The sequence below is a fragment of the Barbus barbus genome, assembly GCF_936440315.1.
Source record: "Barbus barbus genome assembly, chromosome: 40".
In the NCBI taxonomy this organism is placed as follows: Eukaryota; Metazoa; Chordata; class Actinopteri; order Cypriniformes; family Cyprinidae; genus Barbus; species Barbus barbus.
This window is the reverse complement of record NC_136718.1, coordinates 18,787,400-18,847,837: the sequence shown is the minus strand read 5'-3', so window position 1 is coordinate 18,847,837 and position 60,438 is coordinate 18,787,400. Positions and strand designations below refer to the sequence as shown.

The window sequence follows — 60,438 nt, the reverse complement described above, 5'->3', positions numbered from 1 at the left end:
TTTGGAGAAAGTGACAATTGTAAATATTAGCACAATTTTAATACTTGGATGAAAATCCTTTGCAGTCAATGGACATCACAATTCTGAGTTTCCTCCCTGGAGTTGCTTTGCCAGGTCTTGATTGCTACCACCTCGAATTGCTGATTGTTTGTGGGTCTTTCTGCCTTCATTAATTGAAAAGCATGCTCTATTGGATTGAGATCAGGCGACTGTCTTGGCCATTCAAGAATATTCAATTTCTTTGCCTTCAAAAAGTCTTGAGTGAACCCGTTCCATTGGCAGCCACGCGTGCCCATGTTTGACAGTTGATGTGGTGTGCTTTGGATCGTAAACTGGTCCTTTCTTTCACCATACTTTTCTCTTCCCATCAGTTTGGTACAAGTTAATCTTGGTTCCATCAGTCCAAAGAATCTTATTCCAGAACATGGGAGGCTTTTTAGATGTTTTCTGGCAAAGTCTAATCTTGCTTTCCTGTTCTTGAATGTTACCAGTGGTTTGCACCTTGTTGTAAACCCTCTGTATTTACATTCATGAAGATGTCTCTTGATTGTAGATTTTCACAATGATGTGCCTCCTCCACAGTATTCCTGATTTCTGTTGATGTTATGAAGGGGTTTTTTTCACCAAGGAAAGGATTCTGCAATCATCCACTTTAATTGTCTTCCAGGCCTTTTGATGTTGTTAAGCTCACCCATGCTTTCTATCTTCTTAAGAATGTTAAGGTTACCTTAATGTTAAGGTTCTATCTTCTTAAGGTTTTTGCTTTCTCTCTTATAGATTTATGTTGGGGTTTTTTCAGCTTTATGATGGCCTCCTTCACATTCATCAATCGCTCCTTGGACTTTATATTGGTAGCACCATTCAAACAGCTTCAATGCCAATTTGATACCTCACATCAACTCTGAATGTTTTATCAGCTTAATTTGTCTTGAAGTAACGAGGGAATGGACAGCACCTGGGGTGCGTTCCCCAAAAGCATTGTTAGCTAACTATGGTTGTTAGTTCCATTAAACTCTATTGGTAACAATGGAGTTTCTTTTTGAGAAACCCTGGTCAATTAACCTCTTCTCTGAAAATGGAGGTACTTTGCTTAAAATGGCTGTAACTCCTAAATGGTAAATATCATATTTTTGTGGAACCTCGTAAAATAAAGCTAAAAGTCTGCACTTCAATTTCATCTTGATTGTTTTATTTCAAATCCATTGTAGTGGTGTATAAAACCAAAAGCACTAAATCTCAGTCAGTGTCCGAATACTTCCAGATCTGTCTGTCTGTCCGTCCGTCCATTTATCCATCCATCCATCTATCTAGTTAGGATTTCATTCTGATAAAACCAGTTAAACAGTTTTATTTCATGTCTCCCTAATAAAGGAAATGGTCCTTAATCCCTTTCAAAAAGTAAGGATTTGATTGGAGCTTTTACAATCTGGTACCACAAATTCCTGTATTAGTTAATCAGGCATTTGGCAATCAAATATATTGCAGTTTGATTATGTGACAACTGTTAAAGCAATTGCGCAATCTAAGCACAGATACAATCACTCAGAAGCCAAACATCATACTGAAAATGATGGCATTTGATGATGACACTTAATAGTTTAAATGTCACACCACCATGTTGATTGTCCAACTATAAATGTAATAAGTGCATATAAGTGAGCAAGGCACCGAACCCCCAATTGCTCCCCGGGCGCCGCAGCATGGCTGCCCACTGCTCCGTGTGTGTGTGTGTGTGTGTGTGTGTGTGTGTGTGTGTGTGTGTGTGCGCGCGCGTGCGCATTTGTTCACTACTCACTGCTGTGTGTGTGCACTTGGATGGGTTAAACGCAGAGCACCAATTTCGAGTATGGGTCACCATACTTGACAATACGTCACGACTTTACTTTATATACTACATCTATCTATCTGTCTGTCTGTCTATCTATCTATCTATCTATCTATCACTAGAGTTAGTGTGTTCAATGAGAAGCAGTTCACACACACACACACACACACAGAGAGCATCTGATCAAAGTGCATCGCTCAGCTCAGACACGAGTTCGGGCGGTGCTGTGACTCTATGGGAGTGTCACTCACAGTTAGGCGTGTTCACTTCACTGTCAGTTCTCCACCGGATAAACACAGCTGAACGCTTTCTCACAGGCGAAGCTGGTTTTGCCTCCGTCGCCACTTATTTATTAATATTTTAAGCGCTGAAGCAGTTTTCGAAGTGCATCTGATACTGGCGATTTTGCTCTTGGCGTCTGTTTTAAAGATAAGACAGAATCACTAACCGGGTGCTGCAGACCTCGAGATATTAAGGTAACGCCAACGCTTATTTATTTTTGTGGTAAAATGAGTGAATTTTACAGAAGTGACGACCGTTTAAATAGTAATAGTGATTTTGTACTGTGTCGCATGTAGTTTTTATGCATGGCTTATGGTAGAGACTCACAAGGTTGTGTCTCAAAACCTCTGACTTTCCTAAAAGCGTGTTCGAGCGTTTGTATCGATGCCCAGAATGCTATATAGTTAATGATGGGAATCGTTTGGAATTTAATGATTCTAAGTTCGATTAATCTTGACCAGTTCGGTTCCATAACGTTTCCATTTAGAATTCCTTTCTTTTATGTATTTTTAAAGACCCTCATTAGAGATTAGAGTTACTGCCCTCAATAGTTGTTAGGAAATTATAAGATAGTTCCAGGTTTCTGTGCATTTTTAAAATATATTTAATGAAAATTAATTGCGAAAGGTATTGTTTACATATGGCTTTTCACAGACTTTTACTGAGGCAGCAGTCCGATAACTGGTTCTAAATATTAAATACAAATACTAACCCAACAAAATGTGATAACAAATTTAAATTAATTCTTATTTTTTATAAAATAAATTCAATATGCATCTAATATGCATCTCAAATTCAGTTGTCATAACAGTCAATAACTCGTGGTGGTAGCATAACATGATGATGAAAATATTAAGTTGCGGTTCAGTAAATGAGTAATACAGTTGCTCCCGATTGGTAAGTGTTTTTGATTTACAAAAAGAATCGGTTCATAAGATTCATTCTTTTGGCAGGCAGTCTGCATTTGTCGCGCTGTATGTTTATGATTCATTAAAAGAACCTGCTCATATGAGTCATTTGTTAGGGAATCGGACTACTGTTTGATTACGGACTGTAAATTCAGTAGTAGTATTGCGGTGAATAGTAGTGTCAGAATTGTATATTACAAATACATGCTTGTTAACTCATCCGAACGTAATGATTCGCTGAGCTAAAGATAGACAGCTCACTAGATTTTGAGACACAGTCTAGCTGTGCGATTCTCAGACTTGTTTTGTAATGCACAGCCCAGTCTATTTTTAATTGCACCGGTTAACTGCATTTTGGTGGTTTTCCTTTTTGCTTCGAAGTTGTCGATTCGGGTTGTTGTCTGATGTTTTGTTATGCTCGTTCACTGAACTATTTGCATAGACTGTGGATCTTAAGACATGCTGTTAAGTGCTTGGGAACTTAAAATGCGCTTAAAAAGAAGGTGGTTTTGGACGTTTTTAATGTTTAAAAATACAAAGGCTTGGTTCCCCAATGTACTTCACAGAATAGCCTGCCATGCTGAAAAAAAACAGCTTAAGGTGTTTTGCTGGTCTCAGGTGATTTAGGATGGTCTCCCAGTTTGAGGAGTCTAATCTGGGTTAAGGTGGTCTCCCAGTCTGACCAGCCAAAAAAGTTCCCCATACTCCTTCATAATCGTCAAATCAGCCTGGTTTAAGATTATTTATTCAGCAGTGTTCCATGACACTAAATTTTATATTTCTGCTTCTTATGTATCAATGTGTTATTTGACACATTTAGCTCATCTGATTAAATACTTGTTGCATTCTCTGGATTTTTCCCTTGAATTGTTTACTTTACCGTTATCTCTTCACAAGACTGCTGACATATCTAAATGTCTAGACTGTTTTAGTAATACAGAGTTTACGTAAATATTAATTTCAATGTCCTTTCATATAATGTGAACTGATTGTGTAATTTAAGATCATCCTGTTTCATCACCATAAGAGATTTCAACTCTTCCAGTTCGACAGGCATCATATTTATAAGGCTGGAAGCTCTTTGTCTCATCGTTCGGGTCATGACATGAGTCACGACAGTTGAAGCAAAGGGTTTTGAAGCGTTCTTTCAGTTCCCCTGCTTTTACACCTTTTTGCCAAATTACTTTCAAAGTCAGTCATTCTTGTTTTTCCACTCTTGTTTCTGCTGTCGTGACCAAAACATATCTGTCTCACATGCTCATATTTTAATTTGCGGGTTTGTATCTCTGACTCATTTGAAAGCCTATACTAAATTTGTGGATATCCCTAAAGAAATTAAAAGTCCTAATTTAGTCGCACATTCTCTCTGGAGCTCTTGGCTTGGCTTACCTGATAATGGTAACTCATTCTCTGAGGAATCTATAGTCTTATGGGCTTGGCTAGAAAATCACAGGGTTGGTTTACTGTCTTCCCAGTAATCTCGTGCTTTTATAACTTATGAGCCAAGCAGTGAAAACTGGACTCAGGAATAGCCCATCTTTCCTAAAGCTCAATCATGATCTAACCCTGTTTATGCAATAGAAATAGACGAAGGTCTAGCTTTGTGAATGGAATGTGAGTCAATATTCACTTCACCACAAATTTCCTCGCTTTTAACAGACCAAATGGTTAGTACTCATTAGTCTCTTATAAGTCAGGGAACAAAAACTGGATATTGCTGATCCAATCCGCTTGTGTATTCTCATCTTTCCATTCAGTGGTCAGTAAAACACCACCATGTTCTTTGGCTTTTATAGAATAGTTGTAAATCAGAATGGTACAGATTTATAAGAATATCAGGGCTGCAGACAAAAAAAGGATGAGGACATGAAGCAGCCAAATCAAATGGAGTCTCACAAATGTACTAATAAAACAAGCACATCACAGTATTGGTTCCTAGTTCTTAATGAAGAATCCCTTTTCTTTTACAATACCAAAAAGTGATTCATTGTTCAGTCAAGGAGTCAATTAATGAATTAACAACTCAGAATGATTCACTAAGTCAGTGAGTCTGACTCATTTGTGAGTTGCTGTTTCACAAATCTTTCGACTGACATTGTCACTGTTTGTTGTGAAATGTTAGTATCGTTATTTTTCAAATGGACTTTAAAGGGGCCATATGATGTGAGTTTTCCTTTGTCTTTGGAGTGTTACAAGCTGGTCATGCATATATAAGATCTGTAAAGTTACAAAGACTAAAGTCTCAAACCTAAAGAGATATTCTTTATAAAAGTTAAGACTCATCCACACCTTCTTAAAACACCTCATTTTTTCAACATGCCCCCACATATTTACGTCACTGTGTGGGAAGATTTGCGTAACACCGCCCAAATGTTTACGCAAAGAAAGATGTGAGGTGTAACTTTTATTCTCACTGTAGTATTGTTGCCGCCGCTGCCATGTCGTGGAGACGCTGTATGTTTCCAAATTTGGTAAGCTGTGTAACATTTTCATAACAGCCGTAGTTCACTGACAAGCTAGGCAATATCGCATTCATAATTGAAGGCGATTCGTCTGCGATTATGAACACGATATTGCGTAGCTTGTCAGTGAACTATGGCTCTGTGTAGTAAATGCCACTCCATCTGAAAGCAGGTGATGGCGATTTACTACTAATCATGAAACCGGATTTACTGACGAGATGCGCATGATAGTCAAATTCGATTAATTTCACAGCCCTAGTAATATTATATTAGTAATATTACGCTCTAAAAATTGCTGTGTTAAAAACAACCCAACTTGGGTTATTTGGCAACCCATCGCTGGGTAAATATTGGACAGAACACATTCTGGGTTATTTTGACCCAGCTGGTTAGGTTAATGTTTTTACCCAACATGCTGGGTTGTTTTATTTAAGGCAACTATTGTTTAAAAATTATTATATTGCTGCCTTAAAATGGCCTGGAAATTAAAAATCACACAGAATTAATCAAATGGTGATATTTTTCATTAAGCAAGAACACATGGACAAACTACAAGACAAATGTAATTTATTTGGGTGAATACAGCATAGTTTACAATATTACATAGGCCTACATTTAAACTCGTTCAACAAGCATTTTAGAAATAAAAAATGTAACATTTAAAAGTATTCATTTAAAATACTTGTAACATTTAAAAGTATAAGTGTAATCACTTTTTACCAAAATAGTGCTAATTCGCGTGCCGGTGTGTCGCCAAAATCTGAGCCGGTGAAGGGCTGCTGTTCGCAGGGAACTGTGAACTTCAGACCACAAACAGTACTGAGATTAGAGAACATATTTTAGCATCAAATTAAATTCAACTGAGTATTATGGTGAATAAAATCCATTTATTATGCAAGGCAAAAGCTGTTTCCATTGTGTGAAATGCCCGCTGCTGAGACAGCTGATTGACACCTCGTGTTTATGTTGCGTTGCATAAAATAATATAGGCCTAATTTACGGCACAGTAAAGACTTCATAAATTAAATACAATATATACAAACTTTTATTTCGCTAACGAAGTGCACCAAATCCAGTGGTTGGGTAGAAAAAATAACCCAGCATTAAAAATGACCCAGCAACTTGGTTACAGAAAAACTACTTGACACTGGGGTAAAAATTTTCAATATAACCCAATAAAATTACCCAACAAGCTGAACCCAGCATTTGGGTTAAAAAAAAATAACCCAGCATTTTTTAGTGTTTTTATTTTGAATAATTGTTTAATATATTATTTAATAATATTAAAAAATATTATTTTTATTATTTGTTATATTGTTAGGTTTTTATTTAAAGGTTCACCCAAAAATGAAAATTCTGTCGTCATTTACTCACCCTCAAGTAGTTCCAAACCTGTATGAATGTCTTTGTTCTGCTGAACACAAAGGAAGATATTCTGAAGAATGTGGGAAACAGAGCAGTTCTGGGGCACCACTAACTTCCATAGTATTTTTTTTCCTACTATGGAAGTCAATGGTGCCCCAAAACAACCTGGTTACAAACTTTCTTCAAAATATCTTCCTTTGTGTTTGGCAGAAAAAAGAAATTCATACAAGTTTGGAACTACTTGAGGGTGAGTAAATGATGACAGAATTTTCATTTTTGGGTGAACTATCCCTTTAATGCATTTAAAATTGCAATTTTTATCAGGAAAAATCTCTGAATGTGTTCATTGTGCGATGAAACCTTCTAGTGGTTGTTTTTATTGTGAAGTGTTTCGGTGTAGTTTAGGCTGCATAAATGTAGTAATTATATGCATAAATTATATAATTACATGTCCTCAAATTTTTCAGTTGAGTCCGTTTCAGCTGCAGACTCTCTATGATTTCTCATGGCCTCTGATGTACACGGTAATGAAATCTAATTGGCTTCACCAGTGGCTTCGACTCTTGTTATTGCTCTGTGTAGGAAGGAGACAAGCGCAACAGTTGCTGCGAGTCTGCTGTCTGTAGTGCTCTCTCCGTGTGGGTGTAAGTACGTTTCTAACATGTGTCGTCTCAAGCGTGTGCCTTTGCACAGACTGCGCAGCAGGCTGGAGGAGGACGGCGTGCACGGCTGCTGTGCAAGCTCAGGCATGCCTGCGGGTAGTGAGTGACTTTGAAAGGGTTTCCTGCGCGCCGCTGAGGCCCCTTTTGCTTTTACGAAAAACTCGTCCTGCCACAACTTACATAGTCAGTGATGCTTTTTTTCCATTGAAATGCAACTTGTAGAACACAAGAAAGGAGCTGAGGCAGGTGAAGCACAGCAGGTGATCTCAGATGAGGTGTGACTCGTACTGCTTTACAGTTTGCGGCCTGTTTTATGGCATGTCTTGAACTTTGCCTGCCGTTTGTTTAGCAAACTGAGAGTTTAAAGCTTAGTATTTTTCTAATTTAGTGCACAAAAAATTATCTTGAGCTACCCGTGCAGGGAGGGAATCAATTATTTCCACTTTTTCAGTTGTTGCTTACAGTATAACATTTTTGACATGTATGAGGTGGATAAATGCATGCTACATCGCCCCGAAGAGACAAAAATCATCTGCTTTTGTTGAGGTGAATGATTCACCCTTACATCAGCAGGTGGAATGCAAAGCAGTCTGTTTGAAGGTTGTGTGCACTGAGAAGCATGCGTAGGTGGAGCGGGCCAGCAGGGGAAGACCCGCGACTGCTGCCTGGGTTTCCTCCCCCTCATCTGTCTCTCCCCTCCTCCCTTCCTCATTCTAGTCCTGTCAGTCACCCTTGGCAACGGTCTGAGGCAGCGCAGCTGATGGGGAAACTCTTTCCAGAGCCACCAGGATTGGCAGTTCTTACTGACCAGATGTACATTGTGTTTCCTTGGAAAAGCTGAAATGATTTGATTTGATCTGACTTAATCTAATAAAGAGCAGCTCATAACCAGCAAAATTAAGATTTCAGAGTCAGAAGAGGAACCCATGATGGAAAAATTATAATTATATTTTTTTGGTTACATCCAATACTGATGTCAGTTATTTATTTATATATATATATATATATATATATATATGTGTATATATATATATATATATATATGTGTATATGTGTGTGTATTTATTTATTTATTTATGTGTGTAAAATGATTGTTTTAAAAGTAATAATAATATGTATTTATATAAAATGTATCAAATCTATTATATAATCTATATAAATGTCTATATAATCAATTATTATATTTATAAACTAATATAAATAAGTGAATTATATATACAGTGCCTTCCAAAAGTATTGGAACAGTAAAGACAAATTGCTCTGTTGGCTGTGGAGTCAAGACATTTACAAATATGATTAAAAGATGAATATGAGACAAAACTACAGAATGTCTATTATTGGGTGATTCAACACATAGATGTTTTACCAGTTAAGAAGCTCAGCACTTTTAGAGTTTCATCCCTCTATCTGATGTGAGCATAAGTATTGTAACAATTGCCTCACAGGTCTTTCTAAGTGATCAGCTGTGTCCTGTTGCATTTAATTCTTCAGATATTAAAAGCAGGGATGTCGTATCAGTTATATCCATTACTTCTGTATTCTGAATCTTGCATTCGATGATGACACACACAAACCAGGATGAAGATGAGGGGGCTGACTTTAAGAGAAAAGTAAGCAATTTGGATGCTAAAAGAAAAGAGGAAGTCAATTAGAGCTCTAGCAAAAACAAAGGGCATGGAGAAATCAAGAGTTTGGAAAACAGCAGCGACACCAGCAACCAACAACTACCTGATCGACTGAGAAAACAACAGTAGTTGATGACAGACAAATCATAAAAGCTGTGAAAATGAATCCTAAAAGACGTGTCTGTAAAATCACCAACAACTTCCAGTAAGCTGGGATGATGCTCTGACAATCTACTGTCCTCAGGAGACTTTGACACAGAATTACAGATGCTACACAGCAAGATGCAAACCTGACCAGCACCAGAAATAGAAAGGCAAAAAAGCCAGAAGAGTTTTGGAACTGTGTTTATGGACTGATGAAACAAAGATGAACCTTTATCTAAGTGATGGGAAAGCAAAAATGTGGAGAAAAAAAGGGAACTGCAAATGATCCCAAGCATACAGCCTCATCTGTAAAGCATGGTGGAGGTGGTGTCATGGCATGGGCTGCCTCTGGAACAGGCCCTCTCAACTTTACTGATGACTTAATGTATGATGACAGTAGCAGAATGAATTTGGAAGGGTACAAAACCATCTTGCCTACCAATATTCAAGAAAATGCCACCAGATTCATTGGGAAGTGCTTCATATTGCATGTGACCCAAAACACCCTGCCAGTTCAGTCAAGGAATTTATAAGGGCAAAGAAATGGAAAGGCTTCGATTGCCCAAGTCAATCTCCAGATTTAAATCCGACTGAACATGAATTTCATCAGCTGGAGAGGAGAGTAAAGGCAGAAAATCCCCAAAACAAGCAACAATTGGAATTGGCTGCATTAAAGGCTGGGAAAAGTATTTCAAAGGATGAGACCAAGAGTCTGGTGATGTCTAGGGGTCACAGACTCACTGCTGTGATTGTGCGCAAGGGATCTGCAACTAAATAATAGCTTTTAATATTTTATATCTGTCTTATGTTCAACTGTCCCAATACTTATGCTCACATCAATGAGTGGGATGAACTCTAAACAATAAAATGTGACATTCTGTAGTTTTGTCTCATATTCATCGTTTAATCATATTTGTAAATGTCTTGACTCCACAGCCAACAGAGCAATTTTGTCTTTACTGTTCCAATACTTATGGAGGGCACTGTGTGTGTGTGTGTGTATATATATATATATATATATATATATATATATATATATATATATATATATATATATATATATATATATATATATATATATATATATATAGGGATAACTACAAGGAAAGGTCTTCATAACGTCTTCATTACGTCTGCTGAGTTATGAAAGAGCAACCTTTGAGCAATCAGATAGATATTCCTCTAGGGAAGGAAGGGGAAAACACTTGAATATATAAACTCTTGCAGATACAAAGCAGCAGTTTGACTTGACACAAGGCGACAGCTTGTACAAACAGCACAAAGCTTTAAAAAGTATTGTTCCTAAAAATAGTTTTAAAAGGCATTGTAAAGGCAAATAATACATGAATGGCTAATATTAGATCACTAGAACAGGCTTGTAACCTCAGTATTTTTATCTTGCGTGAAAATCACTCACCGCACCTCTGTCTAGTCAATGTTGTGTTCTAAGTCCAGATTTTCTGGTAAAGTGGGTTGGAAATGCAACTTAATAGGTGAGATAGTGGCTGGGTGATTTACTGCTGCAATTTAATTTGTTGGCCTTATGCAACAGTCATTTGCAATGTTGCATGTTTTCTTTTAGTAGTAGTAGTTTACCTGTAAACAGAGCTCGCAGAGCTAGTTTATACAACATTCTTCAAATTTTAAAAGGAGTGTACATGGAATATTTGAACACTGTCACACTGCAGCACTATTTAAGTGCACTGCCAGCTAAAGTTACAAATACAGGAAGAGAGAAGCATGCCACAATGCACAATACAGGGGAATCTCTCAGCAACATGAAACTAACTACTACAAACTTCCACTACTTCCTTAATGTTACTGACATTTCTGTAATTCTGCTGACATTTTTACCTGCATGATTTAGGATGGCATAAAGATTACCATCAAAAGATACACATGACTCTCATGTACTTGTGGGGGCTGCCAAGTGTAATATTAGAATAGTAGAGCAAACAGTAATATACAGCTTCAAATATATTTATTTTGTGATAAGGAGCATTATACAGCATGTTATACTGCTAAATAAATACATTTACATTAATGCATTTAGCAGACGCTCTTATCCAAAGCGACTTACATTGCATTCAAGTTACAGGTTTTTTTTTTTTTTACATTTTATCAGCTCTCGCTTTCCCTGGGAATCAAACTCATGACCTTGGCGTTGCTAGCGCCATGCTCTACTATTTGAGCTACAGGAAATGAATAAATAAAGGACATAATTTGAGTTTATTTATATAATATTATTAAATATTGGTTGTCGGGCATTCATTATAAAAAAATGACCTGAGAGCCGTAATCAATAATAATATAAAACTGAACCTTCATCTATAATGGAAAAAACAAATTATCCACCTGGGCTAATGGACACATTGGGCTGAATGAATGTGCTTCTTTATGGTATAAATGACAGGCAGCCGTTTCTGAAAAATGAAAACAATTTATAGTCTAAAAGTGTGATGTTATGGTTTGCGTCTTGTTTTTGTGGGTGGTCTCAAAAACTGTGTACTTTGAGCCGAGCCACAAAGAGCTCTTAGCGCTGCATTTTACTGAACCAAGTGTTTGGTGAAGCAGAGATTTGTCTCCTTCCAAAAAACAGAGAGCTATGCATGCAAATAAGTGATGAGGAAGCCCAGAATCAAATTACCACGCTTCTGTGCTCAACCCAAACAATTAGAGATTCAGAAAGACAGCGAGAGAGAGACCAAGACCTGCAGCCAGAAGCAGTAAACTGCAGCAACTGACTATTAAAACTGGTGTGAAGCAAGACTGTCAGTATCAAATATGACCATTCTGTTGGTGTTATGCTTATTGTCATTTGGTTTAACATTAATGAAAAACTCTCATAATTCACGCCAAACTCGTGTAAGACTAAAAAACAAGATAAATAACAAGTGTTAAACAAGATAAATAGTGTTCTGCTCAATTTCATGACAAAAAGGGTGCGATTTAATCACGATTAAAAATTGTAATCTATTGACAGCCCTACTAAAAATAAATATTATTATATTTCGTATAAAGAAAATGAAGCCTGTTTTAGGCCCAATAGGAGTTATTGCATTGTGACATTATTTTCATGACAATTAAACCAATCTCCTAATTGTCTATAGCGTATTGAAATGAAAAAAAATCTCATTCGTATTACAGCAGTATGAAAAAATAATTATATAAGTAGACATCACAAGAGTAACATTGGTACTGACTTTAATTCATGCTGATTTTACGTTATGATTTTCTTCTAAAGCAGGGGTGTACTTATTTTTACTTATTATTTTTCAGGTCAGTATATTAATGATCATGACATTTCTCCATGAGATATATCCATTTTAATACAAATCTTAGAGCAGAAAAATCTGATTTGAAAATATGTCGTTTCATTTCACAATGTGACTCAATTTGAAAGCATGCAATTCAAATGATTATTTGCTAGCTAGAGAACCTCGACTTTTTCCTTGACTTGATTTAAAAATACATAAGTGACATTTAAAACATGTGTTTCTTCTATCATTCCAAAATGATTGATAAGACTGCAGTGTGTATGTAAAATGGTCTGTCATGCACTGGCTAGCTTCTGCTGTTGACAGAAACGTATTGCTTTTGTTTTCCCAACTTTCTCTCTCTTTCTCTCTCACACACACATACACCCAACCACATATACATGGAATAGGCCACACAAACAAAGTTCCTAGGCAACGACACTAACCTTTTGAGGGAATTAAGTGAGAACGGTGTGACCCTTTGTTAGCTCACATCACATGAGAGGAGTGGGTGTACGGGCTTCATTCTCGCTGCCTTTTCCGTCGCATCAGAGTTTCTGAGCTCTATCATTCGAGGAAGAACATAAACTACCTTTAAAGTGTATTGTACCATTGTTCTCATGCTAACAAACTTTCATAAGAGGTTAAGGTAATAGTACTCCTCCTATTTGTCAGACTAGAGCTTTGCATATGTTTGTTTGTTGGTTTTAAATATGTGGCTAGTTTTCTGTGTTCACAAAAACACACATGCAGAGTCACTGTTATGAAACTTTTATTTCTACTACTATTATTAGTTGCTAAAAAATAGATCTCTAGACGTAGACTTGCTTTAAATAGGTCACCCATTTATTCTCCATAAAAGCTGTTTGGCTTGTGTTAAAAAGTTTGAAGACACGTTAATGAATGTGCACAGGAAGAAAAGCTTTAGCCTGGGACTAGCATACTGATCTCCCTAGACTGCCTTTTTCTTTAATGAGAGTGCTGATCCATTTTCCATTACAGATAAGACCCAGAAACATGAGGTTTCTATATAACACACACACACACACACACACACACACACACACACACACACACACACATAAAGAGATATTGTGTCTCATTTAGCCTCTTGTCCTTGAATATGTTTTGATTGTTGTGCATAGCTGTACTCTTTATTCTTTCAGCAAATAAAACAGTAATATGTGAATATCAAACTCGTTTCTATCAGCTCTCCACTGGTGTCATACACAGAACACACGACAATTCTTTTAAATGGGAACATAACCTTTTTGTTAATCATGTGACCTATGAGCAGAAGCGGGTTTTATGCTGGCATAGTTTTGGTTTCTTGAGTATGTCGCAGTGACTTTACTATGTAAATGGATGATTGATGATGTGACATCCTGTTTTACATAGCCAGGCTGATATACATAAAAGTGTCTAAACCAGTGTTTCTTTTTTAAATACATAATGCAATAAATAAATGATAATTTTTTATAAAACAATAAAAGATGTTTAATGGTTTTGAAAGAAATCTCTTATGCTCACCCAGGCTGCATTTGTTTTGATCCAAAATGCTATAAAAATAATTCCTTTGATGCATTAGTGTTACATGATCCTTCAGAAATCATTCTAATATGCTGATTCAATGCTCAAGAAACATTTCTTCTTATTATAATATAGTTGTGGCAACCATGATACATCTTTTTCATATTTCTTTGGTGAATAGAAAGTTCAAAAGTTTATTTGAAACTGATTATATTATTATTATTATTATTAATATTATGTAGCAATTGTAATGTAATGCCTTCCTGGTAAATAAAAGTAGGCTATTTGTTTCTTATATATAATATAAGAAACATGCTGCAGCATCCAGAATTTTTTACATATTCTTTTTATATATATCCAGAATGCAGAATTCTTGTATGGTTTGACTATACAGGACACACTTTTCTGTTAATGCATGAGTAGCAAATTATTCAGACACATTTTTAGTCTTTGCTCAGCCTGAAAGAATAAGTAACATTTTGGACATCAGAAAGGCAAAAGGTGAACTTGTTACTTTCTTTTACAAAAGGTTCTCCGTGTTCATGGACTATTTTATTATCATATAGTATTAGAATATTCACACTAAAATGCAACAATGATTAATTTTGTCTGTCATTGTCAAAGCATTTATGGAATGTGCAACGAGAATGACAACAGTGTACATGCTTTGTATTTACATAATTGTGTCTAAGTCTAAAGCTTTTCTCTCATCATCAGTATCTTAATGGCTTTTGGTTATATTATGGGTTTTCCTTTCGCTTTAAGTGCATGAAAACATCTTAATGCATAAAAAGAGAAGATGGATATGGCTTTCATCTGTGTGTTTTCCTCTCACCAATCTTTCTCTTTCACTCTTTCAGTGTTATTCAGAGGCTCTTGCGTGATGTCAGACCCGGGCGAGTCGGATGACAGAGAGCTGAGGCCGGTAGACTTCATCCAGCTTCAGCAGTACATTGACTGTAAGTCTGTGATGCCCACACATCCCTCCCACTCTCACTAAACGCTCGGCCTCATTACAAACCATGACTCACTCTCAGTCCTTAAGTGCGGAATGACACTTTATTCTCAGGGTCGAAAAAACATGCCATTCGTGTGCATCCAAGACATCTGTGAGCCCAGTTTACTTACAGTTTTACATGCATGCATTTGCTTAAGTATTTTATACATGGACAACTAGTGTTGGGAAAGACTGACTGATTGACATCATTTGGATTTTGATAATGTCAATAATATGATGCGATGAAAGACAAAAAGAAAATAATTTTTCTGCTTACACTTTATTTTAAGGTGTCCTTGTTATTGTGTAATTGTACAATGACTAATGACAAAGTAATGACTAATATTATTTAACAACATGTACTTAATATAGGTTTAGGGATAGGAATAGGGTTTGGTTTAAGGTTGCTTGCATGTAATTGTTTAATTTACTGTTATTACTATAATATAAGTACATGTAGTAGCATGTAAAAAGGACACCATATTATCAGTCTTCTCACTAACATATCTAATTTAATGGACGCTGAAAAGTGTCACGTATTGATGTTATAGAATAATAATTAATTCATATTATTCAATAGTATTCTTAATAATGCACAATGATCATTGTTACTACACTAAGAAAGGATTTGATGTAAATAAAACAAATTATTGGAATACATTTTACAAGACAATATGTTTCTGTTTTATCCACTTCAAAATGTCATGTTTAATACAGAGTGTTAGTTGCCATTTCATTCTAAATGTTTGTGAAACACCAAGTATTTTTCAATGTATACAGTACACTTTCATGTCCTTATAGGCTATATTATAATATATTGGATAAAATATTAAAATCACAAATATTTTGCTTTATGCGACGTTACAAGCTTTTAGAATGAATGTGTATATATATATATATATATATATATATATATATATATATATATATATATATATATATATATATATATATATTTGTATATATATATATATTTGTATAAAAGCATCGGATAAATGCTTAAGTGTAAATGTAAATAAATTATTCCAGGTGTTTCTTCATGGATGTTCCATTTCAATCTTTAAAAGCACTTCAGAATGAGTTGTGAACTGGTAAAGCATATACTATAATATATTTAGGATTTAAATTTAGCATAAAAATAAAAATTACACATTTTATTTGCAATTTAAAATAATTTTGTCAAAATACATAGGGCCATCATAAATCCTTGTCCTGGTAAATCTGATTTGTAAATTGCTTAAAATGTCATTCTTACTGAAGATAATAACTGAAAAGTAGTTTGACCAAGATCATCCACTATGCAGGCATTATTCATAATTGGCCAATCATGGCAAGAAGGTGGGATTTACAGAAAACAGTCAAAGCAACGCAAAACTACATTCATATAACACGAGGACTGGAGAGAGCACATCAATAGGAAAACAAAGCCAAAACCTGGACAGTTTATGCAATTCAGAAATCCCAGCCAGGACATGTCCATGAATATATGGATATATGGTTCCGCCTATTTTGAATGGCCGTCAATGGAGAAAGACATTTTTAATTTCCTGTAATTGTAATATCTGACCAGCAGGGGCTAACAGGGTCATACTAAGCAACCAAACCTTGACCCCTTTGATTGCTCCATCCATGTGTCTCATGCATGATTGAAGAATTTTTATACAGTAAGGTTTTGTAGATACTTGCCCTAAATGTGTAGTGAGTTCTTGCTAAGCCTGTTTTTCATGCAGGCTTGATGTAGATTCATTATAAGGTGTGATATCTGTGGTTCTTTGTGCCAAAATGTCATCTTGTCTTTTTTTTCTCTCTCTTTCACTCTTTCTTTGCTTCCTCCCACTCGCCCTCTCTATCTCTTTGCAGACTGCAGTTTAAAAGTAAAAGATGTGTTAAAGGAATTCAATGCAGATGGCAGGTTAGCCAAGTACAGATACGGAGAGGTGAGTGAACAGGCTGCCAGGGGCCAACTGTCAGCACTCTGCTTTTACAGCATGTTAGTCCAATTACCCATGAACAGATCCATCCATCTCTGTAATGTGAATCACTTCACGTCTGGTTTAGCATATCTGAGCTCATCCGCTGGACGATTCATGTAAGGTGTACCTGCTTAGTCAAACTTCCTGCTGTTATGTGAAGCTGTAGTGGGTGGTTGCCAGGTCTTTTTTTTTCTGCGGTTCCTATTCTCTGTGATTTATTTTTTTATTTTTTTTTAAAGAGTATTGCTACGCATTTACTAGGGTATTCTGGTGACCTGAGCCAAAACAGCTGATCCCCAAGTAGTTATGATGCAAATCACAGGGATTTTTCAACCCGTTTCATCAGTTTGCTGGCAAAAATTGTCTAAGAGCACATCTCTTCAATAAGCTGCATGATTTAAGCCTATAAAGCCTACTGTATCATGTTTGATATATGAATTTCTAAGGCCTCTAAAATGATCAAAACTTTGCTGAAAACCTGTTGTACACAATCGTCTACATGCCTTCCGCATGATATTTGATATTTTGGTCACACTTTATTTAAGGTCTAATTCTCGACATTAACAAACCATTAACTATGACTTTTGCATCAATAAACTCCTAATTTGCAGCTTATTAATAATTAGTTAGGTAGTTGTTATTGGGTAGGATTAGGGATGTAGAATATGGTCATGAAGAATATGTACTAATAAAAAAAGCCAATGTTATTAATAGGCATGATAATAAGCAACTACAGTGGGACAAATAAGTATTTGATACACTGCCGATTTTTCAAGTTTTCCCACTTACAAAGAATGGAGAGATCTGTAATTTTCATCGTAGGTACACCTCAACTGTGAGAGACAGAATATTAAAAAAATCCAGAAAGTCACATTGTATGATTTTTAAATAATTAACTTCCATTTTATTGCATGAATTAAGTATTTGATCACCTACCAACCAGCAAGAATTCTGGCTCTCACAGACCTGTTAGTTTGTCTTTAAGAAGCCCTCCTATCCTCCACTCATTACCTGTATTAATTGCATCTGTTTGAACTCGTTAACTGTATAAAAGACACCTGTTCACACACTCAATCAATCAGACTCCAACCTCTCCACTATGGCCAAAACCAAAGAGCTGTCTAAGGACACTAGGGACAAAATTGTAGACCTGCACAAAGCTGGGATGGGCTACAGGACAATAGGCAAACAGCTCGGTGAGAAGGCGTAATTATTAGAAAATGGAAGAAATTCAAGATGACTGTCAATCTCCCTCAGACTGGGGCTCCATGCAAGATCTTGCCTCGTGGAGTATCAATGATCCTGAGAAAGGTGAGGGATCAGCCTAGAACTACACGGAGGACCTGGTCAATGACCTGAAGAGAGCTGCGACCACAGTCTCAACGGTTACCATTAGTAACACTACACCGTCATGGATTAAAATCCTGCAGCGCACGCAAGGTCCCCCTGCTCAAGCCAGCACATGTACAGGCCCATCTGAAGTTTGCCAAAGACCATCTGGATGATCCAGAGGAGGCATGGGAGAAGGTCATGTGGTCAGATGAGACCAAAATAGAACTTTTTGGTATCAGCTCCACTCGCCGTGTTTGGAGGAAGAAGGATGAGTACAATCCCAAGAACACCATCCCAATCGTGAAGCATAGGGGTGGAAACATCATGCTTTGGGGGTGCTTTTCTGCAAAGGGGACAGGACGACTGCACCGTATTGAGGGGAGGATGGATGGGGCCATGTATCGCGAGATTTTGGGCAACAACCTCCTTCCCTCAGTAAGAGCATTGAAGATGGGTCGTGACTGGGTCTTCCAGCATGACAGTGACCCCAAACACACAGCAAGGGCAACTAAGGAGTGGCTCCGTAAGAAGCATTTCAATGTCCTGGAGTGGTTTAGCCAGTCTCCAGACCTGAACCCAATAGAAAATCTATGGAGGGAGCTGAAACTCCGTGTTGCCCAGCGACAGCCCCAAAACTTGAAGGATCTGGAGAAGACCTGTATGGAGGAGTGGGCCAAAATCCCTGCTGCAGTGTGTGCAAACCTGGTCAAGAACTACAGGAAACGTCTGACCTCTGTAATTGTAAACAAAGGTTTCTGTACAAAATATTAAGTTCTATTTTTCTATTGTATCAAATACTTATTTGCTTGAAAAACTTGAAAAATCAGCAGTGTATGAAATACTTATTTGCCCCACTGTAGTGATAGTGTGTAATAGTGAGAATTGGTGTTACTGATATTTTATATTTCAGCACAATATTTCATATTTTATTCATAAGTAAAAGGCCTTTTAGTATAATTCAAAAAATGTCCACGTCCACATGTAATGATTTTAAATAAAATGTAAAAAAAAAAAAAAAAAAAAAAAAACTTTTATATTGTTAGTAATATTTCAGGATGAGCATTTACTGGACTGAAGCATTTTTTTTTTTTTTTTTTTACATCCTGTTAAAATGTAAATATAAAAATAATGCAACAGGCTTTTGAAGACTGTTTATTTGTACAGAAATAAGTTCATTTGTATCTAAATCATCGTTGTTTTGCATTGCATATGTTTTGCCCTCCCCAATTAGTAAAGATCTTATTGGTTTACATCACAAGCTATCAGAATTTTATCACAAAAGCCTGATGTATTAAATATTATGCAAAACATAATATTTAATACATCAGGCTATTGTGATAAATATTATGCAAAACATAATATACATATGTATTAAAATCTAAAATGATATATATTAGATTTCAGAATGGTTCGATAAACTGTTCCATTGGGAAAAAAAAATACTTATTTCTGACTACTTTCCTTTACAAAGTTAGCTGCTTCCAAACACAATTATAATAGTTAAACAACAGGAAGTTCAGTGTAAAATGGAAAGAGATTGCTCTGATATCGTGGGATTATAGCTTTTAAAAGATTTGCTATTCAGACATGCTCATGTTGCAAAGATTTAGTCCGTATACCTGGTATGTGCACTAGTTTTTCAGCTGACTATGTGCTGACTTGGCTCTCAAACACTGGAAATCAATGCTTCAAGAGTTTTGTTTCAGGAATTTGTCTCACTCTAAGCTTTATATTTTGCTTGTGTTGCGTGACTAAAGCAAAATAAACAACAAATGATGTCATGGAAGTCTTGCGTATGCCAGTATGGGAGGAGTATCTGACTAGCATAGCATATATCTCAGTTTTCCTCTTTTTACTCCAGATAGAACAGCAGTATCCTGAGGCCTTTGAAGTTTGAATACAACTTGATAGGCTTTTTTTCCCCTTTTAAAAACTAGGACAGGAACAGCAGGCACTGTTAGTAGAACTAGGATTAGGTTTGTAGTGCAGAATCTAATTGGATCTCTGTTACATCCCCTTGAGAAGGTTCTAGATAATTTTATGACTTTATTAGTTTCCAATAATGTGTACTTTCTGAATGATCACCAAAATAGATGTTATTAAAAAGCCCAATGATAAATTCCAAAAACTAAGTGTGTTAGTGGTTTGTGTGTATTTTGTGTTCCTTGAATGCGTAGCAGCCTTTAATGCACCATAACTCATCCTGTATTGTACAAAATTATCTGTCTTTAGTGCATTGATGAGGAAGGTTTCCGCCTCTTCCTGAAGACATATTTGGAGGTGGAGGACTTCCCAACGGATCTGTGCCAGCGGCTGTTCAGATCCTTCCAGAACTCAGAGTCAGCAAGATCAGATGAAAACAGTGGGTCATGTATATGTATGTGTGTATACACATACATGCATACACTACCATTCAAAAGTTGTTTTTTTTTTTTTTTTTTTAATGGAATTAATACTTAAAAATGTCAGTAAAGACATTTATATTGATTCAAGATATGTCAAATAAATGCTGTTGTTTTAAACTTTCTATTCAAGAAAGAATCGTAAAATTAAGTATAATGCTTTATGCACAAATATTAAGCATCACAACTGTATAGCAAGTCAGCATACTAGAATGATTTCTTATTCTGCAAATTCATGTCATCACAGAAATAAATTACATTTTAAAATATATTAAAATAGTTATTTTAAATTGTAATAATATATATATATTTTTTACTGTATTTTTGACCAAATAAATGCAGCTTTGGATAAGAGACTAATTTCAAAAGTTTCAAAAAATATTACAGACTCCAAACTTTTGGAATGATAGTGTACATGTATAGGCCCCATGTATAAGCAAATCTTTAAGTGAATCAACAAATTTTATTACATTACAGGGAATCATATTTATTTATTTACACCGTTTAAAGGCACTTTCTCAGTTCAATACTATGTTTGATAAAATGCTATCAAAAAGATAGGATTTACTATTTTACTCTATAAAATAATTACTCATTTTTAACTAGTTTTTTGTTTCAAATAATGAAACTAATAAAACAGAGGATTTCTTGTATTCTGAATATAAGGCTGTCTTTGATTTCGCTTTTAGGGGAAGTCTTTCTGAAGGATGTGTCCTGTTATTTCTCTCTCCTGGAAGACGGGCAGCCCATGGACAAACTTGAATGTAAATCTCTTTGAATCTCTATAATAATTGTTGCCATCTTTGCAGTACATCTCCATGTTTTCCCTTCACAGTTGCCTTCAGGCTCTATGACAGAGATGGCAACGGTGTCCTGGACAGTTCGGTGGGTGGTCTTAGCCTGAAATATAATCTACTTCCAATTCCTCATTATGTAACAAAACTGAATCATCATGCTCAAATTATATCTTTCGGTAAAGTCTATAACCAGTCATGTTTCTGAAAAACAGGAAGTGGACCGCATTATTGCCCAGATGATGCACGCAGCAGATTACCTCGGTTGGGATGTGTCTGAACTGAGGCCTGTGAGTTGTGTTTTTTTTGTGTGTGTGTGTGTGTGTGTGTGTGTGTGTGTGTGTGTGTGTGTGTGTGTGTGTGTCTGTGTGTAATATTTGCCAAGAAGAAGTTATATGCCTATGCATTCGACAAGATACTTTCCTTCTTAACCACACCTTGCTGAAGAGACATTCCTCCTAATTTGGCATGAATCAACTTGTCATGGGGCAAAATAAAGAAGCTAAAAAATTAATCTGACAAGATCATTTGCATTATGTTGCTCCTTATGATTCAAATGAAGTGATGATTTAGTTACATCATATACAGGTTACAACAGAAACACACTAATATAAAAGCATATACTTTCTCATTGCACAATGTGCTTGTTCTCAGGTGCTGAAGGATATGATGACAGCGATTGACGCAGATAGCAGTGGAACGGTGTCATTACAGGAATGGGTGGAGGGGGGAATGAATAACGTCCCGCTACTGGTTTTACTGGGACTGAAGGTAGGAAAACACAAGCATAGATTCTCACTGTCACAGATGGACTGTGACTTATGACTTTAATTTTGGAAGGACTGCAGGAGCACATGTACACACACAAACAGTTTACACCATTATTCACACACACACACACACTCTAAATGCCGGCAAATTAACATAAATTGTAGTAGATGTGTGGTTACTTTCCTGTTTGTGTGCTGTAATTTAATTGTTTATATAATTTTATAATTCTAGCTTTGCCTTGTTTTTAAATTGTTGTGCACCTCCACATGGTATGTTCTAAAGTGGGAGGAGCCTAACTCTATAAAAGGACTCCTGGTAGCCATTTTAAATGGTGTTTTTGGAGTGTGTTGAAACTGTGTGCGGGTTGTTGTACTTTTGGGCCTGAATATTGGCGTAGTCAGAGTACACCCGTGAACATCTCGTAAATAGTTTTGAACCGCTTTTGTATATATATATATATATATATATATATATATATATATATAATTTCTTTAGTTTTTTTTTCCCCTTCCCTTCATTTTTTTTTTTTTTTTTTTTTTTTTTTTTTACTTTTTTTGGGGAACCTCCAAGGTTGCACTGAAATAAACACCCTGGACTGAATTCTTCCTTCTCTCGTCATTGATTGTACACCCTCTCTGCGGTACACCCTAACACTCAGTTTCAGATGCAGTATCAGAGAGCTGCTATTTTTAGAGCGTACAAGACTGTACCTCAGATTACACTGCTCGGAAGCAAAAAGAAACAAAGAGGAAACATTCAAATTTACTAGATGTATATATTTATTGCGCTCTGTCCTACTGAGAACACTCAGGCTTAACCTCAAAATAGCACACCAACAAAAGCCTGCTTACTTTGCACTAGTGTAAGCAACACTGACACTTTCAAAACATGTTTGGATGCACGCACATACTTATATGCACAACCAAAAGCATATTACCATTTTTTTAAATTAATTTATTTTAAATTTTTTAAATATATTTATTTTATTGTCATATTTTATTTTTACCTCTGATCAATTTTAAAATTGTATTTTATCATCATATAAGAATTATTTCACATGAATTAAATAAAATAAAAAAAGTATATATAAAATTTAATTTTTCCAGAAGGGGCTTTAAAAAACAATAAAAAACTTACCATTTTATGAAAATTATTGCCCACGCACACACACACATATATATATATACAGTGGTGTGAAAAAGTGTTGGCCCCCTTCCTGATTTTTTTATTTTATTGCATGTTTGTCACACTTTAATGTTTCCACAAATGGTGAAAACATGGAACAGCGGTAAACCTTCCCAGGAGTGGCCGGCCGACCAAAATTACCCCAAGAGCGCAGCGACGACTCATCCAAGAGCTCACAAAAGACCCCACAACAACATCTAAAGAACTGCAGGCCTCACTTGCTTCAGTTAAGGTCAGTGTTCATGACTCCACCATAAGAAAGAGACTGAGCAAAAATGGCGTGCATTGTGGAGCTTCAAGACGAAAACCGCTGCTGAGCAAAAAGAACATAAAGGCTCGTCTCAGTTTTGCCAGAAAACATCTTGATGATCCCCAAGACTTTTGGGAAAATACTCTGTGGGCTGACGAGACAATAGTTGAACTTTTTTGGAAGGTGTCCCATTACATCTGGCGTAAAAGTAACAGCATTTCAGAAAAAGAACATCATACCAACAGTAAAATATGGTGGTGGTAGTGTGATGGTCCGGGGCTGTTTTGCTGCTTCAGGACCTGGAAGACTTGCTGTGATAAATGGAACCATGAATTCAGCTGTCTACCAAAAAATCCTGAAAGACAATGTCCGGCCATCTGTTCGTGACCTCAAGCTGAAGCGAACGTGGGTTCTGCAGCAGGACAATGATCCAAAACACACCAGCAAATCCACCTCTGAATGGCAGAAGAAAAACAAAATTAAGACTTTGGAGTGGCCTAGTCAAAGTCCTGACCTGAATCCTATTGAGATGCTGTGGCATGACCTAAAAAAGGCAGTTCATGCTCGAACCCTCCAATGTGGCTGAATTACAACAATTCTGCCAAGATGAGTGGGCCAAAATTACTCCACAGCACTGCAATAGACTCATTGCAAGTTATCACAAACGCTTGATTGCAGTTGTTGCTGCTAAGGGTGGCCCAACCAGTTATTAGGTTTAGGGGGCAAGCACTTTTCACACGGGGCCATGTGGGTTTGGATTTTGTTTTCCCTTCATAATAAAAAACTTAATTCAAAAACTGCATGTTGTGTTTACTTGTGTTATCTTTGATTAATATTTAAATTTGTTTGATGATCTGAAACATTAAAGTGTGACAAACATGAAAAAAAATCAGGAAGGGGGCCAACACTTTTTCACACCACTGTATATATATATGTCCCATGCAAATCTGTTGTAGATTTAGTTACATTGCTAGGAATCATGTAATTTATTTAAACACTGGTACAAGCAATAGTGACTCTTCTAAAACATGCTCACATGCATGCACATGCTTATACAGTTGGGCAAAAAAGTATTTAGTCAGCCACCAATTGTGCAAGTTCTCCCGCTTAAAAAGATGAGAGAGGCCTGTAATTTTCATCATAGGTACACTTCAACTATGAGAGACAGAATGGGGGGGAAAGAATCCAGGAAATCACACTGTAGGATTTTTAAAGAATTTATTTGCAAATTATGGTGGAAAATAAGTATTAACAAAAGTTCATCTCAATACTTTGTTATATACCCTTTGTTGGCAATGACAGAGGTCAAACGTTTTCTGTAAGTCTTCACAAGGTTTTCACACACTGTTGCTGGTATTTTGGCCCATTCCTCCATGCAGATCTCCTCTAGAGCAGTGATGTTTTGGGGCTGTCGCTGGGCAGCACAGACTTTTAACTCCCTCCAAAGATTTTCTATAGGGTTGAGATCTGGAGACTGGCTAGGCCACTCCAGGACCTTGAAATGCTTCTTACGAAGCCACTCCTTCGTTGCCCGGGCGGTGTGTTTGGGATCATTGTCATGCTGAAAGACCCAGCCACGTTTCATCTTCAATGCCCTTGCTGATGGAAGGAGGTTTTCACTCAAAATCTCATGATACATGGCCCCATTCATTCTTTCCTTTACACGGATCAGTCGTCCTGGTCCCTTTGCAGAAAAACAGCCCCAAAGCATGATGTTTCCACCCCCATGCTTCACAGTAGGTATGGTGTTCTTTGGATGCAACTCAGCATTCTTTCTCCTCCAAACACGACGAGTTGAGTTTTTACCAAAAAGTTCTATTTTGGTTTCATCTGACCATATGACATTCTCCCAATCCTCTTCTGGATCATCCAAATGCTCTCTAGCAAACTTCAGACGGGCCGGACATGTACTGGCTTAAGCAGGGGGACACGTCTGGCACTGCAGGATTTGAGTCCCTGGCGGCGTAGTGTGTTACTGATGGTAGCCTTTGTTACTTTGGTCCCAGCTCTCTGCAGGTCATTCACTAGGTCTCCCCGTGTGGTTCTGGGATTTTTGATCACTTGTGATCATTTTGACCCCACGGGGTGAGATCTTGCGTGGAGCTCCAGATCGAGGGAGATTATCAGTGGTCTTGTATGTCTTCCATTTTCTAATAATTGCTCCCACAGTTGATTTCTTCACACCAAGCTGCTTGCCTATTGCAGATTCAGTCTTCCCAGCCTGGTGCAGGTCTACAATTTTGTTTCTGGTGTCCTTCGACAGCTCTTTGGTCTTGGCCATAGTGGAGTTTGGAGTGTGACTGTTTGAGGTTGTGGACAGGTGTCTTTTATACTGATAACAAGTTCAAACAGGTGCCATTAATACAGGTGGAGGACAGAGGAGTCTCTTAAAGAAGAAGTTACAGGTCTGTGAGAGCCAGAAATCTTGCTTGTTTGTAGGTGACCAAATACTTATTTTACAGAGGAATTTACCAATGAATTCATTAAAAATCCTACAGTGTGATTTCCTGGATTCTTTCCCCCCATTTTGTCTCTCATAGTTGAAGTGTACCTATGATGAAAATTACAGGCCTCTCTCATCTTTTTAAGTGGGAGAACTTGCACAATTGGTGGCTGACTAAATACTTTTTTGCCCAACTCTATGCACAGCCAAATGTATATAATTATTATTTACATTTTTATTTATTTAATTTTCACTTTATTTTAGTATTTACATTTTTATTTTTAACAAGCACACATGAATGTGGTGCTCAGGTGTGCACACATTTTTGCCAGTAAAGTCATGATGGGTGAACCAGATTAAAAACTTTGAAGAATTTTTCAGTAGTAAACCCATATAGATTTTCGATGAATCTAAATTTTGTGTCTGTGGTAGTTCACAACTAGGAGGTATGTACATACCAGCAGCAAATAGACTCGTGAATTTTTGCAAACCAGACATCCCTTGCATCTCATTAGCACATCATGCATAAGATCTACTTTATCTACATGACATCTCATTAAAATAAGCATGCATCTGAAGAAGGCTTGCGTTCAGAATATCCCTGACATGCATTTATTCACACAAGCCACTTGGCAGCTTCAAAATGCAAGCTCAAGCTAGCATCCAGCAAGTAACACTAGAGCAGTAGCTGGCTTCACACTCCTCCGGAGGGGGAACATAAGCTATATAACCCAAGACTCTTTTGTCTGTCCATACTGTGCTAGTGCATGACCTGGAGACAAGCCACAGAGATAACAGCAACTTTTTTCTATGATTAATTACAGCTACATATAATGAAAACCAAAGTTCAACCTTTAAATGCTAAGCCAATGCCACTTCCATACCAGAAATGTGCATTTAGCACTAATAAGCATGGTTCACAGTTAAACCACATAGGCAAAGTCAGTGCGGAAGTTACAACTACAAGACATTCGTTGTTCACACCAGCGGTCACAGTCTGTTACAGCAAATGTAGTTTGTGCCGTCACGTAGATTATTTTAATCACATGAATTTAGTCAGCCTAAACTTTTATTCCTGTCTTGGGTTTGTTAGCCAGAGCTTTGTATCATGGTTATGCTTAACCATGTATCAAAGCCAGGGACTTCCCCGTGTGCTATTTCCACCTGCCCAAGTGGCACACAGGGGCTATGCTGAGCCATCAGGCCCAGTTACTGCATGGCTGCGTGGGCTACAGTTTCTGACCTCCTGTTCGGCTGCCTGAAGTTCCCGCCTGAGTCATCCAAACCAATAAAATTCTGAATTATTAATAATTCTCTGATGTGACTGCATGAGTCAATGTCCTCAGCCCACCCTAAACACCTCCAGCCAGCCGTTGAATTCATAAAGAATAGTCAGTAGGTGTAAGATAAAGAAGCAATGTGAAATAAACAAGAAAACTACACTCTTGTGAGTCACTGAGAGTGGTTCAAAAACACTTTCCACTGATAAGCATTCATTTACGCTTGTGTCGTCATCTGTTTCTTTAATAGATGAGTACATTTCATCTTATTTATTAAAGGTGTTTGTCCAAAACTAAAAATTATGTCATCATTTATCACCCTAATATTGTTCCAAACCTGATTGCTGTTATTTTTTGTGTGAAGCACTGGAGGAGAATGTCTGGTGAATCTTCACCCATGTATTATTCCTATTACAACAGAGGCCATAGAGGATTTTTTAAGCTTCAAAAATGGCTAAATAAACGCCAAAAAGTAGTTTAAGTGACTCTCTTTGACTATATTTTAAGTCTTCTTAAGTCATACAATAACATTGCGTTATGATTCACAGCTAAACTTTCCCTCTCGTAAGCTGCGACTGGTTTACTGATTCAGTGAGTTGAACTTAAGAACCAAAGCTGTGAATGAATGAGCATATTCTTTTAATTGAACCAATTGTTCCAGTTCAAAAATCAAACTGATTTGTTCAAGAATCGTGGTGCAGTCACATTAGCAGGATTTTTCTGTGTAAATAGTCGATCATATAGCGATATAGGAAGCATAGCACACACAGAAGTCACTTTCAAACCAAAGAGAATTTACACGACTAACTTGAACCCATCGCAATATCTTCCATCCTAATGCAAAGTCTTCCATCCTAATGCAAAATTCCCAATCACGTGGGAATAAAATGGCTGTTGAAATAACTGGATTTCACCTGTAAATATTTGCTGATTTAACGATTAGTTCATGCTGATTTGAAATGACATGAGTGAGTGAATTCATTTAAAATTTTGGATGAACTAAGACAATAATTTGAACTCATGTTCTTTTGTCATGAGGCTGTATACCCGTTTCTTTACCTTTTTTACTTTGTTTTACTACATGTAACACTCTAGTTAGAGGCAGATTAAAGGAATGTGATTCTTAGCTTCATAGGAACATATATTAAACGACCTGTTACATTTTACAGAATCAGATTATAAAGAAAAAAAGATGTTTTCTAACATGATGTTTTTCTACTTTCCCAAGATGACCCAAAGAGACGGCCAGCACCTGTGGAGGTTGAAACATTTCAATAAGCCTGTGTACTGCAACGTCTGTCAGAATATGCTTCTGGGGCTGCGCAAACAGGGTCTCTGCTGCACCTGTGAGTGGAATTCTGGGTAATTTACAAGAAAGGTTCACAGATTGCTTTGCAAATGTAATCAGTGTTTCCAGACTGCCAATGAAATGTTTCCTTTTAGCCATTAAGATGCTAAACTTTTCAAGATATATTCCTGAAATCCAGTGTGTTGACATTTATTGTGGTTTATCTACCTAGCTATATAGTTATGCATAACCTTGCAAACCCATATTTTTAGTTCTGATTCGATTCATGTGTCACAAACATTTGCTATCATGCACAGGCTGCAAATACACAGTCCATGGTCGGTGTGCAAATAAAAACCCGGCTCTGTGCACCCGCACATATGTGATGTCAAAGAAAGAGACAGGGGTAAGAACACCTTTATTTTTTTGTTTTTTTTTATTACATTTAAAACCAATACAGATATATCCCATCCCAGGATTCCATGACATAATACATGTAAATAATGTTAAAAGTAATATGCATAAAACATAAAAAATGCTATTAAATTCTACCTTAAAACAGCTTTTAATGCTACCTGTATGTACAAGAATTAAAGAAAAAATAAAAAGAACATATTTTAATAAGTACATCTTAAATAGTCTAAAAATAGGCTACATATAATTTAAAAATATCAGTTTATTTCTTATTGTCCCAGGTTCTGTGATGAGGGTGTCTCATTAAGGACAATTATTCTATTGTACATCTTATTTGTTTGACTCAGGGCAGACAGAGCCCACTTTAAGCATCTTCTATAAGCTTTTTTCTTTAGTACTGCCATCAAGTGGACTCTGGAAATGTAAATAGCATATGTGCATCTAATTTGTTTGCATGCAGATTGCAGCCCATGACTGGGTGAGTGGAAACTGTGATTCTGGGAAGTGTGACCGGTGTCAGAAGAAGATAAAGAGCTTGCATGGCCTCACTGGGAAACGATGTGTCTGGTGTCACACCATGGTGAGACTGAGACTTTCTGAAAAGCTACAATATACAGTTGCCGAAGATCTTTATATAATAAAAGATTAATATGTACTGGACATAGCAGCATTAGGTAAAAAAAGAAATGCACTTAAGAATCACTGCTGATAAAATATCACAAATGAAGCAGGTCAGTTTGTCATTTTCACACTGGTTCATCATTTTTTATTACGTGATTTTTTTTACTGTCATATTTTAGAGACATGATGAGTGTGCAACCCAGGAACCCTTTGAATGTGATTGTGGCCCTTTCAGAGATCATATCTTACCACCGTGGGCCATTTATCCCGTCATCAAGGTAATGCGAATTAAAGTCTGTCTGGAAGACCTACTTAATACCATGGATTCAAGTCTCAGGATTTGCATCTGTAGTATACAGCAAAATACACTCAAATATATGCTTACAGTACATGTACCCTTTTATTATAATGATTATATATACATTAGATGTTTATTAGAGGATAAATATAGCCTCCACAGTTCCATGACTGTGGAAAAGCACAATGATGCCATTTTGCTAAACTAAAACAACTTGATTACATGGTTTAAATGGTGAAAAGATTAGAGGTCTGCTTATATAGAGGACAAAAGCACAGATTAATTGGATTAATTACATCATCTGTTCTTTGTTTCCTCACATAGGAGAGGCTGAACTGCATAAAGAACGGCCGCGCATTTGCAAGTGATGAGAGTGACCACAACACTACACCTGATGGACAGGTACTACAGGTAAGACACATCCTGAACAGTCTTTTATGTTTCAGCTTTCCCAGGCAGAGACAAGAGATACTGAATGAAACTAACACACAACTTTCTGTACCCAAACAGATAAATCCAATTCCTGACACTCATCCTCTTTTGGTGTTTGTGAATCCTAAAAGTGGCGGTAAACAGGGGGAGAGGTGAGAACACTTCCTTCCATCCTTCCATACATCCATCAGTTGTTGTCTAATTGCCTGTGTGTCTTAGATATGACTATTTTAAATTATAATTTTTACTCACAAAATGTGCGTTCTTACAGAGTCCTTCGGAAATTCCAGTACTTGTTGAATCCTCGGCAGGTTTATAACCTTTCCAATGGTGGACCTGGACCAGGGTAAGGATTTCACTCCCATTTCAGCATATGTATGTCTTTATTCGTTCCCTGGATCCACTTGACTGAACTTGTGGATAACAAAACTATAAAAAATTGACTAAATGCATGATTTATGATCCACATTTTGCATTTCATAATGTAGATGGTGATATATTGGGTTTAATACTTTAACAGAAGCTTGTAAAAAAAAGCTTGTAATCTATATGATCTTTCATTTCCAAACCAGGTTATGTTTCTTCAGAGATGTGCCAGACTACAGAATATTAGTTTGTGGAGGGGACGGCACAGTTGGCTGGATCCTTGACGCTATAGGTTGGAAACTAAATCAAACATATATTGTGTGATGCTCAAAGCAAAACCAAAGAGGATTTGTATGTTTAACACTCAGTTCACTTTCAACCAAATGTTCTTTTCAATTCCTCATTAAGACAAAGCCAACCTGCCAATGCGCCCCCCGGTGGCCGTGCTTCCTCTTGGCACAGGAAATGATCTTGCACGCTGTCTTCGATGGGGAGGAGGTAGGGGCAAAACCTAAACTTTAAACTTGAACATGTGCTTTTATTTATATATTTAGTGTTTTACACTGTTATAATGTCATAGGTTATGATGGTGTGGATCTGGGCCGGATCCTGAAGGACATTGAGGGCAGTTCTGTGGTTCCGATGGATCGCTGGAGCATACAGGTGACCCTGGAGGACAGTCAGGAGAGAGGTGACCCTGTGCCCTACGAAATCATCAACAACTACTTCTCCATTGGAGTGGTATGACACATACAGTACTGCATTCATCTGAAATATGGCCTCTATTATATTCACATTTATGTAGTTTCAATCCTCTCATTTTCTTTCTGTTTCTCTGCCAATATAATAGGTTATTTGAAAAACTTTGTTAATTAGCTCCTAGTATATTTGTCATTCTCACTTTATTGATTGTTTGTGGAACAGGACGCTTCCATTGCTCACCGCTTCCACACCATGAGGGAGAAACACCCGCAGAAGTTTAACAGCAGGTGGGCATGTTGAGCACTAGGACCCCACTACAGTCCACAGATCTACTCATCAATATGTATTTCTTTAAAAATATACACAAAATCCATCACCTAATTTTAATATTTATGATATAAGGCAATAACTCAGTCTTGGCCTTTTATAATTATGTGATTTTTGTAAACCGGGTGAATGTCTAATGTTCATTACAATGCACAGCAGAACAATAGAGTTGATGTAAATTATTTGTAGGCAACATTAAATAAATTTTCATTTATTAAAATTATTTTTAAACTTAAAGAAAACCATTGTAATTGTAGGTTGTTTGTTTGAATGAAATCGAAAAAAGAAAATTAAATGAAAAATAAAATCATAATGAAAAAATAAATTTAAATTACATTTTTTCCAGTTATTTCCTGGAATTTAATTATTGTTTTTGAATTTAATTATTGGAAGGAAATAAAAATAAATTATAATTGTAAAAAAGAAAATTATAACTGCAACAAAATATTACTATTATTATTATTATTATTATTTTTAATTATTCAGCATTACAATTCATTTAATGTAATTAAAAAATTTACATAGCTTCAAAAGATATCTCATTCAAATAAATGCTGTTTTTTAATCTTTCTATTTATCAAGAATCCTGCAAAAAAAGTATAAAAGGAAAATAAAAAGAAATGTTATTAGAGCATCAAATCAGCTGAATGATTTCTGAAGGATCGTGTGACACTGAAGACTGGAGTAATGATGCTGACAATTCAGCTTTGCATCAAAGGAATAAATTACATTTTAAAACAATAACAAATAGAAAACAGTTATTTAAAATTGTAATGGTATTTCACAAATTAACCATTTTTATTGCTGTATTTTTGATCAAATATTTGCAGCCTTGGTGAGCACTTCTTTCAAAAACATTTTAAAATCTTACTGACTGCAAACTTTTAACTATAGTGTATATATGTAATAATTTAGTTGTTGTCATTTTTGAAAAGCAGTTTGCCTAACATTCAATTTAATTATCAAAAACATAAATCATAAACACCATCAAGAAAATGATCAGCAATGAGTTTGTGGCTTTGTTTTCATGCGTATATACTCTCTTACAGAATGAAGAACAAACTGTGGTATTTTGAATTTGCCACGTCTGAGACGATCTCAGCATCTTGTAAAAAACTCAAGGAGTGTCTCACCATTGAGGTAAGGAAAAACACCTTACAAAAAAGGATCACACTCCCATCTAAGTTCAAAGAGGTTATTGATCATTCCAGCTACCCTGGCTCCTTCTTTCCTTGTGTTGAAAGCCCATCAAAAGGCATCAACTTAAAAGCATGAGCACAGTGAGGGCATTAGAGTTCTAACACCTGTTATTAACCTGCTTCTGGTATTAGTCGTCTGTCAGAGCTCAAGCCAGGAACATTTCATTCTACCAGATCAGGGGCATTAATTCAGAATATGAAGCAAATGCAATTCATTACTTAAAAATCTGCTTACGCATGTTAGATGTATCCAGCTAGAAATCATTTTGAATATGAAAAACGTAACAGAACTGACCTCAGAGCCTCTGTCTGGCCTTATCCAGTGTTCCGGGAACCAGTTGGATCTCAGTAATCTTTCTCTGGAAGGCATCGCCGTCCTCAACATTCCCAGCATGCACGGTGGCTCTAACCTGTGGGGTGAAGCCAAAAAAAGTGACAGAACGGAGCAGGACTTGCCCGAAGTCATAGTAGACCCCGAAGTCTTAAAAGTGAGCCCACAAGGTATGTTTCCTTCAATGCAGGGAGTAACTTTTAATATGAAGATGATCCAAAACACTCAACAGACTGTCTCCAAACAGACATGAGCGACAAACGCGTGGAGCTGGTGGGATTGGAAGGAGCCATTGAGATGGGACAGATATACACAGGACTGAAGAGCGCAATCCGACTCGCCAAAACATCTCAGATTACCATCAGGTGAGACAAACCTTAACAGAAAATGTTCTTAAACAAGCTCATACAGGCACAAACAAGTCATGACATGCTCAGACGTGTTCAACTGTCCAGTCTCCATGCATTTGCATACACATCTGTTCACTTTTTCTAAAGTAAAATATTTAAATTACATTCCATTAATTCTTTTGTCATTAAATGGAGATGGACAATTTATTCTGTAACACTATTATTAACACAATTTATTGTCAACTGCTACGAGTCATATAATGTGAATGTGTGCTTAGTCAGTCACCCGAGCAATTGCCCGTTTTATGATTCACTGGTTATTTTTGTTTCTAAAAATGTACCTAATTGTTTTATTCAAATATGTACACTCATTTATAGGACAAAGAAGCCTTTGCCCATGCAGATTGATGGAGAACCGTGGATGCAGCCACCTTGTACCGTAAGTGTCCACCATACTGTATTTCTAAGCATTTTACTTTGATTCATCCAGGTGACTCTTTTGAATCTATTTACTAAAAAGATTCAGATTTATACACTGATTTGTTCAGTGACCCTTTCTGCTGGTTACACTGTATTTGATTCATTCACTCAACTCAACCAAGTTGAGACTTATTACACTTTATCTACAAATCTACTAATAAACTCCATAAACAGTGTTTAGATATCATAAGTCTTGTTTCTAAATAATAATAATAAAAAAACAACAACAATAATATAATCACCTAATTTTTTGTGAATGATGAGGATTGGTTAAAAAATACATTCAAAAATGTATTCAACTATAAATGTATAGATTCTCCAAGATGTAGATTTTTTCATCATCGGAACAGATTTGGAGAAATTTAGCATTACTGGTATGAATGGGTGCCGTCAGAATGAGAGTCCAAACAGCTGATAAAAACAATTCTAAATTTCTCCAAATCTTTTTCAAAACAAACACATTTACATCTTGGATGGCCTGAGGGTGAGTCAGTTTTCATGTACAATTTTTTTTAATGAACAATTCCTTTTATTTCAGTTTAAACCAAGAGAAACATGTCAGCAATAAATGAGATTTAACTTAATATGTTGTTTTATCTGTTTTTTTTATTTTTTATTCTTCCTCAGATTCACATCACACACAAAAACCAAGCCAGTATGCTGATGGGCCCTCAAGCCAAATCTGGCTTTTTCAACCTGAAATAGAGTTTACCTGCACTTGAGGATGATTCAGTTCGCTTAAAAACTCTGTGTGCATTAACAAGGACTCTGAAGCTAATGACAGTGTAAAGTGTATGTAAATTTTGCAGCAAATGCTTAATAAGGTTTTAGCTCTTACTCTAATCCTTGTGTGTTTTTAGGAAATTCTCCTTACATGATTTACAAACTCATCGCTTGACCATCTTAACGTCAAATATGCTCTCTTTAAAGAAATGTAGTGCTCTTAAACAGTAGCTCATGCATTTTTGCATGCATTTTTTCCTATGATACATATATCATGTGCACAGGTCATTCCAAACAAATAGGTTGAATATTTGCTTTAAGATTATGTAGATATACATAAAAATATGCATCACTCCAAAGCATCCAGTGTATGAATCAAGGTTTGATGCACAGTGACTTTGCTGTATAGGTGGTTTGAATATTAGAGATAGATCTTCGCCAACTCTGCACACTGCTTTTAGTTATTCCTTTAGATATTTTCTCAGCTGCTTTCACTAATTTACTAATCATGAATGTCAGATTACTCCAGGCTAAACAAGTTACCAGTGTGATCTTTACCAGAACAATGACTAGCTTTAGAAAACTAAAATCTGAAGAGCTTTGAGACATCTCATTTATTTGCTGTTAAAATTTAAACACCTAAAATAGTAGGTGTACTGTTTAGATTAAAATATCAAAATGAAACCAACGGTACGTTAACTAATTTTATTAGGTTCTTTTCATTGTATTAAGAATGTAGCGAGTTGTGTAAAACTGATTTTGCAACATTTCATATATTTACACACTTAGCAGTCAATTTGTTGTATTTCCTTCAGATAACTTAATGGGCAAAATCCTAAAGGTTTTAGATTGCACATTAATGGCACTCTGGCAAGCTATTTTAATTTTACATTGCTCCTGAGAATGTAGAGGATATCTTAATTTTGTGAATTTGTCTGAATAAACGTTTCAATGTTAAATGATTTGCAGTGTGCATCTTTGTTTTGATAAAGGTTTCGTAATGCCATAATTTGCCTCAACACTCATAAGGTGTTCACTGCTTAAAAGCACTAGAGGGCGCCATCAGTTTGACTCATTTACACGAGCCTGATCAGCCATACGGTTCAAATGCTACATTTAATTTTCTCATATACCATTTCTAGGTTACTGAAAGCAAGTAGTTAGTTAGTATATCGTAATTAAGTTTTATATACTTTTTTCCAAACTCGCAGATAACTAATGTTAACCCAAATATTACTAATTAATAATGCATATCAGAATTAAAATGAGCTCAATTTTTTTTACCTTGCCACAGTTGTATCTGTATGTGAGGATAGTGGCCTTCTTTATTATGTCTGATTTAATTTAAAGGTTCAGTAGGCTAATTTTACTAACCATAACATACGCTAACGATGTCTGATTCTGATTTGTATAAATAGAGTCGAATCTTTTTAAAGAGTCGGTTCACAAAACGACAACGTGGTTTTCGAATGAACAACTCATTAGTGAACCGCTGAATGGACGGTGTGGCTAAAAGTAGTTACTTCCAAAAACTAGAAATATTAAGAATGTACCTGAAATATGTTTATTCAATTTATATCAACTCACATACAAAACCTCGTAGTTGGTATTTTATTTATTGTGCAACAATCCAAAAAAAAATAACTAAATAAAGTTCAATATTGCCTAATATTAATGCAAATTATAAACATCTTATAAATACTAATACTACTAATAATAATCGTTTACAATTGTACATCGTGACGTGTTAAGAATCTCTTTTCGAAACAGTTCTAAAGAACCGATTCGCGGAAATGAGTCAATCTTGCCCTCACTGGTATAACATAGTATTTGTTGACCATGCAGGCAAACACATAAAACTGTAGTACTTTTTGTAAGTAACCATTGATAATAATGTTTACTAAATAATGCTATGTATAATCCTATAACAGTATTTATTTATGACTGCAAAACAGTTTCAATGGTCTTCAATGTTGGGTCGTGCCAAAACATCGCTTCTGTACGTGACAACCAATCGCATCGCGCCAATCGTGTGGCCACGCCCCCTTCTGAAGTATTTCCTTCCCATGTGCGTTTCTAAAGCGACGAGTCTGTCCGCAGATGCTGCTGCTGATACTGAGCTAGAGCTGGGATTATTGCACAAGTCAGAGTGCTGGCTGGTGACTTTTCACCCACACCCAGTACTTTTCATCTCTCGCTGTTCTTTCATATACTGTTGCTTTCTTATTGAGTGACACGCGGACTATGAAAAATATGACTTTCCGACGCGTAAAGAAGCTGAACTCAAACGAGCCGGACAGCGGGTCGCTGTGTCATGACAGTGGGGAGATCTACTTTACGTCCTCTAAATCGGACAGCTGTGGGACCGTGGATCGTGGACCCTCAAACTCCACTGAGGTTTATAATTATAAGACCCTCGCTTACTCTGGAGGGACCCTACCGAGGAACTTCAAAAAGGTTAGAGCTCTTCATTTGAAACTCGAGATTCAGTTTGCTGTATTTGACTCCTTAGAAGTGTTTACATGTACCATGGCGAAATATTCATGAATATATTTAGATGTACATGTGATTATATTTATCTACTTTTGATTCCCTTCTGGAGGAAAGAAAGTTTTAGTCCAGCCTAAGATGATTTACTGGTCTTAGTTAACCAACCCATAATCAAGGTGTTTGGGATAGTTTTAAATGCACTTTTCTGATAGTCAGGTTGGGAGACCATCTAAAACCAGAGAAGACCAACAAACCATCTTAGGCTGGTTTAGGATGTTTTTAGAACAATCTTGGCAAGTTATCACTATAGCCAGATGTTGAGTGCACATGCTTATTTAGAAAATCCTGATCCTGAATAATCATATATCATCTTAAACTGGTTTTAGCTGGTCTCACAAAACATGGGAGACTAGCTAAGACCAGCAAACCAGTTTTTTCTTCAGCAAGGTTGAGCTGTAGTTTCCACAGCGTGTTGCCGAGTTAAAATTGAACTTGCACTTCATCACTCATACTTATATCAGCTACTGGAGTCAAAGCTTTAGAAGTTATATTACACATGTTTACCTCCTTTATATCTGCCCTCTATGCTTCAACATCTTGAATATATTGTTTGGTGTTGTCTGGTCTTAATTAAGCACAGAAAAAATAGTCCTGTGATGAGTTTGTGTTGATTAGAACCAGCAGTTGCATGCAACACTCAAGTTTGATTAGTTTGAAGGCACACAAGTTGAGCTCCACCTCTCTTATTAACTTTTATATGCCACCATTATTGGATGTAACTTTATAGGAGAGTGTTTCTCAAACCTGGTCTTGGAGTAGCCTTGAACTGGACATTTTGGATGTTTCTCTTATTAAAACACCTGATCCATATCATCAGCTCATTGTTTGATGCTCTGAACTGGGTATGAGATATTCCAAATGTGCAATATTTTAGTACTCCAGGATTAAGGGGCTAGTTAAGGTAGCTAGACTCAATTAGGTAGTCAATTAAAATATGATGTCCCTGTTTGTATGGCTCAAGCATTTGTCACACTTTGCATGGCATGTAAAGAATTTCTTGACCTGTGCTCATTCACACCTGTCCATCTGTGACCATTAGCATGTGACGGTTCCTCTGAAGAAGCTCATTTGAATGTATATGTGTGAGTAGTCGTGTAGAAATTTAGAAGTGGCTACACTTGTTCATTTCTGCATGACTCTGAATCATTATTTTTCATGCAACACAGACGATAATTCATATCATGCCACAAAGTAGAGATTGACCAATTTTCATACAGCTTTTACTACGGTTCAGTGGTAAAAAAAACAAAAAAACATTTTATTCATTGTTTACATACATTTTCACAAGGTCAAAGGTTGTATACTCAGCTTTTTTAATTTTATTTTTTTTAGGTAGCAACCATTCATTATCAGATGAGAAAATTTTAACAAGCTAAATTTTATAAAAACATTATATTATTCTATTAACAATAATTCATAAATGCATTTTCATATAAATTATAAAACATTTTATTATTAACAGTAAACATTATTTCAAATTAGCTTTCAATTTACATATCTGAATTTTTTTACTCCTATTAATAATAATAATAATAATAATAATAATAATTAAAATTTAATATTTGCATACCTGAAAATGAGTTTTAGATGGATAGATACATAGATAGTATAGACAATAGACCGATTCGAACGCTAATTGTTTCTCAGGGGGACACAAGTTATTTTCACCATATACAGGGGTTAGTTGGTGTTTTTTCTCTCACCGCCCCTGTAAAAATCCCCGGCCGAATTACCTACTGTTTTTTGACAAACACCAAGGTCGTGTGGTAATTTAATTGCTGTCCGAATCCACATCTCTGAGCTTACGAGAAGAAATCGATTCGAAATTCAGCGTTTAAACCCTTTTTGAACACTCCCGAACACCGTACGGTAACTGTTGTACTTCGGTATTATTTGCATACATATTTATTTCTGAAATGCTGCAAAGTATTTAAAACAACAATACTTCATAACTGCTCCACCACAGCGAGTGAGAGCAGAAAGAGAAGAAAAGCACGTAAACATTCGAAATGAGTCTTTATTATGGCAGCAGCAGGTATGCAATACAATTTTAAAATGTGTATTATAAACATATATATCGCGTATAATTATATACAACTAGCACATATTTTCATATTTTTAAACAGGAGATTTAAATAATGAATAGGATTATACATTATAAAATATGCTTGGAATAAGAATACATTTCACATAAGTATTTTTAAATACATTTTCCATAAAATGAATTTTATTTACAAATTTCTTCTTCTTATTATTATTATTATTATTATTATTTACAGCACATAATCATATCACTTTATTCACCTCCATGGAGAATAAAGCGCCATCCGAATCCATGAGTTTTATCACTGAGGTGATATGTAAATTTATTTTTACAGACGTCCATATGACAAACAATTACCGTCCGAATCGTGCTAATGTCTATTCCAAAGTTTCCCACACTTCCTTCCAAATTCAAAGAGAGGCATTAATCTGCTGGTCAATTCTATAATGTACTCCGCTTTGGCAAAAGCAGTTGCTCTCTTGGGATTTGACCATACAGATGTGAGCCTGCTTGGTTCTGACCCTTGGGTTTCGTGGTCACTCATGGTGCAAAGTGTTTCCTGGTGTCTTTGGACCACCCACACGCAGGTCTGACTCCACCGACTCTTTTGAGTTACTGTAAACAGCTCGTATGTGTCCCTGCTGAATTCTGGGCCTGCTCTTTTACAGTCCACCTCCTGTGTGGCCAACCAAGCCGTTTTATGGATCCTGACTAAGTGTTCGGGGCAGTGAAGCCCCCTCCGGATTTTTATCTATAACCTTTGTGGTGTGGAACTGAATTTACTGCAGAACTGAAAGAGCCTGAGTGACCAGGTAGACCAGTGTTGTTGACCATGTAATGAAATAGCTTTTGCTATTCAAATAGGTCTTATATGATCTCAGTATTTCCCGGTAACTGTCTGGTGGCAATCAAATCAGCATGTGTTATGACTCTGATATTCTTAAAGGGATAGCTCACCCAGAAACGACAATACGGTCATTTATTTACTCTTTACTCTTCTGTCTCAGTGTTTTGTTTTAGTTTGTTTTCGGTTTTGATTTAGTATTTAGTTTTGTTTTAGTTTTTTGTTTTGTTGTAGTTTCAGTACTCTTGTTTTCTAATGTTTTATCCATGCATTGAAAGCCAATGATGTCCAGTGTTTTGTCATTGAGGGTGAGTAAATGATGACTATCCCTTTAAGACTGTGTTGCTGTTTACAAATAGAAGTCTTTTAGGTTGAGGGAAAAATATTTAAATGATTTGAATTAGGGCAGAATGACCGCAATCTTTGTCATTTTAAGGTCAAACACAATGGCTCCTTGGTTTACTCCAATCTAGTCTGCAACATTTAAATGTTTTATTTTAAATTGCAGAAATTAACCTTAAACAAAGCTTGCTCACAGTGGCGTACTACATGACAAGCTTTTGGATTGTAGGGCAGGGCGGGTTTATGAACAGCTCTCTGTATCTGGACTCCTACACTTTGCGTGAACGCCAGGCCACAACAGGGTATTGTGCGGCCGAGAGCTTTGCTACCCCATCCAACTGGCCCTGAGGGACCCTCTTAGTTACATGGAAATAAATGAAGTCATTGAGGGGGACCCTACGACAATTCTCAGTGTACAAAAATAAAGAAAGGCAACGTTTTACTAGCTTTGGAGGGTTCGTGCACAAAGTGCACTTTGTGGGAAGCTGAAGTTGTTGGGGTTGAGGTACAGCTCGATTGAATGGGTGTCTGTAAGAGCGGGCGTAATGTGAATGAATTCTTATGTCTGTTGCGCGGTTTGGGTTTGCAATGTTATCAGCCAGAACATCAGTGCTGTTGGAGCACATGACAGAACTTGTATTCGCCAACCTGGCTGCATCTTAGATCTCCTTGTGATAATTTCAGCAATAACGCTTGCAGCAATAAGATAAAATAAGATCAGAGAAAACCGCGATAGGGTTAAATGAAAGCGGCAGGCAGACATGCATTTCAGGTTATATCTGCGATGTCGTGCGAGCTGTTAAACTACATGAAATTAACATGTTGCTCAAACTTTGGGAAAAGACCTGTTGATCAGAGGGGAATTCTAAGTGCACAAGGGCAGATATTCCAAAGGTCACAAACACTCATTTTTTTTTTCTCTCTCTTTTTGTCTTTCTATTTTTCCCTTCATCTCTCTTCATCTTGCTAAACAGAATGGTGGGCTGCAAAAATGGAAGCCCCTTTCACTCTCTCCAGAACCACAAAGGTAAGATTCCCACTGCTTGTTCTCCACCTACACAGATTTGATTGGTGCTTGCATGCGTCATTGTTATTTCCTTAAAAAACACTCTATTTATCACGACAGTTATGAAAACGTCAGACCCTAGTCATTCACGCTTTTTCCAAGGTGTCATGGAATAAAAATATCCGCCCTTAAACAACCGCAATTATAGATTTATATAAACTAGCCTTTTTGGAAGACCGAATGATTGCAGTGAGGCCTGAATGAGTCTGTGAATAAAAAGGGAGTGCGATATGGATCGGCCAGATGGTCAGATACGTTTTTTTCTTCACTGTATGTGTCTCTTTATTGTTTAGTATGCGTATGCATAATTCATGATTGCCTAATGATGTATGAGTGCTTTCAGAAACACAGGATTCTTGTCCTGGCATGGTATTCATAATGGACACATTTGAATCCCAAGATTGCTCAATTGACTAGACAAATACTATTATCCCAACAGAAGTCATCTCCAGTTCAAAACACACCTATGTGACACTCATTCATGCCCTGAGGCCATTGTTATTGAGAACTGTAAAAACACAGACTGTATAACAGTATGAAACCGAAAGCACACTGAAAACATAGTTTGAAAATGAGCTGTTCAGATGTCACACCCAGAATCTTTCTTTTTTCTTTTTTTTTTTCAAACATTTTCCATTACGCCACACAGATGTATCCTTCAAAATAGCAGTATCAGGCATTGATTATGCGTTTCCTCTGTGTGTCTTTCATCATCCATGTTCCTGTAAGCATTGAAAATCAGTCAAGGTCATAGATTGAGACAAAACCGTTCAAAACGGCACTTTACTAAGACCGTCTCTGTATAGCAGTCCTTTTTTTGCTCATATTAACAGAATACCCTCTATTTTGGTTTTTCCTTCCAGGAAAACAGTGATCCTGATGAAGAAAGAGGAGGAGGCCTTTGGCTTTGAGATCCAAGTAAGAGGGATTTAAAACTGTCTCTTTGAATTCATTTAAGGTGTCTGAAATGGTGGTAAATAATGTAAACCCTTTCTAAGGTGACTTGGCTTGTACATGTGGGTGGGCCACTCATTTGTGGGCCACAAGACTTTAGATGAAGGATCTATTCATAGTTAAATAGCTGTTATGTTCAGTTGATGACACCGGTGTTTATTTGACCTCATTTTGACAGAAACGAGTATTATAAGGTTTATCCATGTGTAATCCAGTTGTGACAGAATCAGAAATCCCTCTTGGTATGAGAACCTGCTTGTTTTCTCTGTAATTTGTTCCTCACAGTGTACACTTTATCAAAGTCTGGTTCCTCAATGTGGAACCGATTATGAACTCTGCATTCGTAATTATTTATCCCAGTTCAAAGCAGTATGTCATTTGTTTTGACATATGTACCAGATAGCTAGTTTATATTTAGTAATGTATAATAGTTCAGATGCAGTATGGAGGACCCCTCCTTTCCTCCTTTGTCCTCTAGTACAGGACATGACATCAAGCTTCTGTCACATGAGAGGCAACATATCAAGAAACAAATTGTTTTCTAGGATGGCGTGCTATTGACTACATTGTTTTTGGAGTCTCTTAGCAAGTGGTTGGAGTGTGTGGGAAGAGGAAGGAAACGGACGATTCCAAACATTTGAAAATACTTTACAAATGATTTATGATTCAGAGATGTTTGTAAATTTGCATTTAAAAAAAAAAAAAAAAATTCTAAATGTAGTGTGAGTGTTTATTGTGAGTTCAGGCCATACAATACTGCAATGGGTATTTAACACTATAGAGGTTTTTCTTAAAGGGACAATTCACCCAAAAAGAGTTTCTAAATGTTCTCACCCTCATAATATTTGATAACCATATGACTTTTTCTGTCTTTTTAGTTTAATTTTAATTTAATTGATTTTATTTACATTTTAATGAGATTGTCAGACCTGCTATTTTCCATACAATGAAAGTGAATGGTGGCTCGCTGGCAAGCAAGATTTTTAATTGAATATCCACTGAAATTGCTGTATGTTCCTCACACAAACTTGACTGAATCTGTGCTATATTTTAAACCTTCTAAAGCCATTCAAGTAATATTAACTGCTTTTTGGCAGTTGACAGCCCCAGTCCCCATTCACTTTCATTGTAATATTAAAGGGCAGCGTGATCGTTTTTCCAAAACATCTCTCTTTGTGTTCTACTGAATGATGTCAGTCATTGACGTTTGTAACAACACGAGGGTGAGGAAATGATGACAGAACAGTCATTTTTGAGTAAACCATTCCTTTAAGACCACTTTTATGAAGAGTCACCCAAAGTTTAGTCAGATTCACCTTTTCTATTTGACATAATGAGGTTTAACAGTATCCTCGGCTCACAAAGCTGTTAACCTCAACAACAGCTTTGGGTTTCTGTATGGGAAGTGAGCAGCGGCATCAGTCATCCTCAAAGCTATTGAAATAAGGCGTTCCTACACATGTTACACTCAAGAAATTGTCATTCATTATGAAAGTGAACATTGTGAGAGCATCTTGGAGCCACAGCGTGTTTCTGTGGTGACTGATGAAAACATTGTGCGCCACAGCAAACATTTGGGCTCCACGCACGTCAGGAAACTAACAGCAAAGTCAGATGCTCATTTGAATCTGCACACAGCCATGAACCAAAGTACCACTGATACCAAAGGCACCAAAATGCAAATGGCTTTAGTATATCAGCATGTGCATTTCGACATGAGCTACTGATTACAGTTATAATGGAAACAGAAACTGATGTTTTGCATATCGACAGTCTCACTAAGTCTCTTCCTGTTCTGTTTTAAACTTCTCTTGCTGTGTAGAGTTGCATGGTGTTTTTAACTCATAGAATTAATTCCTTCAGCTGACCGAAGTTGTTTTATTGCAAATTGGAGAAACTGCACAGGATTTTACTGGCGTGACTTGCCTTTTATTGCTACTATTAAAATAACTTTTTTTTTTTTTTTTTTTTTTACCTAATTTACAATTTAAATGTTATATTATCCATCCATTTTGCAAACTGCTTGTCCTATGTATAGAGTAGCTGATATACTGTGTGTTAATTTATTATACTGTGTTGTATTACTCATCCATCCATTTAACACTTGTAAAATATTACATTATATTATGAATGACGTGACGTGACATACGGCCAAGTATGGGGACCCATACTCGCAATTCATGCTCTGCATTTACCCATCCAAAGTGCACACACACAGCAGTGAACACACACACCGTGAACACACACCTGGGGCAGTGGGCAGCCATTTATGCTGCGGCGCCCGGGGAGCAGTTGGGGGTTCGGTGCCTTGCTCAAGGGCACTTCAGTCGTGGTATTGAGGGTGGAAAGAGCGCTTGTCCCATGTAGAGTCGCCGATACAATATTATCCATCCATCTAACTTGTATAATATAAAATATTCAAAGTAAATGTAACTTGCTTTACTTCTGAAAAACATACTATTTTGACTGAATTGAACAATCGAAAACCATTTTTATTTGGAAATTGCCAAAGTACAGAAGTAAAATTGGTTTTGACACCAAGTAAACTGGCTGTATCTGTTGCTAACTCTCAGAAATGGTGCTAAAATGTAAACTGCTGAATAGACACACATTTTTGTAAGCCTCAGCCAGATGGCTTGGTGTGGTTTAGTGGTGATGAACTGCATTTACAGTTCAAACATCGAAACAACAAGTTTCGGTGTGGCTTGTTTATCAAGGATGTTTGCATGCAAGTAAACCACCTGGAGCCATCCCTCACGTTCAGCATCCTTTAAGCCATCGAGTCTGTCAGTCAGTCTTTGTGAAGCCGCGCAGGTCAACATTCTAGTCATTGAGCACATTGTGTTAATCCACAGTGGAAACACTATCAGACCTGATTTAGCAATGCTACGTCGAACAATAAACCACAGCTTACAAGAAAATGGCACACCTTGCTAGCGAATGACTCATTTTGTTTACTTCACTATAATCTGTTTGCAGATCTACAAATAACGTTACCCTCTGCAGACAAGACCTCTTTGTTTACAGTCTGTTTTTTTTTTTATTGTGCGTGTCTACAGACATATGGGCTGCATCACCAGAGTGAGAACTCAGTGGAGATGTGCACCTTTGTTTGCAAAGTCCACGAAGACAGTCCTGCCCAACTTGCAGGCCTTAAAGTCGGTAAGTGTGCTCACTTTAACACCACCCTTTATGTTTGCTCAGTAATTCCTTCTCTAAACTGGCATTTGACATAGAGGCTAGAATATTCAGAGTGGTCCTTGAGGTCACAGGGAGTGTGTTACTACGTTCTAAAGCATAAAGATCAGTTTCCTTCATCTAGCTCTTGAATATCCTGTTTTGCAGTAAAATGAGTCTGTGTGAATAGGAGTAATATTTCAGAAGGCTTGCTTTCTCACTTGGAGAACTCCTCAATCTGTCAACACCATGACAGTTGAGTGGCAGCCCTGCTGTTTAAGCAAGAGCAAATATCATAGAGCAGCACCCACGTAGACTGTACGTGGATTTTTACTCTTTCAAAATCTAAAACCAGATACTGTCAAGTCACTCTGTGGCTTTTTTTGTGGGCTGCATATTTATATATAGTTTTTTTTTGTTTTTTGTTTTTTTTAAAGTAGTTTCCTTTTTCCATTTTAGAAAGTTCTTATTGTACTTGACAAAAATCTTTTACTTGGTATAAATGAAAAGGAGCTGTTCAATTTTAAGCTTTAAAAATCTAGAAGATAATTCTGAGCCATGGGAATATCAAAAATGTTTTTAAAGTTTCTTATGCTCACCAAGGCTGCGTTTTTTATCAAAATACAGTAAAAACATTCTTATAAAATATTACATTTTAAAATAACTTGTTTTAATATACTTTAAAATGTAACTTTTTCTATTCAATTTGTTCTATTTAATAAAAATTTTTACTAATACTTTGCTCAAAAGTATTGTTTTCTTTTAAAACCAAAACTTACTGACCTGAATGTTTACATTTTATAGTAGTTTTAGTCCTTATAGAAACTTGTTAGAAACTTTATTTAGACTTTAGAAAACAAGTTGACTAGTAGAACAAATGCTTTTCTAAAAATACATCCGTGTCATTGTCCTATATTGCCCTATTCAGGATTATAAATTTTCTTGCAACTGGTAACAATTCATATATGCAGAAACTGCATTCTTTTCTATAATTTTCAAAAAGAACAAACAGTTCTGCATCGAAAATACCCGTTTGCTCTGTTTTGAGATCAGTTGATATTCCCCAAAGTCCAAAATATAACAATTACAACTCCTAGATAAACTGATGTCAGATCAGAGGTAAAGAGGAACTCCTACTCAGAGTTGCTGTGCGTGTGTGTTGGTTTCGCTTCCTGCATTCCCTGCATGCTTTGCGTTATTGTCTTCTTTGGCCTGTCTCTCAAAAGCATGTGACCTCATCGTTTTTTAGACAAGAAAACCCAAAACTCTCCAAGGAGAAAAGGAATTGTTTCATTACATATTGATGTGTGCAATCCAACCCCTCTCCAGCAGATGTGTCCCAAAACACTTTAGTGAAATGTCTTCCCAAGATCCTCCAAGCTGAGATTTGTAATAGAGAAAAAAAGTTATTACATGACTTTGTTCATTCATGGTTAAACCTGTTTAACTTGTCTTTAGTGGAACAGAAACGGAGATGTTGAGTAGAGTGTTCATGCTGCTCTTTTCCATACAATGAAAGTGGATGGTCCATGCATGCCAAGCTCTAAAAAGATCTGTTCTCAGTTTAACACTCTTTTTCTTGGATTTGTAGGAGACACGATCGCCAGCGTGAATGACACTTCTGTGGAAGGCTTTCGCCATAAAGAAATCGTCCAGCTCATTAAATCATCAGGCAACAGCATTAAGTATGTAGATACTTGGTGTTCTACCATGTCTGATTTCCTAAATGAGTGAAATTTAAAACTAAATTGTTCCAAGTGTACCTGTGGTCTTTTTTGATTGGCATGAAAAGTTAGATCTGCTATTACTTGATTGGAACCACACTCTCCTTCTCCCTTTTATTTCCTGTTTAATAAAAGATAAAAGGCTAGTGAAAATGAACCTACATTTATAAAGTGTGGAGACCAGTGATGTGAACCACATGAATGCAAAGAAGTTCATGCCTTCCTTCTCCACGGCGTTTAACCCAATTATTTCCACTTTCTTTTAAACATGGGGTTATGCTGTAAATGAGAGTTTACAGCAGCCCATTAAAAAGAGGTTCCTGCTTCATATCCATATCACCAATGCCGGTCCTGAAATAATATACATTTGGGGGAAGGGGAGTTTTGTATTACCACTAAGCTCATATTCAGACACGTTGTGGTCTTAAATCTGTTTTTAAAAGCTCTTTGACTTTAATTGGTGTGTTTAATAGATTGAGGCTTTGAAGTGTAATATCGCACAGTATAGGAAGTGACTTTGTCATGTAACGCTGCGTTTTGTTCCTGTGTCTAGGCTAGAAACGGTCTACAGCGACTCTATACGAAAAGCAGAATTGGAAGCCCGACTGCAGTATCTAAAGGTAAGTCTCTCGAACCACATGCTCGATTCAAACAGCGTGTCGTCTCGTATACGGAGACGTTTACAAGCATTGTAATGTAAGCCCAGTTTTAACACAGCTGCCCCGGTCTGGCATCGAGCACTAGCGCTGAGCACACCTGTTTCCTCTCACACCCCACCTGTTCCAGTGACAGGCCAGTCTTAATCCTCACATACCACCGTACAGCTGACATAGCGCTGTTCGAAACGAAGAAAGGCACATTTTTACATTCCTTCCTTTCACATATGACATTTTCATATGTGAAAGAAGATGCCTAGGTCATAAAGTTTAAATACAACTATAATACGGTTAAATTTTTTGGTTGTCACTTCTGTGGTATTTGAAAGACAAAGGCATTTGTCAGGGTCAAAAGAAAACCGATGTAAAAATCAAATAAATATAGATGTCAGACGTAGTTAGCCGTTACAGCTACATTCAATTTATTTTTATTCATTTGAAATATTTAAATTACTAAAACTGAAAAAAGCTAAATAGAACTTTTTTTTTTAAACAATCACACAAAATTTGCATAACGTAAACTAAAATGAAAACGGAAAAACTCATTCAAATTATTAATAAAAACTATTATTGTATTATATAATACTTCACTGAAAGTTACCCTGGACCACAAAACCAGTCATAAGGGTCATATGAAAGTTGGATAAATAAGCTTTCCATTGATGTATGGTTTGTTAGGATATGACAATATTTGGTGATTTTGATTTTTGAGATGCAACTATTTGAAAATCTGGAATCTGAGGGTGCAAAAAAAAATCTAAATTGAGAAAATTGCCTTTAAAGTTGTCCAAATGAAGTTCTTAGCAATGCATATTACAATCAAAAATTAAGTTATATATTTACGGTAGGAAATTTTACAAAATATCTTCATTACTTCATTACTACATATCTTTACTACATATATCCTAATGAGTTTTGGCATAAAAGAAAAATCAATAAATTTGAGCCATACAATGTATTGTTGGCTTTTGCTACAAATATACTCATGCGGTCCAGGGTCACATATTTAAAAACTAATAATTTAATAACACTGCTAAATAAACATTTTTGCAAACCTTAATATCCATTTTTCATAATGTACATTATAATGTTGTGATGCCTAAACTTAATTGTAGAATTTAAAACAACTAATTTTAGTTCGTTTTATTTTTCATTTATTTATCAAATTTTAATATTGTCAATTTAACAGTTGTCTGCCATAACATTAAAATAATATTCTGCTCTTTGCTCTCTGTTTATTGTTTATGAGATTCAGTAAAATAAATAAAAACAAAAGCTACCAGAATAAATACAAAAATTAATTTTTCATCATAGTTGGTGAAAATAATTGATTAAAAAATGGACCCACACAACAAAGAACTCTGCAATGAGTTTAGTTTTGATGGTTTGATGCGAGAAGTAAAAATAGAGAACTGAGAGCTGTCTGACCTCACTGACCACACACTTCCCTGTTCTCTATGATGATGATGGAGGAAAAAGTAAATGAACAGACCAGTCGAATGCCACGTGAAATGACTCTTACCGTGTCTTTTTGTCTCTCCAGCAAACCTTGCATGAGAAATGGGATGAATACAGATCTCTAATGGTGCAGGAACAGCGGCTTGTGCATGGTGAGTTTTTAGCACATGATAGCGATCTTTATTACACCAGGCCTTTGAGCTTGTTGGCAGCCTGACATTTGCACACTTCTGCATGTATTTGTATCACACAAAACACTTCCTGTTAGCACAATGTTGTGATAGACGACCTAAGAGTGTGGTAAATGAAGAAAAACATATTTAGAAGCACATGCTAGGTTTTTCCAGTGTGATTAAAGATCAAACTAAATGCCTTAGCATACCAACTTAATACTTTTATTAGCCTTCAGGATCCCTAATTTTCCTTTAAAACATTTCCAGAGGTTAATTTAGCTATTTGTTTTCAATCTCACAGGCATCGTCATGAGTGATGTGGCTGTGTACGAGTCTCTGGAGTCAGCCGGTTTATACGGTAGTTTGGGAGCTCCGAGCCCCGCTGCCATGCGTGCATTATGTGGCACCGGGAGCACGAGCAGCAGCGTCAGCCATCTTAGCGCCACCACAATTGAGGACGACCCACTCTACCAAACCTGCATCTTCCAGGGGGAGCGTTCCAACAACGCCAGCAACGACGAGCTCGACGCAAATCAAGAGAAGACTCAAAGCGGCCGTCCACGCCTCATCCGACCCACCAGCGAGCTCTTCGCTACTGCTAAGACCACCCTGACCCGCAGTGCCAGCACACGCAGTTACCTGAGGGGCCCGCCGTCGTCGTCGTCCTCGGTGCCTAACGGAGAGAAACAGCAGTGCGGAGGGTTCAGCACACTGCAGCGCAAACCCAAACAGAAGAGCTTCAGGAGGAGGCTGTTAAAGTACATTCCCGGACTAAACCGACCCCTGGAAGAGGAGGAAAGCAAACTATGAGAAACAAAAGCAAACTGAGAATTCAAAGACTCCCTTAGCCAAAGACTAAATGTTTAAAACGAGCGAAAAGGAAACTAAAGACCAAAAGTGGATGCCAAGATAAACCAAAGAATCCAGTGATGATAAAAGTGTTTTCATCTTGTTTTCTGAGAAAGATTGAGAGCCTGTTTGGTCAAGTTGGTAGTAATTTTAAGTGTGCCAAAAGCATCTGAATACAAAACATTAGCTAAAGATTGGTTAGGCAAATTCAATATTAGTTTTAGACTTGAAGTATTCAGATTCGTCTAAAATGAGAGTAGATGTGAATGTCTGTTTGTCGCTGGAATATTGTTTAAAATTCTGTAACAAATAATATAACAATTAACAAGATCCAAAAATGTGGAGCAGTGTGTCTTGATCACTTAGTTCATCTCCTTTAACTAGTTTATTAACATTGTGTAACTTTATTTCCTGGTGCACATTTTGCACCTAAATCAAGAAGCAAACGTTTGTACATATTTTGTTCATGTTTAAGTTATTTATTTAATGTTTATTTTGTGCTTGTTTTTTCTTTTTGTAATTTTGTTAACTGAAGATGTACAAAATGAAGGATTTTTTTTTATTTGATCATATTTGAAGATCATATTTGAAAATACTTTGGTCCTGAAGGATATTTAATAAGTGCCTTTTTGGCATATGTGTAAATAACTTTTAAAAAAAATTTTGTGACAATGTAGATTGAAAATAAAAGGGTGGTATTTTCCCTCATAATTTCTCTAGTACATTTTTTTTTGCTCTTTTCTATGTTAAATACATATGCTCAGGTTATTTTCCCTGAAGTCCACTTCACACTAAACTCCCTGCCGTTTGAGCACAAGTGCTCTTATTGTGCAGATGTCTTTGATTTCTTTCCAAAATATTTTTCTTTGCACTTACGATACCGGCAGCTCATACAAAAGACTACACCCTAATGTGCTTTCCTAACCTCAAAAACAACATCGTCCTATGGGGCAGAGACTGCGTGCGTTGTATTATGAAGAGATTGGTTGCATTCCTCTAATGCTGGACTCTGAGAGACCTTCAGTGGTGTCAAACGAATTCATTGTAGGGAATGTGCGGATTGCTGTTCGGAATATGCATTGGAATGTGCATCTAAAGAGTGACCCCAGGATTCCAGGCCACAAGCCTCGATTCTCTTCCTTTAGGTCAGAGCTCAACCCTTGCCCTCTGCCTGCACACACAAACACATTCCCCCATGGTGCTTTGACAAGACACAAACCGCATCATCACCCCAGTGTACAGCCTGACCTTCCAGGTCACGGAATACTCCCCCTTTTATTTTCTCTTGCTTTTTTTTACGTCGTTTCCCTTTTGTCTGCCTTCACAGCCGGTGCCCGTTACGTCAGAAACTCTTTGGATGGTCGCTGGTGTCAGAACTGCATATTTCCCTGTCTTGATTAGCTATTGTTTTGTCTTTGGTTACTGAGACGGGTGTGTGGGTAACTTGTCAACTGAAGACGTAATTGGGTTTTTAAGCAGCTTTTGAAGGCTGAAGTCATTTCATGCCATGACGATAGTTAAAAAAAAGTCTGAATGCATAATTAGTTGGGAGATAAGTGGACCCAAAGAAAAGCCATGAATGGGCCTTTTAATGCTAGGGCAAAACAATGGGCTGACAGTGAGTTGTGTGCAATTAGCACGGCAGGAGAGATGGGAGCTTGGTAGAGATGGGACACTCAAGTTTGTTAATATGCATATTTATATCTTATTTATGATGTTTGCTAAAATTAGCGTTTCTATAATTATTGCTCTTGAGGTGCAGTCACATTTACTGTTGTTAGGCAAAATTTCACAGGCAACTGGGGGATTTGTGTGAGGGTGAAAAAGGCTGTCCTTGCCTGAGTGCACGGAGAGGATGAGGAAGACCATGATGATGCCCCCTGAAACACACAACCTTGAAGCAAGAGTGGAAGAACATTTGTGGGACAATCTGGCAATCGCTGTCTGCTCCAAACATTTATGTGCCTGCTCTCCATGAGCAACACTACCTGTAAGACATTTAAACAGTAAAACTTGAAACTTTGAAGCTTCTGAAACTCAGGTTTCATTGACTGATGTTGTATGAACAGAAATCAGCAGGACCAAAATCACATCCTCAATGTCTTTTGGCCTTTTCTAGATGGTTTTGCTGGCTCTGGGGTCACTGAGGAGGAAGAGACCACAGCAACATCCAGCCCAGGTGAGGCAGTAAAGGCAGGTGGAGTAACGGAGCGTCTCATCCATGGCACTGGACCACTTCCAGGATACTGCTGTGGACTTCTCCATCCTCACCAGTCTGCAGACATTTCAGATCCTACAAAGATGCACAAACACAATACAAAAGCAGTCATTTTAACAAAACAATGTCATTTGATTTCTGTAACAGAAGTAACAAAATGATCTTACTTTATATTTTTGTTTCAAGTTTTCCCCCTTTTTTTCTCACAAACACTGCCATCACCTTTCCTCGCAGGTCCTGCTCCACCACAAAAGATCTGCAGTAAATGCACAAGAATCAGAAAAGTGCTGTAATAGCACTTAACAATAATTAAAATAAACTACAACTTAAGATTTAAAAGATGTTTAATTAATTTCAGTAGTATACACACTGCCTTTGATGGCACCATTCCTTCATCAGTCATTCTGCACTGGATAAACACAGTTGTGTCTCATCTGTCCCTGTAACATCCACACAAGATTCAGCTCACCTCTGTGATTTATCTGCTCAATACTACATTAACATGTTGTAGTTGCTGATGCATTAACTCACTTTTTATCCAACATAAATGCTCCTCGGTTTATCAACAGACTAATAGACAAATAAAATAGATAATTTACGTTTAGTAACTTCATGTAGATGTGTTTATATTTGCATTACTTTCATTCATGTAAAGCAGTGTTGGCAACAGTGAATTATAATAATAATACAAATATGGTGATGACGTATCCTCTCCCGTTGCCTCCTGGGATAGAAAAGGGCTGAGGACATCCGGGGATTTCTCGCCTACTCTTTTATGAATACTTAAGTTTTTGAACGTACTTCTTTCTTCACGTTCTCTTCTTCCCTACTATATAGTAGGTGAGTAGGCCATATAGGCATATAAGGACGCAACTTAAGTATACGGAATCTCGCGAGAATTAGTGCACTCGCCTACTCTTTTATGAATACTTCTGATTCAAACATACTTATTCGTTCGCCTACTGCTTTTTGCTTACTATATAGTAGGGAAGTATGCCATTTTGAACGCATGCGTGGGAATTTATCGGGCGTACTTGCGTAAGATTTGTGTGCGAACGTTTTTATAATTCAGATTCGGGTTTAAAATGATCTTTTATTCAAAACACATTTAGAAATCAGCTTAATTTAACTTATGCGAAAACCTGCCTGAGACAGACCGATTAAGTTGTGCGGAAAGCCCTTATATGGAGATGTTTGGGCGTGTTCTATGCAAATTGTTACCTCCAGGCACGCGCCAACATTGAGGGCGGGGACAAATGTGTGTGCTTAGTCACCTGTTGTGATTCCGGTGGAAATTTTGCATATAAACGTAAGTCTGTGCACATAAATAGGCAATTTATATGTCATTAATAAATGAGGCCACATATCTTAAGAAAATCTATTTTAGACTACAGAGCGGTGTTTGTAGGGTTTGTGGTTGCTAACATAGGAAACGGAGTCAGTAAACAGTACCAACTTCATCTTGGCTTAGGTCTGCACCAACAGCAAAAACAACATATATTTGACTTAACAAGGAGAATAGCAGGAGAAAATCAGTTCGGTTCATGCACAACGTTACAAATGACATGCAAAACTCGAGAGACTGCGCCAATGACGAGTTTTCTGAGCTCTGACTGCATCTTTAATTCTGTGTTTCCAAGCCTCACACAAAACAGTCTGTGTCTGTGTGCATGTTTTTCATTAGAGTTTGTTATATAATAACGAGGAAGAAGAAGAGGCTGGAATGAGTCGAGCTTCCTCTATGCATTATATTATTCTAGTGAAACTAACTTGCATTTGTATGTCACTGGAGTATTATTAAACAGTTTGAACTTAAACCTCATAATATAACGTTTACATAAATTAAGAAGGTTTTGCTGTTGACAGACTTATTTGGGAAAAGAACACAACTATTGGCCCTGATATTTAAGGCATAAAACTGCTATTAAAAATAAGAAATGGAACAAAACCTGTTTGCCAACATCAATATTATATGCAGCCATGTATTGCATTACTATTTTGTTGTCTTAGCAACTTTTATTCTCACTTTTGTGAGTTTTAATTTAACTGGTTACTTTTTCACTGTCTGCAACAGCTTGGTGCTTCCGCTAGGTTTTTCAAACTCATATGAGAGTCAAGCTTAAATGTGTATAGGCAAAACTGACCCTTGATCAGTATGAGATGTTAGTTTAATGTCAGGAAGTGTATGAGGTGTGGGTGTCTTGTTGAAGTCTATTTTATTGCTTCTTGGTCGGTTTAAGCATCCTAAGGGTGTAGGCTGCAGAGTTTTGTGCAACAACGTCCCTCCAAACCACTAATCACACGTATGACATCAGAACCGGTCCATGCTTTGCATATCTACATAGTAATAGATTACCGATATATGTATTTTATAAGGCCTCGTATAAAAGCACTTTTTAAATGCATCTTGGAATAACATAAATTATTTTAATAGTTACTGTATATTTAAAAAAAAAAAATATATATATATATATATATATATAGTCAGTGTTTTACAAATAATAAAAAATATTAATAGAGACACAGCAACAATAATAAAATTTATTTGCTGTCAGTATGTGCAAAAGAATAGCCTATTGTAGCAATCCACAAGTGTATTTTGGTGCATGTTGCTAAGGAAGTTGAATGGATTGATGTATGTAGCATCTTGGCGTGATCACAGAGCGTGAGCATGCTTGTGAGAGAGTGCAGATACAAGTCACATGTGCAGACAGGATGTGGTAGTGAGATTGTGCAGGAAATGCATCACAATGCAATGCTGCCTGGTGTAAAAAAGACTGTACTCTTTCCAGAGAAAGAAAAGTTTTTGTGTAAACTTTTAGTCCCATTTGAAGGGGATTCACGGACATCATTTACGTTTCGAGATTGAAATCAAAGTAAAATCCCTGTTCCATCTGAAAAGTTCCCTGAATGAAACCAGACATGTTAATGCATCACTTGATTCTTTTTCTTTTTCTACCACAATAATTACCAACAATATCATTGGAATTTTAACCTACGATGATCCTTTAGTTGGATCTTTTGCTTTCATATCTAGTGGAATGCAATCTAATTTTATGAAGTTTAATAAACTTTAAAAAAAAAAGGTGATAACATATGTATATAATAGTTTTGTATATAACAGTTTGGACAAGGCAAGAATCACTTGCATTGCATTTTATTTAAAATATGTAAAACATATAATGTAATTGAACTAAACAGTACATTATCAGTCTGAAAAAGTGAACGTGTGTTTGTCTGTGAAATGCATTGAGCTTATTAATCTCTAAAGGAAGTGTTGAAGGCCTCTGTCATGCTTGACAGATTTAGAAACAATATAAAACACTTTCCCAACTACTATCCAAGTTCTGAACCGACTCACTATTTCCATTCACACACACTGAGGTAGTACTTCCAGCTTATTGCCTAGTTGAGACAATATTCCCTCTGTTTGCAGGGTTTAATATGATGTTGCCTGCCATGGCAGGTGAGTAAATAATGGCCTCATATCAAGTGCACACATTCAAAACAAGCATCTGTGTGGCTTTGTTTTTTTATGCCAATAGAGAATAGATCATTTGTTGACTATTAGTTTTTTGTTTGCAAATAATTTTAGGTGATGTATTTTATTTCATGACTGATAATAGTTCTCATACACTTAGCAAGTATTCAGTTCCCCACATATATAGTACACATGCATTTCAGTGCCTCAGGCTGTAACAGGTGCATTAGTTCGTTAATGAACGTTACTTCTTCCCTCCATCTCTCCACCTTTTCTTTCCTTATGGAATAGTTAAACAAATGAGTCAGCCAAACTATAATGTGCCTGCTGATAGCAGAGATTAAGAACTGGAGTAGTATAGGCAGCTGCATTTCAGCTGAATTCAGAGGGGTGAGTTAAGAGCAACCTGCTAACAAAATGGGAACTTTTCAATTCACATTAAACCCTGTGGCCAATATACTTTGGAGTGTGTGTGTGTGTGTGTGTGTGTCTGTCTCTGTCTGTTTGTCTGTCTGTGTGTGTGGGCAGGTGAAATATATGAAACCAGGATATGGAGGCCATTGTGAGGCATTTAACAGAAGACTATCTAAATTACACTCCATCCTGTATTTTGGCCACAGAGTTAGTTCCTCATTTTCAGCGGTTTTATGATGACAGAACCTCTGATAGTGGTTATCAGAAGAGACATCGGTTCTCAAGTGGACACCATCTGCCTGCCATTACAACCGTCTTTTGTCTCATCTCAAGACTAATGTTTGTCTGGTGCAGGTAAATCAGTGTGCACCTGGTTAAAATATTACATTGATTGCCAATGTAATTTCAAGGTCTATTTCCATGACAGCCTTTGAGACAGGAAAGCCATATGACCAGTAGTTATATTATAATTATCTGGCCTATTATGTGGAAAATATGTGTATATGTAATACGGTACATAGATTAAAAAAGGGAATTTTGCTATAATTCCTAAAGCTTTTTATAGAAGGTCCCAAAAGAAATGGGCAGGAAGGGAAAGCAGGTTGTTGCAGGAAGCTGGTGAGGCTATTTGCCATAACCAACACTGATAAGTTCATTTTTAAAAATGACTCAACATTTCCTCAACCAATGCACAAAAGTACATCTTGCTGATGTTTTTCTTTTGGAGCTAGAGGTCAGTTTGCAAACTAAACGGAACTACAAATTTAGTTCATTGTAAACAGTTCATTGCATTTTTTGGGGTCATTCTGACAAGGCTGATGGAACCAATTTGGAATAGGACAAGCATTACTCTTTCTAGTATAGCACACTACATTACTAGCATACTACTCTTGACAGAAATTGTAAGAGTTGTACGCTAGTATGCTATTCCTTACTCCAAACTGTCCAAGCAACCAAAAAAAAAATATATATATAAATATATACACACACACACACTGTAAGGTCGGTTGTGTCCTGTCTATTTTTTCTCTCAGAGAGATCAAAGATGCATATCACCCCATTGAGATCAGAGAGAATATACTGTGTATATGTGCATGCCTGTGCAAAATGAATGGTAGTGTCTCTACTCACTTATTAAAAGAAATAAGCTATTGCATTAGTAGTAAAAGCTTTCCATCTCAACACTAAAAGGAAATGTGTGTGCCAAAACTAAAGGTACTCTGTAAAACTTAAGAAAGGACACTTAAATAATATGGCCTTGCCTTGCACGAATGGATTTTAGACCTGTATACTAAGAGAATTTTATACTTTGTTTCTAATTTTATACCGTTGTCCAAAAGCACTGTAGCACGAGTGGAACACATTGTCCAGCCAGGTCTCAATAACTGAATGTTGCAGTTGTTGTGTTTGTGTGTGTTTGAACAGCTTGGCTCTGCAGGTCCATTCTGTAACACTGGTGAGCGTGTTTATCAAGAGGTGGGGATGTTGATTCATCAGGGTTTTTCTAGAGACCCAGCCATCCTCGCGTTCCAAGACCGAGAGGAAGAGAGCATGGAACTTGGAGATACTGTACGTCATTCCTGCGTGTTTCCCAGAGTAAATTCCAGATGAAGTAGGTCATCTTGACCAGCTGCCTCTAATCACACTGCTCTCTCTTTCTGACTGAACTATCACTGTCAGCCAATCTTAATGAACACATGCTTCAATCAGACAATCAGTAACATAAGAGAAATCAGAAATTGATATACAAAAAACTTCAAATGTTTGTTGACTGCTTTTTGAATGTTCGTGTTCAGGGATCACATTTTTTTTTATTTGCAGTCGACAAACAGTTGAAGAATCGCCCCAGCTTTATTATTTAGAAAGTTTCAGCATTGTGGACTACAGTGGGTGTGCAGTAGACTAGCATAAAAGCTTCTTTGGCCTAATCAATAAATGACAGAGAAGCAAGATTTTTTAGCTTTATGTTAAAATCATTGCTGCTTTTATTCAGCATGGACACATTCAAATGTGACAGTAAAGACATTTATAATATTACAAAATATTAATAATTCAAATAGGTGCTGTTCTTTTAAACCTTTTATTCACCAGAGAATCCTGAAAAAAAAACACAATATATTCTGTTTTCAGCATTTATAATAAGAAGAAATGTTACTTGAGCCCCAAATCAGCATATTATAAATTTGATAAATATTTCCCAAAATTACTGTTTTTACTGTATGTTGATCAAATAAATGCAGCCTGTATGAGCATATGAGACTTATTTAAAAAAAAAAAAAAACATGTGGGTCATACATTATTAAGAGACAAATATGCATAAGTGACTTCTGAGTTAGGATATATACAGTAGAAATTGAAAGAGCATTAGGTCATATAAGGTAAAAAATATTTTTACTAATATCAGAAATTAGACATTAGACATCATCAGACACGTTCCTTGGTAACTGACAAAGTGAAAAACCTCTAAAAATCCCCGTTCCTGCCATTGGTGATGTATTAGTGACAATGTTGTTAGTCAAAGTGTGAGACATAAAAAAAAAAAGAAAGATGATGGTTAATTTAAAAAGTAATAATGACGACAGCGAAAGAGGCAGATGGACGGATGTGAGTGGCAGCCGTCGCACTGGAACCACGTAGGCGTTAGGTTCTCTGGAGCGAGAAGGAAGTTCTGTGGTTTCTGATTGGCTGCCGCATGTTTTTCCGTTTGCATGAAGATCTCCATGATCTCTGCAGCCAGTCTGATTTAGACATGAAGTGGTTTGTCACCACTGTATTGGTTAGTTACATCAGAATGAGCAGGACATGATGTTTCTTTTCAAGACATCTGATGTCTTGATGCCTGGGGGAGTGTTTCTGAGTGCATATAAGCCTAAAACATTTCGGCATTCACTTTAATTATACATGAAAATAAAAGTCTCTTATGAAACACAAAGAAGTTCCCCATCCCTCCCTCATTTCTTCTTCCACTATTAAAATCCACTTGGCGACAACAACCCTGAGTGATTCAAGGAAACTCTGAGACAGTATTACTGTTGTGCTGTCTATGAGCTGTACCTTGGAGTAGCAACATGAGTGTTGGACGATGCAAGAAAAAAAAAAAAGCTGCTTGAATCTACATGAATGAGTCATAGATGGCATTGGTCCTGGCTTTGGCGTGGAATCAGACGCAATGGTGGAGGTGTTGGCTGAGGCAGCATCCCTCTTAGCACTTGCCGCCTCTTCTTTTCCTGGCTGAGCCCTTAGCTTGAGCCTCAGAGCAGCTTCCTGACTGTTTTCCTGTTCAGCTCTGGGAATGCAAACAACGTGCACCCCCACCCTTTACTGCCTCCCCTCATTTGGAAGTCCATAGTGACACCCAGTGTCCTATTTTAAAAATTAACCCTATAAAGCCTACTGCATCATATTTGATAAACACAAATAAGAATTATCAGTGTAATCAAAACTTTGGTGAAAATCCTGCTGTACAAATT

The 60,438-nt window shown here is 36.8% G+C and overlaps 2 protein-coding genes across 4 annotated transcripts; both read left to right on the top strand.

Annotated features, from left to right (window-relative positions):
• Positions 1-2,053: 2,053 nt before the first annotated feature.
• Positions 2,054-35,979, top strand: LOC306859845 (diacylglycerol kinase alpha-like). Of its 3 annotated transcripts, XM_079401187.1 has the most exons (24): positions 2,054-2,301; positions 14,921-15,019; positions 16,918-16,994; positions 20,595-20,724; positions 21,454-21,528; positions 21,600-21,649; positions 21,774-21,848; positions 22,213-22,329; positions 28,716-28,833; positions 29,093-29,181; positions 29,650-29,769; positions 29,990-30,088; positions 30,433-30,519; positions 30,619-30,692; positions 30,812-30,886; positions 31,113-31,198; positions 31,315-31,404; positions 31,487-31,647; positions 31,831-31,895; positions 32,985-33,075; positions 33,458-33,635; positions 33,713-33,830; positions 34,194-34,254; positions 34,923-35,979. In XM_079401187.1, exons 2-24 carry the CDS (start codon positions 14,944-14,946, stop codon positions 34,998-35,000), a joined length of 2,190 nt encoding a protein of 729 aa, XP_079257313.1. In that variant the 5' UTR covers positions 2,054-2,301; positions 14,921-14,943; the 3' UTR covers positions 35,001-35,979. The 3 variants fall into 3 exon arrangements, with proteins under 3 accessions (XP_079257313.1, XP_079257314.1, XP_079257315.1); XM_079401188.1 differs by lacking the exon at positions 21,600-21,649 and having other exon boundaries at positions 2,102-2,301; XM_079401189.1 differs by lacking the exons at positions 2,054-2,301; positions 14,921-15,019; positions 16,918-16,994; ... (3 more) ...; positions 21,774-21,848; positions 22,213-22,329 and having other exon boundaries at positions 28,745-28,849.
• Positions 35,980-37,090: 1,111 nt separating this feature from the next.
• Positions 37,091-51,564, top strand: LOC306859799 (general receptor for phosphoinositides 1-associated scaffold protein-like). The gene is made up of 8 exons (XM_079401070.1): positions 37,091-37,475; positions 41,773-41,825; positions 42,728-42,782; positions 45,878-45,980; positions 47,587-47,680; positions 48,273-48,339; positions 49,919-49,985; positions 50,308-51,564. The coding sequence occupies exons 1-8, from the start codon at positions 37,263-37,265 to the stop codon at positions 50,814-50,816; spliced, it is 1,161 nt and encodes a 386-aa protein (XP_079257196.1). The 5' UTR covers positions 37,091-37,262; the 3' UTR covers positions 50,817-51,564.
• The last annotated feature ends 8,874 nt before the right edge of the window (positions 51,565-60,438 follow it).

What these genes read in the sequence shown, in the direction of transcription:
- LOC306859799 (XM_079401070.1), top strand. Translation starts at nt 37,263, where the DNA reads ATGAAAAATATGACTTTCCGACGCGTAAAGAAGCTGAACTCAAACGAG. An exon ending in CCTTTGGCTTTGAGATCCAA is followed by an intron (nt 42,783 to 45,877) that starts GTAAGAGGGATT and finishes GCGTGTCTACAG; the next exon opens with ACATATGGGCTGCATCACCA. An exon ending in ACTTGCAGGCCTTAAAGTCG is followed by an intron (nt 45,981 to 47,586) that starts GTAAGTGTGCTC and finishes TTGGATTTGTAG; the next exon opens with GAGACACGATCGCCAGCGTG.
- LOC306859845 (XM_079401187.1), top strand. Translation starts at nt 14,944, where the DNA reads ATGTCAGACCCGGGCGAGTCGGATGACAGAGAGCTGAGGCCGGTAGAC. An exon ending in ATGTGTCTGAACTGAGGCCT is followed by an intron (nt 21,849 to 22,212) that starts GTGAGTTGTGTT and finishes GCTTGTTCTCAG; the next exon opens with GTGCTGAAGGATATGATGAC. An exon ending in ACATCTCAGATTACCATCAG is followed by an intron (nt 33,831 to 34,193) that starts GTGAGACAAACC and finishes ACTCATTTATAG; the next exon opens with GACAAAGAAGCCTTTGCCCA.